Genomic DNA, 59,734 nt, shown 5'->3' with positions numbered 1-59,734 from the left:
CATTTCTGAGAAAATAGCTTTACATTTTTGTAATGCCATTTTATTTTGTATTGGTTTCCTTGCTCATTCATCTCTTGTTGTAAACAGTGACCTGAACTTAGATTTTTTTTTTTAAATTTTCTCAATCATTCTCCTTTCTCCCCACTTGACACTGTCTCTCAAAGGGAGAGTCCTTCCTTCATCAGGAAGTGCTGGCCTACACTTTGTAAAGGAACTGATAGTACTTTATATTCCCATGTATCTATTATCTATATATAAAATGTATATGCATTTTTTTAATAGATGTTGTTTTCTTTAACCAATACTTGTTGTAACATCAGTAGTTCCAGGCCTGCCCTTTCCTTCTCTTGCTCTCCTTCTCTTCCCCTTCTTTCATTTCTGTCTATGTTTACATTTATCCTGCTACATTCAGTTCTTTTTAAGCTTGTCTCAAATTGAGCTCTCACCAGATACAGGCTTTCTTAAGTCTTTAACCATACTCTTTATATCCTGATCCTGTGGATTCACACCCTGTTACCTGCCCCGGGTTGTTTCCAAATGTGGTTTGTGTTCTAATAGTACCAGAACTTTACTGAACCAGACCACATTGTAAACCCCATGCTATAAGGATGAGATATTTAATGGCTACAAGAGAGAACTGAACAGCTGGCAGAGGAAAGAAATGTAAATTCACCTGATTTTGCCTCTCCTGAGAGAAAATTAAGCAAAGGCCATCAAGCAATCAAATTACTGGGTAGAAAGAAGACGGATGCAATGCAGAAATTTAAGGTGATGATTTAAAGAAAGGAAAATTGAGGCTTTTAAAAAATAAGTTTGTATGCAAAAAGAGATAGGAATCAGGAAAAGAAAGCAAGAAATGGAATTTTACATCAGTCTTAGAAAATTTACAATCTTTTGCAGGCCTTTAGCTCCAGAGCGGAATCCTAGCACCCTACCAAAAAGCGCTACAAACACTGTTCCATGGAACCCCTCCTGCAGATGGCACCAGGTCACTTTTATACCATGGTCCTCTAATCTTTTCTTGTACAGCAGTCCATCATCTCTGAGCACATCAAATTCACAGGTCAAAATGAAAGTCTCAGGAAGCTGAGCAATCACACTGTCTTCAGCCAACAGTGGTGCAAAAACAGGGTCAAACAGGTACTCAGCCATTTCACAGAATTCTTTTGAGGGTAGACATGTTGGACTTGGTTTGTAACCTCTTGTTTTAAACTCATGAGGGATGTAGTCAGGACTCACCCACTTCTGATATTTCAGTCTCCTGTCTTCTGAAACATGGCAGCCTTTAAATATTTCTTCAGTGATGCCCAAGTCCATATTAATGTACTTCAAGCCAAGAACAAGGGTTCGTTCCTTTAGCAAAATGGGGACTCCCTTATTCTGCTGATAAGATGGCAAATTTAAGTCCACACACTGCAGAAAAGGATATATTAGGATTTGTGCTCTCAGCTTTGGGAGGTCTCTTCTGTTCACCAGTGCTTGGGCAACAGCAGCAGTGAGTGTCCCTCCACTGCTGTCTCCACAAATGACAATGCGGGAAGGGTCGACTCCATGGTCTTGTGCAGTCCTCAGAAAGTGGATGGTAGCAGTGAGACAGTCCTCAAACTGGGCTGGATATGGGTGCTCAGGAGCTAAACGATACCTAAATAAGAGTGAAAGTGTTTTAGCACAGCCATTTCTAGTGAATGGGCCCAATGGAATCTTGTCATTCATTTATTTCTCTCAAAAGACAGGAAAATACTCTGTGATTATAATTGCAGCAATAGAATTCCTCCAAATTAGTGCTTTTGATGTATTATGTGCTACTGTTCATGTTTGGGAGTCAGTACACTGTTCTATCTTTGCAAAATACTTCTTTACATATCTTTGGAGTGACTGAAGGCGCATGAGAGTTGTTCTTGAATTAGCTGGCAAGGCAGGTGTGTCAACCAGTTATCATTAATTCCAGTTAGAAAATGAGCATTTAGCAACAAATTGTTAGAGAATGTGAGCATAGAAAATATGAGCATAGAAAATTGATAATGAAAATCTGAAAGTTTTTTTCAGTGTTCTGGAAGCTGAATTCATTAAAACAGAATCAATGAGTTATTGGTTCTCCAAGTATTTTAGGATATAAACAGCAATTAGTGCAATTGTAATCAACTCTTTGCCTGAACTTTTAGACATTGTTTCTTTTAAAAAACTATTACAGCTCATCAGAGAAATATTTTTAAGGGTCATCTCAGGTTGACTACAAGTTAAATGTGGATTTCCTTGTTCCATTTCTTCATGCAAATGCATCATGCCTGCAAGTATAACTTACTGAAGAATTTACGACAATGGAGTCAAGTGTATAAATTCCTTTTGAGAGTGGATATGTCAAGCTTGGTTTGTAACCTCTTGTGTTAAACTCACGAGGTTCTTCTATTTTTCAGAACTTCTAAAATGAATTATTTGGTGTTCTGGGCAACTGCACTTTCAAGGGAAACAGCCTAAGGTGGTTTGAATATGGCTCTAGAAAACAAAAACATCCTCATGTCTTAGTGCTAGCTACAAATTATAAAATTACTGTAATAGATTTCATTTGGAAATAAACAGTTGAAGATTAGTTGACTAATTCTTCCTGAGAGGAATTAGTGCTGGTGAAAGGCATGGGATCATTAAGGATAGATACTGAATGTACTTCAGAAGGAGCTTGACTGCAGTAAAGGCTTGCAAACCTAGGGTCAGAGTCTGGGCTGGGTCCCCTTACCCAACAGACACCACCACGGAATTGGTCTTCCTGCAGAAATAGCGGCACTTTCTTTCGTAGGCCCCTGTAAAACAGAAAAGTTCACTGGAATTGTAACTTGCTTTAAAAATAAATGGAATGAAAATATTCTGAAATTCTTACCTCTCTTGCATGGCTGATGCTACACAGCATGTGTAGCATGTGGCATGGTCTGATCTGGGCATTGCTCACCCTCTCCTTACAGCTGTGAGAATCTTCTGGCCAGTAAGGAACCCAGAATTTAAACCAATGCTTTGTTTTGGTTCCCTCTTTGAAAAGTTGCAGACAGCACCACTGCTGCCACTTTTAAAGTGATTTTGAAGGGGAGAAATTGTTTTAAAAAAAGCAACAAAAAGTCTGCTAAATCCAGAGCAAGAATATTTATTGTGCATGAGGCACCATCTCATCTCTTTCCCATTCACATTCCAAAATGTGTTTTTTCCTTGTTTTAACACTATAAAGACACACAGCACAATACACATATACAAGTTTGCACACACTTGTGAACAAAAAATGGGTGCTTTAAGTAAGAAATAAAATTCTAAGGAGATTTTCAACTTTTCTCATAAGCATAAAGAGGAAGGAAGAAAATAGGTATTAAAAATGATCAGAGACTATTCTAGACATGCAATCTATATAAAGACAATTTAACATGATGCCTGTTGTATGTCAGTAAATTGATTCTGCTGTAATGGATTTTTTTTTTAATTTACAATGTTAAATTTCTAACTCTTGCAATTTAAGATATAGCAAACCAGATCAGGAACTCTGTGGTGTGTGGTTGTGGAGTGTCCCTCACTGGGGATATTCCAGAGCTGTCTGGACACAATCCTGTGCCCTGTGCTGTGGGATGGCCCTGCTGGAGGAGAGAGGTGGGACCAGATGATGCCTGTGGTGCCTTCCCTGACCCACTCTGGATGCTGCGTGCAGTTATAGCTCATATTATTTATGTTACTTACGGATACTTCCAAACCGGCCAACTCCTCCATGAAAATAAAGAATTCCCCTTCTTAGGTTTTTGTTTGATGTTTTTAGCTGGTAAATTCTCACTTTAACCCTCTCAAACCTTAAGTCCTTGATAAGAAGACGACTATCCTTTAATGGTGGTATTGTCTCCATCATAACCCTGAGGAGATGGACCTCTGAGATTACACCTACTTTGTCCAAAAATGTTGCCTGGTGATAAAAGAAACCACAAGGGACCAAATTAGTGTAAGTTTCTACCTAACCTGGAGATTGATAATGAAAATATTTAAACTCCGTGGTCAATTCAGTAGAAAAACAATCAAACTATTAATAGTAGATAAAAGGTGTCAAATACTTCACCTTGTCAGGTGTTTCAGTAACCATGTGCCTGAACAAAATACAGTAGTTACAGTATATTAAATTTTAGCTTTGGATGAAGAAACATAGCCAAGACTTTTGTTTCCCAAACTTGCAGGAAAAAAAAATCCATAGCATCTACCACATCTCTGTCCTTCTGACCAAGAACAGCTTTGAACCCAGGCTTGATCATCTCACAGCTCACTGATTCTTACTTAAACACTCAGGCTCAGGTTCTTATGTCACTGTGGGCTCATCTACTCCATTGCATCTGCATGGCTTTAAGCTGCTTCACTTGTAGCCTGCTTTAGTCTATTCCTGCTCCAAATGAAAAATATGAGGCAGTATCACTGTATTTCCACTATATTGGATTCAATTCTGCACTACTTCCACAGCAGACATCTCTAATGGGTAATTCAGTTTGTTGTGCTGCCATTATTCATGCATATGCATTTCAATGAGAATTATACATATAAAAATCTGCACTGTGTAGATCGTAAAAACCTGCCCTTGTGGCTTTCACCTCATATTTCACAGACCTCATGTGGTTCAGTAATGTGATCCTGTTAAATTTGGTGTAGGTATCCTACTTTAGGTCATCTGCAGAGCTGATCCCATACACAGGAAGGATTGTCTTGTGGCAAAGTTATAGTCTTATATAGATTCCTTCTGTAGAACTCCTGGTCCATATCCGTGGGAAAATAAATTTACTTATTTATTCGTCAATTTCCCTCTGGTACTTTCTTTCCTCACAGTAATAATTTTGTAACAGGTTACAGAACCTGTTTGTAAAGGTTAAACCTGCAATTAGCTATATCTGCATGGAATATAAAGAGATCATCTTTGTCTTGAAAATACTGAAAAAAGGAGTCCTGGGAGACCTTACCAACCACAGTTGTACAAGTTGATATACTTGTACACTTTAATTTTCCATGCAGTTTTGACTTCATGGCTTGTGAGCCCTTGAAAGAATTTGGCACAAGTAATTTGCCCAACAGCCATAGCAGGAGTTGCTACATGACTTGAACTCTACTTGCATTTAAACTTTGCTTTAACCCTCCAATAATGTCCTTATCTCTCTGCTCCTTTCAGGCAGTGTGTGACAGTGCTTGTGCTTGGCCTCTCACTGGCCAGCAGAAAAGATGCAAAATGCTAAGAAAGATCAGAAGTTAAAAATTACAGTTGAAAAGCAGTGTTGAGGCCTGGGTGTGGCACCAGAGACATGGTGAGTCACCTTCTTGGGAGCTCACTGACTTCAAACAAAACTTACTAAGCAATGGGGCAGGTAAAGAAAGGAAGAATTAACAACATTAGAACGTGGAATTGAAGTGAAATGTAATGCATGAGCCAAATAGACTGAACAAATTTTTTCACAATTTAAACAACTAAAAGAAGCTTAGTCTAGGTATCACAGAAGGGTTTTTTAAATGACTGGGGCAACAGTTAATTCAGGATTATTGATGAAGCAGAAAGACAAGTGAATGTCATGTTTTAGTTTTGAAAAGAAACAAGGATGAAAAGCGAGGAATGATCATAAGTGTGCCAAAAAAATGACACAGAAAGTCACTTTAGGTTTTATGTATACTGTCTCAAAGAAGAAAGTTGTTCAGGCATATTGAAAGGCAAATGATGATGAATGTGACAGCTCTCTTCAGATGCCTCAGGAGGAGAATGACAGGGTTGTAGGAGAGAGCTGAGATCACAGACATCATTTAGCTGCTCACTCTGTAAGCAAGCATGGTGTTATACAGAGCAGAAATTCCACATACACAGGGCAAGTTACCTTCTAAGCCTTCCAGCAGTGCCTTGAGGCAGCAGGCATGAAAAGCTAAAACACAGACCTTCAGAAAAATACTGGTAATTGCACAGTCTGCCCAATTTTATTTTTCACAAATACTGCCTTTGGTGGTGTATAGCAAAGAGGGGAGTCTGTTATGCCCAGCACAGCTGAAGGAATCTGCTTACATCACCTAATCAGTCCAATTGCATATTTGCAGCTTATTTGAACATTGATTTTAAAAAACATCACCAAACCATTATCCCTCTAACAGAAATAGAATTAAAAACTCAAGCTGTAATTAAGTTTTACTTACCAGACCAAACCCAAAGTTCATTATGTAATGAAAAATGTAAAGCTTTTGGCGCTCACTGATTCCATGAGGAATTTCTGCTTTGGGGTGTTCATAATAGAAAGCAATTGCCACAATACCAGTCAAAACAGCAAGAAAAATGGCCAGGAGAAGTTCCATCTTGCTGTGTTGGTAGGAGCCTGAGAAGGAACCAGCTGTGGCCTCCTCCCCTTTTTCAGACTTTAAGACTTCTGCAGGTAAAGGCACAGGATTAGTTGTTCTCGTCATGGTTTATAATCCAGTTTTAAAATGCCAATAGGAAGATAAAAACATGTGGCAACCAACCATACAATTAGACAGTAACAATTAGTTGTGGGAGAGGCTTGCACAAGGGTTTTCACATTTGCAGGAACAAATGTGAAACACGTCTTGCTGTGCCCATCACAGCAGAACGATGACTTGTGTAGTGGCAGTTTATGGGAAGACAAAAACTTGTTCTGTCTCTCTGGTTTTTGGTTACAGGCAAGTCTTTATTATTTGTGAGTTCCTGCACAGCATTTCTTGGTAATCATCTTCTGAGCTGCTCAGATTCTTGCTTTGTTGTGCCTCCATGTCTTACTTTATCAGACTTCTTTTGAAATTAAGACTCAGTATCACAAACATCTTTCATCACCTGTGATGGCAGATTTTGGATTCTGCTGACATTGCGTCTTTGAGTCCAGAGGCAGAGGCAGAGGCAGCCTGATCTGAGAGCTGTTCTTGCCTCATCCTCCTCAATGGCTCTTCTCCTGCAGCAGATTTTTGTTTGGGTTTTCTTCTGCCTCTCGGCAGTGCTGCAGTCTCTGTCTTACAGGAAGATACTATGTACAGATGTCATTCCAGGTAGAAATATGATTCCAACTGCTGAAAACAGCACTTGAACTTCATGGTGTCAGGGCTAGTAGCACTGACTAGACATCAGCAGCCCATTCTTTTCTGTGGTGAGCTCTAGGATCTTCCTCTGGAGCTAACATATTTTTCTATACACAAATAATTAGTGATAAGATTTAACCTGAAGCAAAAAATATCTGTAAAGCGCAGGTCATGTGATGTCACCTTTGGGGACAGTGTTTTTAGCAGTCTGCTTAGCCTGTGAAGGCAGCACATACTCATTCTGAAAAATCACAGTGTGGGTAAAATAAGTGTGTAAATTTTTTTCTTAAATACTAATAAAATAATATAAGGGATGAGCTGACCTTGAATTGTAGAATAAAATGAAGCTAAAGACAGAGAACCCCGGGGCTTTAGCATACATAGTCCATGACCTGCAAAAGAAATGGCTCAGACTTGATACCTGACTTCAGAAACTGTTTAGAATAAGCAGGCTGGAGTTCATTTTTGAGTCTGGTGTCACACTTTCTGAGAAGCAGCTGATTCCATGTTTTGCTCTCTCTTTCTTCCAAACTGTTTCTTCATTTTATCCAACAACTCTTTGTGGATTTTCATTTCCCAATGTCCCTGTGCCTCTCCCTCCCTTGCCAGAAGGTTATTCAATGCTAAGTGTAAAATCAGATCCCTTTTTGTTTATCCTTCTTGGATAATGGCATTTGATAAATCCCAATCTCGACAAGGGATTTAGATAAAAAGCATATTGCCTGGCAATTGGGAAACTCTTGGGAAATGGCAGTGCACAAAGGATTCAGCTTTCTTGCAACTCAGGCAAGAGCACTGGGAAATATTGTTGCACAAAACGCAACTGCAGTTCCCTTCTTCAGCGTTTGATAGTGCAAGTCATTAACTGGCCTATGCTAAACTCTGCTGTCCCAGTGGGTGAGGTGTGGTCTAAGTACACCTACCAGATTTGGCCCTTCTGAGGATCTGAAAATGCTCTTGACACCTGTGACAGATCCTTTGTACTGCAGTTCTTACCACCTATGTGATCTAAATCTTTTTGGTGCCAATTCACCCACAGCTGGTAGGTCTTGGACTCATTTGGGCACCTTGACAAGGTCTGGACTTCACAGCACCCCCAGGGGCTCCACACAAAGACTTGATGTGCTGGAAGCTGTCAAAGAAACAAACTAGCTGGTTTCTGAAATAATAATGTGCTTTTTCCCTTTGGGCATTTCTGGTACAGAGTAGTACTCAATGCTGTGTAAGCTTAGTCTCAGCAATTCACAAGCTTGAGGCCCAGGATGGAGAAAACCATTCCCTACATAATCTTTCAAATAAATGCTCTCTCTAGCTTCTGATAATTTTTTGACCTTGTCTCTTCTCCTGTGAGATAAAGCAGGGGATAGACCAGGCCAAGCCCTATTTTCTCCTACCAGGGACTTCCCTTCTTACTAATTTCCAGTGAAAAGCTTAATGTCCAGGCCTGAAATCTTGTCATTCCCTGTTCTTTTTCTGTGATATGGCTGCACATGCAAGGAGAAATACTGAACCAGGTACAGCAGATGTAAAATATTCCCTGCCTCTGGATCATGGTGCTTGATTAGCTGGCAACAGAACTCGCTGTAAATGGAAGCCTGTACTGGGATACTGGGAAACATTCCAGAGAAAGTGCAGTGTGACCCAAGAAACTTCTTTTGGGTTCTGCAGAGCATGAGAACCCTCTGGTGCTGGAAGCCTGAACAGGAGCTGGGCTTCCCAGTCCTCACTCTGGCTGCATAATTCCTTGAGGAATGACTTTGGTGTCCAAAATTCTGTAGGTGGAATTGTACTTGATTTTTTTTTTTAATCTGTACATGAAAATATCATGCTTTGGGGATGTCATGGATTGTCAAGCAAATTGTATTCTATTTGCCATCTGTATGGCAGTTGTCTTCTGTTCGTTGGGCAGTTTTCCTTATCTCTTGCACAATGGGGAGACACCTGCTGATAAGAGGCCATTGAATGTCACTGCATGGCTAAGAACTCCAGCATCCCATTGGGAGATGCTCCACCCAGAGGGAGGAGCCAAGCATTGCTACCTGGATATAATCTGGGGATTCTGGAACACCAGCACAGCTTCTCCACTGGATTCCCCAGAGGAACAGCAGCTGCCTCTTCCACTGGATCTTCAGAGGAAGACTGCACCTTTCTCCAGGATCCCTGCTCCAGCAGAACCACCCCTGACACTGCAGGAGGGCTGAGCCACAATTCCAATGGGACTGCTGCCAGCACCCCGACCCACAGGGTGTCAGGTTGGGTTCTGACTCTGTCAGTGTTGTTCTAGTGTACTGCATTGTTTATTTTATCCTTTTATTTTCTTCCCTATTAAGAACTGTTATTCCTGCTCCCATATCTTTGCCTGAGAGCCCCTTAATTTAAAATTTATAGCAATTCAGAGGGAGGGGGTTTACATTTTCCATTTCAGGGGAGGCTGCTGCCTTCCTTAGCACACACCTATCTTTCCAAACCAAGACAGGGGACTATGTCTTCAAACATTCTATCTTGGCAATGCACGACACATAGCTGATTTGTAATTAATTAAATTAATTAAAGTACAGGAAGTTCCATAGAGACAGTTAGATTATGTGATTTCTTAAGGTTTAGAAAATCTGGGAGTCATGATGAAACAAAGAATACATTATTTCAGCATTTGCTGTTCTCTGCTTACCCATCTGCACTCAATGGTTATAGCCCATAATTAAAAAGAATTGTGTGATCAAGAGAACTAATAATGCTGCTGACATATGATAAAGCTAAATTTGTTATTATTTGTAGTAAATTAAAGACCAGTGGATAAAGGACCATGGAAAAATCTCAGGAGTAGATCTGTGTCAAGTTTGGACATTGACCCAGAAATAAGGCATAATTCCAGAGACTGATAAAGGAGAGAAAAGTATTGCGTAGCTGAACTGGCAAGGAGTATAATGCTGCACTAAACTGTGTGTAAAATGGCATGAGATTGTCTGTGACCATCTCATAACTTACAAAATACAAGGTGGAACTGTACAGACCTCCTTAGGTCTGGCACTTGCCAACCTTCTCCAACTTCTCCAATATCATTAAACTTCTTGCAACACTCTTATAGCAGATACAGACTCTTGGCCCAGCTTCAGCTACTAATGTGTGAGCTGGTAACCCAACCTTTTTCTTCATAACCAAAGCAGATCCTGAAGTCCTCAAAGAGTGGAACATTTGGAACTATCACATTATTTACCCCTGGAAGCATTTCTTTGCTTGAAGAGCAAATTGCCTGGAACAGGAAAAACAAAAGAAATGAACTCTTTGTTGTGTCAACAGAGCATGAAGAAATATGCATTCATTTTGCTGAGAGGGGCTGGAGAATGAGAACCTTCGAGTAGTGACTTGTTGCTGCAGAGATGTGAACCAGCTCACCTGTCACCAGCATTCATTAACATGGTGACAACATGGAACATTAAGCCCACAGTCTTCTTCCTACTCACAGCTTGCCTGGCAGGGAGTAGACATGTATTAACCTCTTTCCACAGTCATGTGTGCATGGATTTTATAAAGGCAAGGTGGTTGCACAACATTTCAACATTTTACAATTCCTAGGCATTGTATGCCCAGCTATTTTGCTATGCATTGGCAATTATTTTTGGCATCTGTGTTTAGCAAGGGTGGATCTCTCCTAATAAGCAATATAACAATTACAGCAAGATAACAATTGACCTCAGGTTTTTCTTTGGCTTTGGATATCCACAGAAATTATTTGGCAGGTTCCATGCTATTTACATCCTTTTTCCCCAAAAGCCAGGTAAGCTGAATACAATCAAATGCTGCTCTGAAAGGAACTTTATAGGATATCATTTAGAGGATAGTCAGTTATTTTTGAGCAGTTCTCCCTCACTTCATCTCTGCTGCAGTCTCAGGTACCTCCTGGTATCCATCTCATGCACCATGTGGACTGTACCAACCTGCCTGTCCCCCATTTCCCTTTAAAATCAGGTTTGTAAGTACACCCAATTCCTTCCTTCAGATTTGAAACATAAATGCAAATCTATTGTTTATCTGTACAGATACTCTGATGGTGGTTACTACTCATCCCTGAAGTAGGGAAGGAATCTCCACTCTCCAGAGGTATTGCCACGCTGATTTTCGATGTGCATGCATGTGCACATACCTAATTACTCACACACTGCATGGGTTTTTAACTTACACATTTAGAATGGTTATTGTTATGATGAATTTTTATTCTTTGACATATGAAGAGAACAAAAATTCTTACAATGCAAGAAGAGAGCCTCAAAGCAAGCTTACAAAAAAAACTCTAAACATCACATTCCTAAGTAAGCAAGTAAAAATCAGAATTCAGCAGACTATGCTAATGTCATCAGTTCTTGCCTTGATTCTAATGGGCAAATAGCTAGTAAATACTTAATTGAATAATTTAATGGAATAATTTAATTGAATCACACTCTTTCTATGCAAGAAAATGATTTAATAACCTTTTATAAAGTTTACAGCATGGTTCATTATAGTACTTGATGACGGGAAAGAGAAAATACCATATCCAAAAAATCCCACTGCAGGATGAAAGCCTTTTTCCACGTGGTGCCAGGTCACATGTACATTGTTGTCCTCTAAGCGTTTCTTGTACAACAGCCCGTCATCCCTGAGCACATCATGCTCACAAGTGACAATACAGGTGTCAGGGAGACCACAAACAACAGCATCCTCTGCCAGCAGAGGGGACACCCGGGGTTCAAACAGCTCTTTCACTTCTTCATGGACTTGAGGTAAAAACAAAGTGGGGAGTGGTGGTTTATAGCCCAGTTTAAACTCGTCTGGAATAAGATCTGGATTTATCCATTTCCTATATTTCAAATTTATACTCTCAGGAACATGAGAACCGGCCAGAATTGGTTCTTTCAGAGAGCTATCCTTATTCAGGTATTTGAGAATAAAATGGACAGTGCGGTCCCGGGACAGGAAGGCAACGGCAGCATTTTTCTGGTGAGATGGCAGATTGAAGTTCAGTGCTTGGAGAAATGGGTAGATCAGTACCTGGGCACGAATCTTTGGGATATCTGTCCTGTGCCCAAGTTCTTGGCAAACACTGGTAGCAAATGTGCCCCCTACACTGTCCCCACAAACAATAATCCGAGCGGGGTCCACCCCGTAGGTGTCTGCAGTCTTCAGGAAGTGCACGGTGGCACTGAGACATTCCAGAGTCTGGGTTGGATACCTGTGCTCAGGTGCTAAATTATACCTGAGAGGTAGAAAAAGCAGCTGGTGTTACACATTCTGAGTGTCTCATCTGAAATACATCCCATGCAAAAACTCCCCCAAACCAATATTAATTGCAGCATTAATTACATCTAGTTTAAAGGTTTTTATATGTTGAAGCAAACTAGAACAACTTTTCCTCCCTTCTCAAAACCAATTCCTCCCAACTTAATAAAATCCCTTAATAGTAAAGTTTTCCATGAAAAAACTTGTTGGAAATTAACATTTCTTTAGGCCATCAGTTATTCTCCATAATCAACACATTTTTGATAGGAAACAGGGGTCCATGCTGGTTTTAAAAAATACTGAATTTTAAACTCATTATTTACTCTTTAAAATAATCCCAGATGATTTTAAATAAAAATATTAAATATTAAAATATGTATTATATTTCAATATATTAAATATACATTAAAATATTAAAATCTTATATTTGGCTCATAATTTCTTGTTATCAAACAAAGGCAATGATTTCTGTGGTGATGGTGATGTACAATGACCAAACCTGTAACTCTAACCCTGGCTCAGGTATTTCCACTGCCATTCCACAGCACGTGCTTGCTCCCACATAACAGCAGTGTGGGGAAGACAGCACTAGAGCTTTGTTTCTTATCTTATATTCAAAGAAATGTAAGTTCAGGGGTGTGTGGGAGGCAGAGGGAAAGCAGCAGAGTTCTCTAATTCTGGGATTAGCAATGGTTGAATTTCACTTACCCAATAGACAAAACCACTGAATCAGATTTTCTGGCTATGTACCGGCAAATTCTTTCATAACTTCCTGAAGCACAAATGTTGTTGAGGTAATTAACATCTTAGAAAACTTCAGTCAATATTGTCCCTTATATTTTTATGACATATTACCACAATATCTTGTCAGCCCCTTGCCTATTTAGTGAGTACCCAGATTTTCTCTAGAATAAAAATAATTTAGAGTTTTGGTCATCAGGACTTGTTGTAGAATTCATAAATTTAGACAGATCATTGATCTGTGTGGAAAATAAGGAATTATTATGATTTTTACTATTAGAAAATGGGCAGTGGTTTTAAACTGAGAGAAGATAGACTTGGTTTCCATGTTAGGAACACATTTTTATTATGAGGGTGTTGAGGTCCTGGCACAGGTTTCCTGGAGAAGCTGTGGCTGTCCCACCCCTGAAAGTGTCCAAGGCCAGGATTGATGGGGCTTGGAGCAACCTGGGATAGTGAAAGATGTCCCTGCCCATGGCAGGAGGTGGAAAAAGATTATAGTTAAGGTCACTTCCACCCAAGCCATTTTATGATCCCAATGGTTCTGTGATAAAGACTGCTATATCCCATAAAAAATAATTTAAATACTAAATAAGTGCAGATTAGAGAGTTTAAAAAATTAAAAATAAGCACTAAGTGTTTTCTATCTCCAGCCTCTCAAACGAAGCTTCAATCACTTCTCAGGGTCAGGAGTTTTTAAAAACAGGCAGTTAAAAAAGCTAAATAGTCACATTTCTCTTTCAGTTCCTTACTGATGCTTCCAAAAATGCCACATCCTCCATGGATGAAGACGACTCCTCTCCGTTTGCTGGCAGATGGTTCTCTTGGGAGGTAAATCCTCATGGGTACCCCATCAAAATGCAGATCTTTAATGAAGAGCTGGGAATCCTGCCATGCTGGGAGTCCCTCCGTGATCAGCCTGATAATTGTGTGCTCCTTGATGATACCCAAGTGGTTTAAATTCTTTGCCTAGATAGATAAAACAGGAAAATGAGACATTACTATAGGGAATACAAGTCTTCCCACTTTGTAAAGGCCACAAGCTACCTTTTCCTACACTGTCTTTAGCATAATTGGGTTGGTTATTTTCTAGTTTTTAAGATTCCCACAAATAACTGTCTTTGGGATTTTGGTTAAGAAGATGAAAATTTACATCTTTGTTATTGTGGGAAGAATGTTGTAATACTTGTTCCATTAAATGTATCATATAAATACCCTCTAGTTCCTGTGATCTGGATTTACCACAGGTAAGAACAGGCATTTGCTCAGATGTGGAAGCTGGGAGGCCTGAGGCTTCTTTCCTAATGAGTGAATAGAAGGAGGCATTTCTTGGGGATGGTTCCAATTCTGGGTGAGTTAAATCATCCTCTGGAGGTGTCTGTTCATCTCCATGATAAACTGTACTTCAGATGCCTCAGATGAAAATGTCCCTCATGACAGGATTATCATACTGGGGGAAAAACCACAGGCCAGTCTGTGGGCAAGGCTGGCTGATTTAACAGTGTTGGGTCATCTCCCTCCATGGGGTCAGAGAGAACAGAATTCCCTCCATGGGGTCAGTGAGAACAAGCTGTAAGAAAACCATTGTGTCTGGGATCATTACTGAGGGGCTGCTGGCCCAAGGGAGGAACTGATGAAAATGGTTCTGAACCTCATCTCCTCCTCCATTAGTGAAACCACTGCCTTTTTCAAGATCTCAGAGCTATTCATAAATGACCCTACAGTCAGTTTTTATATCTAATCAGCAAAAAAACAAATATTCTGAAGACAAGGAAGGTTTATTAAATGGCCTTATTCAAGGCCAGTCAACTGCTGATAATTAAGAAAGTCTAAAGATCACACTGAAATCCTCCTTTGAACACATATTGTAATGGATGTATTTCCTGCTAGAACAACATTTCCCTTCCTATTACCTAGTGACCTAAATGCCCTTCTGGACTACTGCAATTCATTCTTCTGTAATGATGATAGTCATCACAACCCATTTGCAAATTGTATTGTTGTTCTTTTCTAAGCCACAGAAGTCTCTGTATCAATTCCTTACAAACTGAAGACTAGCTCTGCTTGTGTAAATTGTATTTTTCAACCTGTGTATGACAGATGCTTTCGTCCTAATAATCTAAACCAGTCTGCAATAAACAAGTTGGGTGTGGAGTAATAAAAGAAATCACCATGAGGCATGAAAGAGGGAGAAAATCAGTTAGAAACAAAGATCCAGAGATTATCTGGAGTTTTTTCATAACACTCTACCAGCAATGCCAGGAGTGCTTAGGGTAGTTGAAGAGACAAATGGCTGGCCACAGTTCTTGCCTTGCATTTGAAAAAGCACATGCAATGGTGGCAGAAACCACAGGGTGAATCTAATCTCCAAACACTTAAAAGCTGTATAAATGGGTTAAAAGTATCAGCTGAAGAATCTTTTCACCCATCAATTAGAGAATTTAATAACATTGTCCTATTATAATATTACTGTCATATTATTATATTAAGTTTATATATAACATAACACAAAGAGCAGGATGAGATATGCAAGGACAGCATCCTCTTCTTTCATGGCAGACAAGGCAGAAAAGTACCACTGGAGAATCAGGGACAACCACTGGATTTGGTGAATGTTGCTGTGTAAGTTCAAGCAACCTACTTCAGTCTTTAATAGATTGTAATGGCCCAAATCACCTCTCGGGATGTGGGGCCAAGTTCCTGTGCTCTTTCTGTAAAACTGGGGATTAGGGAATTCAGGTAAGCTTCATACAAACATCAAAGAAACCACTCTGATTTTCCTGCAGGCTTTCATTTGACATATTACGTGCCAGACATGACAGGGCTTAGGCTGCTCCTACATACTGCTGTTGCCTACTTTGAAAGCTTTTTGGGTGAAAGCTGTTTCTTTCTGTGATGGCAAAGCCCACAGCACAGTGAGTCTGGCTTACAGGTGCTTAGATAATAGGTGATAACAGGCCTAAACCTGTTCAATTAGATGACTTCTGGAGGTGTCTTCCAACCTACCTGATTCTATGGTATTTAACTAGTATTCTGTAATTCAGTCACTGCAGAATAAGAACAGAAACAAGGGTAAGAAAATTACTGCAAATAGCTCAGAATGTAGGAAATTGCCTTACAGATATCAGAGTGCATTTAGACATAGCAATTTGGGTTATTATTATTCATGTAAATTATGAACAGCCCTCCTGTCATCCACAGGGCCAATCATTTCATTATGGAAATATACAATTGCAGCATAAGAATGGATATCTCAGTATTGAAAGAACTCACCTCATCCTGGCTGCTTTATATATGGTAACAAAAACCAAATCAACCTTTGGCCTTTAAATCTGTGTTACTGTGTGTTTCCCATGACGTGTAGTTGCACTATTTAGATTCATACTCAGGTGTTGCCTTTTCTGAAAATCCCAGTATCCCAGAGCATGATAAACTCACCAGAATTTCCACCAGAGTGTACAAACAGTGATAAAGACGGAGCTTTGCTGGCTGGTCAACAGCAGAAGGAATCTTCCCCTTGAAGAAATGATCAGTTGCAATTAAAACCAGCAGTACAAAAGCAACTAAAATTCCTGCTATTAAAACCAGAATATAACAGGATTCCATTGTTCTTTGGTGGGAATAATTAGACATTGGTTGATGTGATTCTGTCAGTATTTATATCCTCCAGACTGATTCCACAGAGCGGTCATTTGCATATAATTTGCATACCCTGAATTCCCCCTGCCCTTCTCCTTTAGGCAGGGCTGGCAGGTGCTGGAAGCCTGCAAACATCCGGCTGTGACAAGTGCACTTGCCATGATTCAAGCTCACACATAGCACAGTCACTTCCAGGAAACACCTTTCTTTTGTATAATGGGTTTATTTTTTCTCCGCTTCATGTGCCTGAAAAGCTCTCTGGGATGTTTTGCAAGTGTACCAGTGAGTGTCTCAGAGCCTATGGAAGAGTGGCTGTGCTGCAGTCTCCATGGTCAGGAATTGTAGAGGTTCTGCTCTTGGAATAGGTCTGAAGGATGATCCCAAGGCTTTTTGCTTAGTGCTGATCTTTTCCCCTGCTCACTTGCTGAGGCAGACAGCTGGCCAGAACAGTTAGAACAGGCATTCTGAACTCAGTCTCAAAGAATTTTGCTTTTGGAGATCCACATAGACCTCTCAGTTATTTACCAGCCTGAGTGTGCAGCAAGGGGCTCTGGGCTCACCAATGGTGCTGTGCTAGCACAGGGAAACTTCTCCTTGACTTGGAGAATTTTGGCCCTAACCCGCTGCGCTGATTCTTACTAAAGGAGAGGTTTTGATCTCTTTACAACTCCATATTTTGCTGTGTTTTCCAAGAGGACTCTGTGTTATCACTGGTTGTAATTCAGGTGTGATCAGAGCATATGGTATCCAAAACTTGCACCAAAGGAGGTGATGGCAGTGCAGGAATGAGTCACCAAGTGTAACTTTGTGTATTTCTGTCCACCATGTGTCTGGACAAAACTTGTTTGGGTAACATTAAAAAGCAAACAAGCATTAGCTCAGCTTGACATAAGCAGTACAACCTGTGCTTATTCTCTGAACACTGAAATATTTCTTTATCCCCACTAATCTCCCCAATATTTCATTAAAAAACCCTTATAAAAGCTTGTAATCATGGCCATAGAGAGAAATACTCCTTTTTATGAGCCACAGGATTCTGCATTTGGCTAACCAACCTGTAGTGTATTCCCTCAGAGACATATACACTGAAAAAGGTGAGTCCTTTCCATGTTTTCTTGCACACTTTAAAAAACCAGACAAAATATATCTGCTTAGAAAAATTCCATTTATATAAAATATGTGTTACAGCAAAGAGCAAGAAACTTCAATGTGAACTAGTCAGTGGGTTAAAAAAATATTTAGCTGTGTGGAATGAGTAAACAAGTGAGTCATAAGAGATAAAATACAGGATGATGAGTGACCAGACTGGATTCTTAAGGTAAAAGGTCTAATCCTTAACTTCAGTGGAGCCCAGCAGGTGCAGATGATTGAATTATGTGGTTTAAAATTAAGATAGATAGATAGATAGATAGATAGATAGATAGATAGATAGATAGATAGATAGATAGATAGATAGATAGATAGATGATAGATAGACAGATAAGGTGTTAAGGATAAGAAGATAATGAAATCCATTTAAGTAATCACATGGAATTCAGTTTAACTCGGCAGACCTGCACCTTGTCATCACAGTCACCTTTCCAATTCTGATGCAAACGAACTGACTGAGCTGGGGAATAAATTGCTGAGTCCCTCCCAACCCTACTCCATCCAGACCTGTGGGGGTACACTAACTTGAGTGATTTTTAAAAAACAAAACAAAATAAACAAAAGCAAAAATTAATGCTACTTTTATATTCTGTGAGGTAACATCTAGGTTGGGGTTTATTGATTTTAGTGTGATCTTATTTCCCCACATCAGTTCATACACCTGACCTAGCCTAGCCTCCCAGTCAAAATTGTTTGCCTTTGACACCACTATTCTCTTCCTAATATTCCTCTTCTATTTGATATCCTTTGTAAAACTGCCAAGTTTGAAGAAACTTTAGACAGTCAGAGGCCCTGAATTATTTCACCCCAGTATGTATTAGTGAACCTCTCCCTCTGAAAAGAAGTTACAGCTGCATGTAAGGAATTCTTTTAAAAAGACATTGTTAGAAGGAATTCAGGGAATATTTAATCCTGAGATTTCCTTTCTAAGCTAGTTCACAAGTTTCCAGTGCAAACTTGTTACAGGCATTAGCTTGCTGTTCAGTTTGTGTCAAAATTGATGTCACGTTGGTTTAGTAGGATTTCAGGACTTTTCTCTAATTTTAAGATCCTTAAAGACAAAATTCTTGTGTTTGCCCAGTTCTTTTTATGTCTTAGAAGTTTTATCAGGACTGAGGAGTTAGTCAGAAGGAATAGGTAAATATTCACTGGCCTAAAAGTCAGTAAAGGCACCAAAGAGAAGGTAAGATGAGTCAGGTTAACAAACATGATCTTTCCTTTCCAAACAAACTCCTTTCCTGTTTACATGGGGTATTTTTGCATTGTTCTCTCTTGAAGCAGCCTAAGATATTGAGAGATCTGGCTTCTAAACACAGATAGGTGAGGAAAACCAAGAAAAATTACAACAAATGACAAATTCTAACATGTATGAAAACAACTCAGCAGGTGGAACAAGCACCACATAGGTGAAACTGCATCCTTTGAATTCTAGAGAGCCCCTAGAGCACTCTTTAAAGTTCTGCTTATAAAAACAATTATTTTTACACTTGAATCTAGAAAGGGATGCTACCTAGAATTTAGAATTACTCAGTGAGACATTTTTATATCTTTACTCGTGACACTGTTGTAAGACCCTGGGAAAGCCCTAAGACATCAAAATGCAGCTTTTTGTAAAAGGCCTGATGCAGTCTTTGCTGTCAGGCTGGATGTTAACCAGAAACCCAATTCCTTTGAGCTTAGTCCATGGCAGAACTTAGAAGGCAACAGTATCAGACTCTTAATAGCATATAGAAGGACAGTGTGAAACCACAGAACCACTGGGACACGTTTCAAATGGAAAATGTGAACACGAGGGAAGAATGAAATCAAGAAGCACAAAAATTTAGCTCTTGATTTATCCAAATCTGACAGCAGTACTTCATCTAACAAAAACCAGATCAGCTTGGCAAAAGGTTTTCCTTTTTTAAAGGAGGTTTAAGATTTATTCTGTGATCATGATAGATTATCTATGATTAAAAACCCTGCACTGATGTAAAATAAATGGAATTACTTGACACCATAGACACACAGCCTTTTTATTGTGGAACTGCTGCTCTGTGCTCCCAGGTTTGTACTGTCTATATCTGAGTGGGGCTTTTTAAGTTGAAAATACAGAATTTTTACCCCAATTGGCTTTCAGACGTGTCTCAAGCATAGTTTTAATTTCCAGCTCATTTTCCTTTCCAAAGTCCTTGCCATTTAGCAACCTCATTTGTACAAACAGCCTTCCAAGGCTGCAAAGGCTCCATGAACACAGTTCTGCCCATAAATACAGGTGTAACATGAACTGTGACATTCAGACACTGCCTGAGCCTCTTCACAGATCCAGGTAACATCATCCTGCAAAAATGGAGCTTTGTCATGTAAGTGATGTGTATAGAGAGTGTACCAACTTGTTTTGGAGGTAAATGTGCTTTTCACTGCTGTTTTTTTCCTTCAAGCCACCACAAGTCAGAAAAAATCGGTTTCTGTGACTCTTATTAAGAATATGAGTAAATCTACACTAAGTACACTCCAAAAACTACACAAGTACAAACCCAGAAATCTAAACCAACAAATGGAAGCCAAAACTGGCTTGAGTTACCAATGAAATACATTACATAGAATCACAGAATATCCCAAGTTGGAACACATCCATAAGGATCATCAAAGTTCAACTCCTGGCCCTGCACAGGACCACCCAAAGAATCCCACTGTGAGCCTGACTACCTTCTTGCTCTTGTAAACTGGAATAAACATAGTTAAAAGTGCCATGAAAAGGGCTTTAAAAAGTTGTTGTGTTGGTTGTTCGTTCAGTTTATACTTTGTTGTGAGTGTCTGTGTAGGAAACAACTGCTGAAAATGCAAAATTAATTCTGAAGATGATGCAATTTCACAGACTGAACAGGCCTGCTTATGGAATGTTTCAGGGCACTGGTTTAGGACTTCTGAGTGGAAACATGGATGGGATTCACTTTGGGACAACTTGGGACTGATAATTAGAGAGAATGGCTGTGATGGGACAGATCACTGTTATCCTCACCAAGGTATGTGCTGAGTGTCTGTACCAACAGTATTGAAAACACCTTGGACAACCAGCCCTATATGAAAGTGTACTTTAGGGAGTCTCACTAACAGAGATGGACTTTGTGAATAAAAGTTCATGTTGGTTTTGTAAAGGTGACAATTTGGAAAAAGACCTCTCAGCAAGAAAGAGTGCAGTGGTTGCTGTACAAAAATCAGGTGAAATTCTGGAATATTCCTTTTTTTTTCCTTTTCAGAGTAGAACTGCAATTAAAAGGGACAATACCTCTAAAGTTCTAACGGTCTCACATAAAGTATGTGTAGCATTTAAAGCTATTTGACTTTTTGGTTGGATTACATGAATTTTAAAGTAACTTGCATATAGTTTTTATTTACTACATGCAAGATGCACTAACTTCAGTTTTACTACAAATCTGCTTTTGCTTCTTGTTTTTGTAGGTTTGTACAATGTAGCATCTACTAGTTTTCACTGCTTCAAGGTAAATCTAAAGTAGTAAAGAAGTAAAATAGTTCATACTTCAATGAAATTTGAAGCACAGGGCTTCTATATATCAAGAACCACGTTTTAACTCCCAATCCAAATTTGGTACCAACTTTGTACATAGGTCAAAATCATAATGAATAAAAAAATCTCTTCAAACATATTTAGATTATTATTCAAGCTGGAAATAGACATGAAATAGACATGAAATAAACGCTCACAAGATTATTCCATTCCCCCGGCTTCAAAGGGCCTGCAAATGTTTTACATTAATAATGAATTTCCTTTTAAATCTAAACAAGTTAACTCTGCAATCTTGATGAGTTTTCTATTTTAAATGCGTCTGTGGTGCTTTAAGCACTAAGAGACTGAACTCAGGAATCAAAAAAAAACCCAAATATACTTCGATGGAGTTCATATCCTTTCATTTTTAACACTGCTCCTTATTTCCGGAGCAGAAAGTTGTTATATTTGTTCCCAGTCCAGACACTGAGTCATTCCTGTCTCAGCCAGACACTGGCTTCTCTGGGTAATTTCTCTCTCCCTTCCAGAGCTGTTGGACTGAGAGGAAAATTGTAATGCCAGGTGCCTCCCCAAGCTGCATTTCTGGAGGTATTACTGTAAAAACACACCACGGTGCTAAATGCTGCCAACAGGCCATGGAAATTCTCTGCTTGGTTCAGATGCAGCTGAGTTAGGAACACTCACTGATTCTGACAGAATGTGCAGACAGTTTCCACTTGGGATGCTTCATCTTCTCCTCAAAACCCTCTCCTGACACTCTGATTATGCAGTGACAGTCATATGGCTTATTTCATATGAGGTAACCTGCCAGTTAAAGGTAAAAAATGTTTAAGTTTCTCTTCTCAATTTCTTCCTTCCAGGATTTTTTTTTTCCTTCCCTTAAAACTTTTGTGGAACTTTTAACAGAGCTGAAATTCAAGGATTTAGGTATTTTTAATAAAAAAAAATCTATGTGTGATAGAGCCGTTGAATGTGGGGGGCACCAGAAACTTGGCTGCCCTTCTTTTTGCCAACAAAAAACCCTGAACACTCTGTTCCCACATGGTCACTTTGAATGTCTGCTTTCAAAAATACCTGTTTGATTCCAAAGAAGAAAAGTGAGTTCATTTTTAAAGGGATTTGGCGTCCAAACTCACCTGTGTCTCTCACAGATGCTTAGATTCAAATGTCCATTGAGGTGGTGTTTTAGGAACCAGAGATGTGAAGAAGTCTGAGAACGTTTTTAAGTGCAGTTTTCCCTTAATTCCAGTGTTTGCCTCTAGATGGCTTCCCAGGATAGTTCATCTGGCTCCTGAGTGAACTTGTGCACTGCATTCATTTTGATGAATCCTAGTGATACCTGCAGATATAAACCCGAATTTCTTTCCAGCCCTGCTGTGAAGACAACACTGTGAGGTTTGATATCCTTGAGACCTTTTGATATCCTCAAAGCTTTGCATTTCAGGTTAATTCTGAAATGAATGTGCAGTTACAGCCTCCTCAGAAAAGCTTCATCTGTACAATCAAAATCATAATTTACCTGTCTAATGCTTGACAGTGCAAAGAGCCAGGGACCTGCTGTAATACACTCTGCCCTTCCCCTCTTACAAGCGTTTGAAGTGCTGTGGAGACCTTCTGGGTCTTGGAACAAACCACCCTTTTTTGAAGGGTGAGTCTCCCTCTGTCATTCAGAGCCTGCCTTTTTCACTGCTAAATCTCCAGTTTTCAGCAATGCAAGCATCTTCTAGCATGGAAAATCCACGAGGTATCATGTTATCCAGGAAAACACTGGTCAGTGCTACTAGATATTGGTGATTATCAGCCTAGGCTGGGTTCAGCTGGAAATCTAGGGCTGCAAGCAGCTTTGCCCTGCACACACCAGCTGATCTTGGGCAAGCAGCTCCCTGCCAGAGATGGTGGCTGCCTTGAACTCAGCCTTAGCCCTGGTTATTCCTGGACCTGCTTTTCCCTGGGCTCAGGTCAGACCAGGGCACCTTTGTGGTACATGCAGGTGAAGCAGGAGGCAGGGGCTGCATGACCTGGTGACAGAGCACTTGGGTTCCTGCACAGAGCCCATCATGGCATGAGCCCAGCCTGGCATGCATGAGAAGCCCAGGGCAACATGGAGCAAGCCCAGCATGGCATGCAACAAGTCCAGCATGGCATGAGCCCAGCACACCCACAGCAAGCCCAGTGTGCCCTCAGTTTGCCCCCCATGCCCACAGCTTGCCCAGGGTGTAGTATTTAAAGCTATTTGACTTTGGCACCTGCAGGATGCCCCATGTGCCTGCAGCAAAACCAGGGTGCTCACAGCATGCCCAGGGTGCCAGCAGGCAACCCAGGGTGCCCATAGCAAACCCAGGGTGCCAACAGCTGGCTCAGGGTTCGCCCAGGGTGCCAACAGCAAGGCCAGGACGGCTCCAGCTGGCCCAAGATCTCTGCAACTGCCCCAGGGTGCCTGCAGCAAGCCCAAGGTACCCACAGGTGGCCCTGCTGCCCACAGGTGGCCTGAGGTGCCCACAGAAAGCTCAGGGTGCCCACAGCTGGCCCGCTGGTGGCCCAGGGTGCCCGCAGGTGGCCCAGGGTGCCCGCAGCAAGCCCAGGGTGCCTACAGGTAGCCCAGAGTACCCACAGGTGGCCCAGGTGGCCCACAGCAATCCCAGGGTACCTGCAGGTGGCCCTGCTGGCCCACAGCAAGCCCAGGGTGCCTATAGCTGGCCCAGGGTGGCTGCAGGAAGCTCAGGGTGCCCACAGCTGACCCTGCTGATCCTCAACTGGCCCTGTTGCCCCGCAGTAAGCCCGGGGTGCCCGCAGCTGGCCCTGGTGGCCTGCAGGTGGCCCTGCTGGTCCAGGGTGCCCACAGCAATCCCATGGTGCCCACAGGTGGCCCTGCCGGCCTGCAGCAAGCCCAGGGTGCCCGCAGGTGGCCCTGCTGGCCCACAGAGAGCTCAGGGTGCCCTCAGAAAGCTCAGGGTGCCCGCAGGTGGCCCTGCCGGCCCACAGAGAGCCCATGGTGCCCGCAGGTAGCCCTGCTGGCCCGCAGATAGCCCGTAGTGCCCGCAGGTAGCCCTGCCAGCCTGCAGCAAGCCCATGGTGCCCGCAGGTGGCCCTGCCGGCCCGCAGATGGCCCGTAGCGCCCGCAGGTGGCCCCGGCGGCCGCGCTGGCAGCGCCGGCCCAGCCGCAGCGAGCCGGTGGCGCGGCGGCGGCCGGCGGGGGAGGGCAGAGCAGCAGCCACTCCCAGGAACAGTAGTGAAATCGGCCCGACACTTTAACTGTCAATCAGGATTAATGGGGTATAAAACCTCCCCAGCGCCGCGGCCCTGAGCGGCGGAGACGGCAATAGGCAGAAATGAGTAAGAGGCAGAGCTGAAGTAGTGCACGGCGTAATTCCTGCTCTGTGATCCACACTCCAAGTGAAAAAACCGGGAGAGGGGGCAGAGAGAGGCAGTGACCGGCTCAGCCTTTGCAACCGGCTCAGGACAGAACGTCTATAGATATTTATAGATACTAAAACAACAACCTCACCCTGAATAGAGGCTTTCTTAAAAAGAAGGTCCTGGCAATTCTGTCTTATTTAAGCAATTTCCTGAGTCTAAGAATAGAAATGAGCTGCCTGGAAGGCACTGCAGGCTGAAATTTGGAGACATAGGCTGCTTTATTTTATTTTTCTAAATATAAAAACCTTTCGTTTGGATACTGGAATTTTATGTGGGTTTTTGCAGCAGAGGGATGCATGGTTACTTTTAATTCTACTTTTTTTTTTCTCCCCTCTCTTTTAATTAAAACAAAAAAAGCTTTCCAGTTAAAAAGCAAGGAAGCTGTTTTACCTGCGTGTGACAATCCCAGAGGACACCGATCAAGAAACAGGGGAGTGACTTGGTCTTCTGCACTACTTTGCTCCTACCCCCACATTTTTTTTTAGGGGGAGGGAAGGATTTTTCCAATCCAAGAACCTCTTGCCCCCAAGTTTTGGAAGGGGGGCTGAAGAACTGTCACCCATCTGGGGGTGCATGAAGGCTGTCGCTTTTCTTTCTCTGTCACCTTGGTTCTGTGGAGGCTTGGAAGAGAACTTTGCCTGGCAGAAGAGGATGATGTGGAAGTGGCTGGGCGCCCTGCTGCTGTTCCCGATGCAGATGGTGTATCTGGTGGTGAAAGCCGCCGTGTGCCTGCTGCTGCCGCCCAAGCTGCGAGACCTGTCCCGGGAGAACGTGCTGGTGACCGGCGGGGGCCGCGGCATCGGCCGGCACCTGGCCCGGGAGTTCGCCAGGAGAGGAGCCAGGAAGGTGAGCGGGGAGGGGATGGGGAGGGCCCACCTGCTGCTCTGCCAGCGAGCCCTGCTGCCCCACCTCCGGGTGGGATCGCTGGGATCGCCCGGGAAAGGTGAGAGCAGCTCTCTGAGTTATTACATCCATTGCATTTCAGAAGTTGCCCACTCCTCCTTCACCGCGTCCTGCCCTTCCCCATCCCAGCCGTGAAAACGCGGTTGTGAGAAAATCCCCCTCGTGAATCCCCCTGTGCTGACAAAGGAGAGGGTTTTGCCTCAGCCCAGGTTTGCTGTGGCAGGGGAAGGAGACCTGAGCGATTCTATGCATGGAGCCAGGGCTCACTTCCATTGCTGCTTCCTGGCACTGCTGGGCATGGGGATCATGTACAGTGAGCCCTCCTCTATCAGGATATCACCCCAAAGGAGAGAGCATGGGGATCATGCACAGTGAGCCCTCCTCTATCAGGATCACATCACCCCACAGGAGAGGGGCATGGGGATCATGTACAGTGAGCCCTCCTCTATGGATATCACCCCAAAGGACAGTGCCCTCTATCTCATCACCCCACAGGAGAGCTGGGATCATGTACAGTGAGCCCTCCTCTATCATGTCATATGACCCCACAGGAGACGGGCAGGTGGCTCTGGGACAGTGGGTTCCCTTTCACTCTGCTGGGTTTCCATTTGTGAAATTAATTCCTTGTGCTTCCTGAAGTCCCTTGTGTTTCATTTTTAGACAGCCCAGAGCTGTTCAAGGGGAAAATGAATGAGAAGCCGGCAAGAAGAGCACAGCTTGAGTGGAAGCTGTGGGATTATTTGCACATTTCCTTTAGGAGAGAGGCTGAGAGTGGCTGGTCTGCACAGCAGCCCAGAAGTGCCAGTGTAGCTGGTGGGTCCATTCTCTTGCTGAGGAACTGGTGGTTTACCTTGAAATGTTGTGGTTTTGTAAATACAGGTATATTCCTGTGTGTGAATCAGTCAGGGATACAGAAACACACATCCCTGAAATGAGTGTCAGGATGGAAAGTTTCATCTCCCCTTTTACTGGTAATGAAGGGGAGGACTGGTGAAATTAGACAGCTGCATAAATACTTCTCTGTGTGAGAGGATGAATGAGCATAAATGGGGAAGAAAGAAGAGGAAAAATACAGAATGGGAGGCTATTTAAAGAAAAAAAAAATTGGATTTAGTTCAGGATAGGGTTTTATCACTTCCTTACACATGCATTACAGTTTTCTCTGTGTGGTACAGAGCTATTCTGGCATGTAACTCTGAGGTGTAAAATATGTCAGCATTGAACTTTGATGTTTGTCTGTGTTTGTGTTTAAACATCATGTTGAGATTTACACATTCTGGGAGTCAGAGCAAACAAGTTGATTGACCTTTGGACCCAAGAAATTTGCTGAAGGTGTATTTATATTATCTGTTGGAATACCAGGCTTCGTTATTTATTTATTTAGAGCGGCTGGTTGCTATGCTGAGCGCTGGCATTAAAGTGCTACCATTTCTACAGCACATTTAAGAGCTGTTTTGCTGCAGTTGAGCTGGGAGCTGAACAATGGCCCTGAGGAGCCAGGGGCCAAAAGGAGCCAGGACTGTTTGAGAGAGAGCTGAGGATGGAATTACTGTAAACAGACACAGACTGTATTCTAGCTGTATGTCCTATCTACAAAATCTCTACATATTGTACAAGGAAAGAATACAGAATATATGAGAATAATTATTGGGAACCTTTGTACTTTTCTCACATCATGTTCTGAAATGCTCTGTGTTGCTAGTTACTGGTTAGAACTTTGGGGTGTTTTGCCTTTTGGGATGTTTTCATGTACATCATCAAGGTGTTTAAGTCTTTGCATCGACTCAATTTGAATTAGATTTTCTTTTCAGTTATATCATGGTGTGCAGTCAGTCATATATGGCACTCAGCAAGTTCTGATCCCCTTGGTAGTGGCACTGCCTGCCAGCCTGTGGTGAGAACACCAAAGTTGGCTTCATCTCCTTAGTAGTTTTAATGCTAATTTTACCTACATGTGGTACTTTCCATTCCCTTTGCTATGAGATTTCATTTCTTTCCTTCCTTAGCTTCTGTGCTCAACCCTAAATTTGTGGATTTTGTGCAGTCACCATGAACCATGCACAACCTTCTGCTTGGCACTCCTCTTCAGTTTTACACTTTGCATTTGACAAAAAGAAATGAAAAAGCCTTGGAGTGTCTAGCAAGTCATGATAAGCCTTGTGAAAACTGACTGGTTTTCTCTTTTTACACTGTTAACTGGCTTACACTAATATGCAAAGCTTGAATTATTGATCATAATTACTAACTTAAAACAGATTCTGATTATCTGTGTAGTCACCATATCCCAAGTTCAGAAAAAGACTTCCAGCAAAGGCATGGAGTTCTAGGGCCAAGCCCAGCATGCCATGGAGGTGGTTGGCAGCAGTGCCAGGGCTCAGGTTCTGGGGGAGGGCGTGCAGTGTGTCCTGACCAAGTGCGCCCGGCGCCTGCGCACACAGACATAGTGGCGGGCTTTTGGAGGTAGGCGGCGATATATAACCATATTTTTGAGATTAGAATCTCCAGAAAGATAAGTTAGTTGGGACTGTGAGGCTATGAAACTTCTCTGGTAATTAGACTGGATGGGATTTCATCTTACACTGTTTCAGGGGCTGGTTTTGTTGATCACAAGTGAGATGTATCGGAGCCGTTTTCGAGCAAGGTGGCAAATGTTGTGTTTCACAAGATTATGAATTGTCACATCTGCAACTCCTCTACTGTAAAATTTGATCTTGCATTTAAAGCTGTGAAAGGACAAGAAATAAATCCCTGAAGGGTTTATGCAAATGGAAATACAATGTCTTGATTGATGAGCATGGAGACTACAATTCTCAATGGAATGGAAGTCTCTTGGGCATGATCTTGTAAATCCATCCTGATTCCCATTCTTTACCCCCATTGCTCTGCCATTGTGCCTCAAATGTGACTTAGATAAATGTCTAGGAGACATTTCCTTCTCAAGTGATGTTTCTTTCCTCAAAGTTGTTTGTTGGCCTCTCCAAAGAAATTGCCAATAAGGGCACAAAGCAGTGCCAGTTTTATTTGCAGTTTCAGAAGTGTATATTCTTTTTTTTTTTTTTAATTAAGACTGCCAGCAATTTTTAGGCAATGAGAGACTCTAATCATCAGATAATTCCTGTTCAAGTGTACCCTGAGAGGTCAAAGGATCCATACTCCGTTTGTAATTTCAAGTAGTTGTCAAGAACTACTTGGTCCTGGGAGGCACTGTGTATTGAAATGCTTCCTGGAGCGCTTCTGGAAAAAGCCAAGAGCATGTAAATGAGCTGTGTGCAGGGATGAAGTGCTTACAGATGATCCAGGACATGTTAGTGTTATGATGAGGGATGAACAGCACTGACTTTTCTCCGGAAATGTTCAAGTGTTGTAATCCAACTTCCCAGAGATGTGTCCAGATTCATAAGTGCTGCCTGAGAAGCTACTTTGCTGTGGCTGAATTGCTGGAGAAATGAACTTTCTGCTTTCAGTCCTTTCTTGCCTGCTTGCAAAAGTCAAAATCCTCACTATTGCTTGCTTTAATTCTTGAGAATTTAAGTGTTCCTTAAAAGTATTTGGTCAGTGAAGTATCACCTCTGCCTCAGTCTCACACACTGGTAGCTCTGTCAAGGCTCATAGCTGTTGATACTCTGGTGAGCCAAAATGGCAGAGAATGTCTGTGTTAATGAAATGGGAGAAGGAGAGACTTTTATGAGTTTATGATTTAATGCCTATGAAATAAAAATCCACTTCCAAAGCCTAATGGTGTTTTGCAAAGACTGTACTGTATAATCCAGTTAATATTGGAAAGACTGGCCCCTTTGAACAGTATTTCTTGTGTTGGAGAACAGCCCTCTGCAGATGTGAGCAGTCAGGGGGTGCAGGGGCTGAATGGGTTCATTCACTGCTCAGCAGAGTGGGAAACTGTGCCTAGTTTCCTCAAAGCCATTTGCTTTTTCTACAGAAGTTTCATTTATAGTGCCTGTGCCAGGAATTTGTCAGCCCTGATTTTGATAGTCTCTAGTGAAGAAGTTTTGATTCCTACATCTTTATCTTTGTTAGGTTTTCTTTTAGAAAACTTTGATCTCTAAAAATTTTCCTCATCATTTTAATTTACTTTGTTCACAGTTTATCTAATTTGAGGTGTGATTGAATGGGAAAGGGATACTTGGTTCTTAGGCATTCTGCATTGCTAAATGTCAACAAAACCTAATAAAAGTAACTGAGAGGGATTATAATAATAGGACTGAAACAGATTCCCCAGCTTTAGTATGTAATTTAGTATTCTTGTTTATCTGACAGTGACCTTGGAAGAGTTTCTTGGGCCTTTCCAAAAAAACCCAACGGCCCTGACATCTCAACTGTTCTCTCCATTGGTATTTCCACAGCATTTTTCAAAGTCAGACCTCAGTGTCTGCATTGTGGAAGATTTCTTGTTGTTTGGTTGTGCTGTCCTCTTTCAGTTCAGTGTCAGCTGGGATGGGAGGAGGTTGAGGGAGGAAGTAGCCCCAAGAAAGGGATGGATGGGAGCTGTGCAAGCCCACACTGCTGCTGGAACCTGGAGTTCCCCTCACTGTTTCACTTCCTCTAACAGAACTGAAAACCTCAGAAGAATTACAAGTGCTTGAAAGCCTTGTATAATTGGAGGGGTTTAGCTGAGTAAGATTTGAGGCTATTTTGTGTTTAGGCTGAGAGTATTGGCGAGAAGTTATGTAAAAAAAACGGTATGGGTGTTAGAATTTAGCCTTGTGTTCCCAGTAATGGAAAAATTGGCAAGTTTTGAGATGAGTTTATCAATGGCACACTCCTCCCACACAAATTGCATCTGTAGGTCTATGAATATTTCATTTTGGTCTTTGTGAATCACACTGATATATTAGTTCACAGATTTCACAGAATACTCTGAGTTGGAAGAGACCCCACAAGGATTATGGAGTCCAACTCTTAAGTGAATGGCCCATATATTATTGTCCTGATTTGTATGAATTAATATATATACACCTTCTGAAAGCTTCTTTATAACACATACCAATGCTGTATGATCAAGAATTAACTGCACTGTGACTAGAGCTGGATATTAAGTTAATACCAATCTCCTGATATGAGGGCAAAAGCCACTGCTCCTGTTTCAGAACTGTGACTTTTTTTGAGGCTCAGGACAAAAGCTATGTGTGTCTCCCATGGACTCAGTAAGAGTTCTTATTCCAAAATGTCTTAAAATATCTCTCACTCTCAAACATTCTCTGGTTGCACTTTCAGAGCCTGTAGAAGAGTCTTGCACTGGAGAGTATCTCTTGTCTGGCATCAAATTCCTGGTGCACTGGGATGGGAATGTGCCCCAGACTTCATCCAAATGTGCTGGATTGTTCCAAACCTGGAACCCTTCCTTTTAGTAATGTACAAAGATTTATAATTCCTGACTGTGTGCTGGGGAGTGGAGAAGGCGTGGGAAGGCATGAGATCCCTCCAGGAACCCTATTCCAAACCTGAAACCCTTTCTTTTGTCATGTACAAAGGTTTATAGTTCCTGACCATGTGCTGGGGAGTGGGGAAGGCATGAGATCTCTGCAGGAACCCTGTTCCAAGCCTGGAACCCTTTCTTGTACAAAGGTGTACAATTCCTGACTGTGCTGGGGAGTGGGGAAGGCATGAGATCTCTGTAGGAACCCTGTTCCAAGCCTGGAACCCTTTCTTTTGTCATGTACAAAGGTTTATAATTCCTGACTGTGCTGGGGGAGTGGCGAAGGGGTGGGAAGACATGAGATCCCTGCAGGAACCCTGTACATGACAAAAGAAAGGGTTCCAGGTTTGGAACAAAGGAGATCCCTGCAGGAACCCTAGGAAGCCCTTCTGCTTCTGTCAGCTTTAAAATCCCATGTGCTGGGCCAGTTGTCAAGGAGACACTTTTGTTCTGCAAGTAATAACTGATTTCTGACACATTCATTCCTTCTCAGCTCAGAACATGACTAGACCTGATCTGACCACCCCAGAGAATATTAGTCCTGATAGAAGAAAAGAGCTGGTTTAAAATGACACACTTTCAGAGCTGAGAGGACCTGATTTTCCTCAGAAACTGATTAATCACCATGTACTTGTTTCTAACAGGCATCATGACTTAACATAATGAAATTAGAAAGCCTTTAAAATTAGGTTTATAATAGAAATGGACACAGTTCTGATGTACATTACCGAGTGCAATAGGCCAGTGTGGTGCACTACATTTAAGGTGGCCTGGTTTTAAAAGACTCGGTGTAAAATTTATATATATATATTTAGATTTTAGTGCTAAGAAACTGTTGCCAGGTGAGCATCTGTCCCCATTCTGAATGCTTTTCCTGCCCTATGGTGGTACCACAATGACATACAGCCCATGTGCCTAATGGATTTCTGTGCAGTCGTTTCAAAAATGCAAAAAAGTGACCATTTGGAAAAGGCAATCTGACATTGTGTAAAAAGGATAATGTAATGTAAAAGGAAAACGCACTAATGGAATCTAAAAGGAAATATTCTACGCTGTAGATATTTTAGTGTAATGAGAATATTTACCTGCAGTGCAAATAGGAGGTTGTAAGTGATTAATCTCTCCTGTTGTGTGTGTGGTTGGAAAGAAACCACCATAGGAATGCAGCAGCTTCAGGGATGTGTTAAATGATGGTTACTTTAATCTTCCTTAAATTTAAGCACTTAATCTTACAGTGAACTAGGAGAGCATGTCACAACTTATCAGCAACCAGAAGTACATGAGAAGAGCTGGGGAGTGAATGTTTTTCCATGTCGTTTGAAATAATACATTAATTTGAAACTTTTGGTAAAGTATGACAGCATAGATCTGATTGGGTGGCTTTATGGTCTCCAGAAAAGCTTTATTTCTCCGAAGATTACATCCTGATGGCAGCTTTATTTAATGGCTTCCTGTTGGCAGCTCCCTACTTTGTTGATTGGATTTAAGGATGGGCAGAAGAGCCCTTGTTTGGAGTGCCAGGCTGCCGTGGCATGGAGCCTGTGCTGGGGGCTGCTGCCAAGGCCAGCGCTTGGAATAACATGCTGAATAAGTGTCTCTGCCTGGCAGGCACCACCAGAGATTTATCAGCTCTCAGATCTTTGGTGTCTGTGAAGCAGCTTGGGCTGGAGCTGTTTTAAGTTATAATTTGGAACATACCTGTATTTGTTGCTGGGTGTGTTGTAAGGAGAATAAATAATGTTAACAAGAAGTGGTGCTTGCAGAGTTGCAGTCTTGTCATCTCTCATCAAGACGCAGTGATGTAATGAGAAAATGCTGTCCCCATTGAGACCATGCTGAGTTGGCACACCAAGATCCAGCACTTTTTAACATGCTGAAGGTCTGGCACCAAGGCAGTTAAATGAGGCTTCCCACTAAATACAAGGGCTGTGCCAATGCTGTAAAAAATCTTAAAGTTTTAAAGATGAGGTTTTATATTAATGTCATTGCAATGCCTCAAAAACTGACTTCACACCAAAGACTGTTTAGCATAAAGATGCTAAATGTGCTCTGCAAGAACAACAGCAAAAGATGATGCTGACCTCAGGTTTGGCAGGGATAAAATAAATAAATGTGACAGTGGAGATAAAAACCAAAAGGTGACAATGAGCACCAACACAGAGCTCTCTGCTGATGAAAGCCAGAGACTGCAGCACCACTTGTTGAGCCAGTTTAAAGTTTTGGAAGAGACATCACAGCAATGGAAGTTTTAAGGTGGGGTTTGAAAAGTAGCAGTAAAGAATTTTGAAGAATGTTTAGAGAGGTGCAGGAAGTGTGGTAGAAAACAGATTGTTTTAAAAATTAATGCTGGGAGGTAAAGGCTGCAGTAGATCTAATGCTAAATAAAGGTGAAGGGAGTAAAGTGAAAGTGAATACCTTGAAAGTGAAAAGAGAGGCTCAGATCTGCCAAGCTGGAGGAGGAAGCAGTGAAATTCAAAATGAGCTGACCTGCTCAGAGCAGTAACTGAGGTTGATCTTGAGCAGGGGGTTGGACCAGAGGACATCCAGAGCCTCAGCCATAGTCTGATTCCATCATTCTCAGTCTCATTTGTACCACAGGAAGGAAAAAGGCAGATTTTCTGAACTTCAGGGCTGAAGGAAGGTTTTGGCCCATGATGTTTCAGGCCACTTACCTGAAGTGATTCATCCCTATTTTCTTTGTGTAGTCTCATCACCTACAGTGACTTGTAAAAGTCCTGCTGAGTATTTATGTTGCATTTATGTCATGGCTCTGGCACAGGCTAGAAAAAGTCTCAGACTTGTAGAACTATTTCCATCTGAAGCACTGTAGGTAGTTTTTACTGCATTATAAATGAATCAAACATGCTGTTGAGCTAATGTCTGATTTAATTAGCCAGGCACAGCAATTTGCTTTAAGAGTGACCATAATCCATGTATACAGTCCTAAGCATTTGACTAAAACCTTTTAAAGGAATCAAAGACTTTATTATTCTTAAGGCTGCTGTGGCAACCTGCTTTATTAGAGTGATACTATGCAGTGGATAGTAAAATTACAAAGGAGGAACTTAGAAAGCTCTAAATACACTCTGAATTCCATTTCTCAAAGAGATCAGCAACATTCAAAGGTGGCATATCAAGAACTCCCTGTTTTTACATCAGACTGCCAGAGCAAGGCAGGAACTTGGCCTGACAGTAACCTGAGAGGAATAAAAGTATAAAGGCAAGTAAAAAAAACAAAAAAAAAACCCTGAAGAATTAGGACAAATAAAAGAAAATTATGAAGTTCACAGAAGAAGCTGGTTAATTCAGTCTGCAACAGTGATGGGGAGAAGAAAAAAAGTAACAGTTCTCTTGATTGCCTGGCCATAAAATTGGACAAGGGTCTAGAAATTTGGTATCTTTCCCTCTGAGCAGTTTGAAAATGTCAGCTAATGATTATTGAGTATTTGAGTTTAAGTATTGAGTATAAGTTTGAGTATTTGTTTTAAAATCCAGTAACAAATGTTAGTTAGTGTTAAGTGTTCACTTTCAACTGGGACAGGAATCAAAGTGAAGACACAAATCTAACACAATTGCTGCTTCAAGCTTTTCTGCAGGAAAGGGAGACTGAAAAGAAAAACTCCCCAAGACAGAGAACAACAGCCTCAGAGCTGAGAATAAGCTCTGGCCTTTTAAAACCCATGCTTATCAGGAATATAAAGCAGAAATTATTAAAGATTCTTTTAGCTGGGCCCAGACTCTGTTCTTCAAAGCATCCTGTCAACATCCTGAAGAGCTGGACAAGTCAGACCCAGGCACTGCCAGATCCATTGGCTGATAACACTGACGCCAGGAGAAAAGGGTCAAATACATGTTGTTTGACCTTTATCCCAGTGGGGATTAAATTGATTCTAATTAATAGACTTGGGAATAGATGGCTACCTTGGCAGGGCTTGTAATTAATTTAAATTGTTCATCCCATTAGTTTAGCCATAAACTATGCATAATTACAATGGGATTTTGTGGACAGCTGCCCTTACGTTGCCACCTTCTTAATTACAATTTACTGACTGCAGCGCTGCAGAGCTTATTTGTTTTGGTTAACATAGGGATTTCTGTTATCTTACACTGCCTGAGCAAATGTGTCATTGCTCCATTTATGGCAATAAAATCATGTTTGAAAGCACAAATGCAGCTCTGCTGAATTAGTTGTGCTTTAGGTGTGTGCCTGTGAGGTAAACCTGGCTCTCAGTGTGTAACCAGTGACAGCTGTACCTCTGAGTGCACTTAACTAACATAAAATTATGCATATTTTGATGTTTTATATATATATATATATATATTTATATAAATGATGCCTGGAAAGACAATGTTTGTGATTATCCTGTTGTATGCCACAGTTTTAGCTACAGATTAAAAAGAGTCTGTATAAAGGTGGGGTAGCAGTTGGTGTGATTTGGCTAATAATATATTTCTTCCCTTATCTCAGTGAAAGAGCCATTTAAAATAGGTGCAAATGGAGTTTTCACTCACTCATCTTCCCATCTCTTGAGCAGCACAGGTGTATCCATGAGTACTCTTTGTCATTTTGGTAGATCCTGTTTCCCAGTAAGTCCTGGACTAGAATCCTGCTGTCTGAACTCCTGTGAGTAGCAGAAAGTCAAAGTTCAGGCACTGAAGATCTTACTTCAGTGTTTCTTAGAATCTTCACTAAGGAGCAAATGTCTCCTTTATGGCCAGGCCTACATTTAAAAGACAGAAGTCACCATTAAAAAACCATGATCTTTCATGTGCTTTAGTTGGGGTTTGTTTTATTTGCCCTTTGAATCACCAGGTACACCCAAGATTTTCTTTGTGCCTGAAGAGCTGACAAACTTGCACCATTTTACCTGAAAGCAGAACTTCTTAGGTAATCTTTTTCTGGACCTCAAGAAAAATCTCAAATATACCAAACCTAAATTGTGGGAAGACAAACACTGAGCAGTTTGTCTTTCCATGCTCTTCAACAGAATGGATCAGCAAGAACAGTGGGCAGTCAGATATTTTCTGCATGAACATTAAATTAGTGTTTGTCTTCAATCTGTCACTTCAGTCTCCTTGCTGGCAGTAAACACAGACAGCTTGTCTCTGATCAGCACTTCCCTGGGCAAAGCTTGCTGGAGAGGGAATGGAAAATCCTGACATCCCCTTTCAGCAGCTTGGTTTGATGTTGACTACAACCTCAAATTCCCTGTACCCAACTCTTAAAAAAACCTTCCCAGCAAGGACAAAGCCTTAAGGAGACGAGGTCATGCTCCAAGTGGGATATTAAAGGCACCCAGCCGGTACAATTGCTTCTTTCCCAAATGCTAACAGTTCAGGGCTGGCTCTGGCCACAGGGAGCTGTCAGGAATTATGTCAGAATATTTCCAAGGCCCCTGGGAAATGCAGGAGTCCAGCCTGGCTGAACTGAGCCATTTGATTTTTGGGTTTGGGATGTGCTGGTTGTGCAATGCTGTGGCTTTCTGCTGCTTGGATTGGAACCCAGGCCCCTCAGAGACCACTGTGTTTATATTTGATGTGCTTATGGAAGTAGGTTTGTCTTTTCAAAAGCAAAGTCTCAGCCATCAAAAGGGGTCCCAGGGTTTATTTCCATGGATGATGACGTGCAACTGTGGCAAATTGTTCTGTGACACCTTTTCTGATGAAAGGGGAGGGGAGTGTGTGTGCACACATGTGTGGGAAAGGGATCTGGCATTTTGTGTGTCCTTCGGAGCCAGAGTTCAGCACTGGGTCAGCCAGCTCCTCCTGACATCACTGCACTTGTTTACAGCTCTCACTGAGCTCTCCTGATGCCTTTGACCGCTGACCCTGCCCCATCTCAGTCCAGCATTTGTGCAAAACCAGACATTTACAAGAGCATCTTACATTTATAAAGGGATTTTAGTTTCTCTTCCTCACTGATTTGAAAGGGACACTAAGAAATAGAAAATTCTTAACCACTGAAAAGAAATTATGTTTGTAAAATAAATTATAAACTACACATTTTCAGGTTGTTGTTGAAATTATAAATGCACTAAATAATCAGAATGCTGGTCATAGACTGAAAAAAGATCTTGTTTACAGCTCTCCTGATGCCTTTGACTGCTGACACTGTCCCATCTCAGTCCAGCATTTGTGCAAAACCAGACATTTGCAAGAGCATCTTAGATTTATAAAGGGATTTTAGTTTCTCTTCCTCACTGACTTGAAAGGGACACTAAGAAATAGAAAATTCTTAACCACTGAAAGTAAATTATGTTTATAAAATAAATGATATAAAATTATAAGCTACACATTTTCAGGTTCTTGTTGAAATTGTAAATGCTCTAAATAATCAGAATGCTGGTTATAGACTGAAAAAAGATCCATCTCAGAGGGAGTTGATATGTTTGGGATGAAGTTAGAATGGTTTCTTTAGCCACTGGAACCAGTAAAAACAGTTAAAACACTTTTGATTTACATTTAAGTCCCAGATTTAGGCCAAGTAGTGTTATTTGTTTCAGAATCCAGGTTTCTAAGTGCAGTTCCAGCACTGACAATCCATCACTGCTGCACGTGGGGATTGCTGTCCTTCAGGCCATTACTTTGGTTGGGTTTGTCACTTATATTTCAGTGGAAGCAAAAAGTGAATGTGAGTCAACCAAAAATAGGCCTGTTAAATTTTTTTTAGGGCTCAATTTCACACACTTTCTTGGAGCAGTTTCCAGATCCCCAATGCTCTGAAGCTGCTGGCAGGGAAGGAACCCTTCAGGCAAAGAGCTGGGCTTGTGACTGCCTTTGAACACACTGAGAATTATTGTGCCTCAATATTCTATTTCTGACCCTCAGTTGCTGCCCAGATTACTTCATATAGTTTATTTTATTGCAAAGTCAGGTTTGTCTTGTTCTGTGATAACTTCGTTGATTTTATATTCGCATTGAAGTGAATTAACTTCATTTTGCATTGCAGTGGCCTGAGAAGCAGTCACATCCAAAAGATGGGAACTTCCAGGCAGCTGTAAGTTAGGAGTATGCTAAAGCTGGATTTGTGACTGCCTGACCAGCACCTCTTGTTTAAATAACATTTGGCAAATTGGTTATTTAAATAACCATTGTGGCAGAGTCTGAATTTGAATTGCTTTGATCATTTCTGGCTAAGAGTAATGAACATGTATTTAACTTTTGTTTTTACATTTAGATATAATTTTATTTAACAGAGCTGTGCTGTTTTTCACATTTTTTGAAAGCAAGGTAGCTGTTTTATCTTAACAGTGTATTGAAAAAATTTGTATAATCAGTGAAAGACCCTTTTTAAGCCATGCTGTACCCCTGGGTGGGGGTTGTGCTCTGGGAGCTTCCAGTCCTCTGATTCCCATCCTCCTTCTTTGACTTAATAGACTGAGAGAGTTAAATATGTCCTGAAAACTGCCATTTGTACAACTCATGAATAGATTTTAGAGATTCTGCTCTGTTGCATAGCAACAGCCACCATTAAAAAAATAACATTTTGAAAAGCACATGAAAAGATAGGCAACCAGTTAAGCATTTCAATATTGAAGCTTTCTTCTAAGCAGTGTCCTTTATTTCTTCAGCTAAAATTCTTATAAGAATGGCACCTTTTGACAGCTTTTATATGGTTTGAAAATGGTAGCAGTTCTCTTTTTCTAGAGGCAGAGAAAGGCTTGTAGGGGAGCTTGTCTGGAGCAGTTGCTGGTGTTTATACACAAATTTAAGGCAGGCTATTTTAACTCCAATAGTTCTCCAGTAACCTCACGGGAGAAGTTATTTTTTCAGTCAAGAGCTGCATCCTATTATGCACATGGATGATCTGGAGCATATTTTAGCCCTTTCTGGAGGGCAGTTTATAATGACAGCATTGGGAACATTATTCACCCTTAGGTTTCTATGGCTATTTTTGTTGCAAACCTTCTCCCAGCTTAACAAATTTAAACCCTTCCCTAGTTTTTCTTTTCAGTGATGTTTTGAGCATAGCATCACATTGATAAATCTATATTTTTTTTATTTTTATAGAGCTTGTAGAGAATTTTTTTATATATTCCCCAAAATAAGTGAAGTGCTGGTGAATTGCTCATCATGATTTAGCTTGGAGCAAAACTGAAGGTGTTCTGAATTAAAGCTGACAATAATTTAAACTGGCAATGCAGCATAACTAATGCATTTATAAGCCATGCCGGGTCTAGCCTAGGAGTCAGTGCTGTCCCTGGGGACTGGAAGTTAAAACCACCCAGCATTTCAAGGTTAGGCTGCTCTGCTCCAGAATTCATCTCAGAAATAGAAAGGCAAACTCTACAGAAGAATCCACTTTGACTGGCATCCAGTTTGCAGCTCTTTAATTCTTCTTTTACATACATTTATACTGTCAGGTTTTCCCATTTTGTTAGTTTAGAAGCAGCAGACTTTTCAGTTAATTGTTGGTTGAAGAGGCAATTTGTGGCCAGTTTTGCCCACTCAGGTGAAATAATACTGTATTAGAGCCCCTTTTTAACTCCACGTGTGCTTTTCTCCTAACATTACCTTGTAATCTAACTTTTGGATTTTTTTAGCTTTCCAAGAACAGTTACTGGTCAGTGTAGACATAGCTTTGCATTGTAGTAAATGTCTAACTCTCTAACATGAACATTTAACCTGCCACAGGTTCTTTACAGAGATCGTTATATGCAGGAAGTAAAAATAATAATGCAGCATTTTGGAAGAAAAATGTGCACACAGCTAAACTTCAGTGATGCTGAAATATCCTGTCAGACCATCACAGTAATTTCGTTTTCCCCTTTGAAATGTTATTTACTGACTTTCCATCCCTTCATCTTGTCTGCTGCGCTTGCAGGACAAAAGGCCTTTCTGCACCTGCATATTTCCCCTCCCCACAATTTCCTGACATTTTTATAGGAATCTGGATTACAGGGATGCCATGCCAAGCAGACGGAGGCGGCAGCAGCACACTGGTTATTTTTGCAGGGTGGAGCATTATATTTCTATTGGTGGGTGTCTCCAGAGCCTTACCTCAAACACAGAACTTTCCTAACCCCTCTCCCCACCCCCAGATTCTCCACTTCTTCCTGCTCTGCAGCCAGAGAATCTTTCTGCAGGATATTTCTTTGTGATAGAAACAGGAGCAGGCTCCCAGTACTGAAGTGATTTCAGCATTTGTTATGATAAAAGAAAGGCCTAAAGCAAGGGGTACTGAAGTGATTTCAGCATTTATTATGATAAAAGAAAGGCCTAAAGCAAGGGGTACTAAAGTGATTTCAGTATTTATTCTAATAAAAGAAAGGCCTAAAGCAAGGGGGCCGGGCAGGGCAGGAGCGTTCCCGGGTCAGATGCCCCTTTTTATCCTGTTTTTTGTCCCTTTGGATTGGTTTTGTTTGGATCTTTCATTTGCATGAAGGTTTTAGGCCTTGATTGGCCATTGCAGTTCTGTCCAGGCTGGCTCGTGGTGCACCTTACTGAGGGGTGTTATCACAGAATCACAGAGTAATGAGGTTGGAAGAGACCTCCAAGATCATCGAGTCCAACCTGTGCCCTAACACCTCAACTATAGCACCAGGTGCCATGTCCAGTGTTTTTTTAAACACACCCAGAGATGGTGATTCTGCCACCTCTCTGGGAAGGGCATTCCAGTACTTTATTATTCTTTCGGTGAAAAATTTCCTCCTAATATCCAACCTATACCTTCCCCGATGTAGCTTGAGACTGTGTCCTCTATGGTACATTGGCTACCCTATTTCTTACAACTACCCTTTTAACCCCTTTTTACAATATAACAAACAAACTAACAGTACATGCTTAACGATCTATCAACTATTTTACAAGGGTTTCTAACCTATTTTTAACATTTGTGTGCTTTGGATGCCTGCAGCAGCAGCCTGCTCTCACACATGGGGTGGCAAACCATTCCCCATTACAAGTCTGTCCTTTCTTTACGCCACAGATGCTTGCAGGGACCTTCCAGGGTGACAGCTTGTGGCCACTTGGTGCATTTTGTTGGAGCGTTGCACTCGGTTTGACCCTGTCCCAGCGTTAATGGAATTGTAAAGGCTGACTCCTGCCTGACCTCTCCTTGCAAACAACCCTCACCCTTGCCCTTCCTCCTCTGCTCCGAGCAGAGCTGCGAAGAGCTGCTCCCAAGGCAGTCTGGAGTGCTGCAGACTAAGCAATTGGGGAAAAAAAAAAAAAAAGTCAGCATGGGGCCACCTGTCCTTACATAGTCCTGGCTGTGAGAACAGTGGGCATTTGTTCCCTTCTTCACAGGGAGCTGCTCTTAAATGCCTGTGTGCACACAGAAAATCACACATTTTCTTTCCAAGGAAGGCCCCTGTTGAACAGCAGGCAGGTGTTGACATACTCCTCTGTGATTTTTTTTAGGTGCTGTTTGGTTTCTTTAAGAGGGAAAACGGGGTACATCTGGAATTGACTGTTGTTTAGGTGAATAATGTTAATCCCATTGAGTGCTAAGTCAACATATAAACTAATAAAAGTTCTGACTCCAGACTAAAATGATTGGAATTCTCTCCTTTAGTCACCTTCTGAAGTCTCTTTAGCCCTAACTGTTAATCTCATTACTATATGTTACTCCTGGACTTAAACCAGTTTATTATAAAGTCTGTGGTTTATGTTTACCAGGGTGGCAGGATTAAATTTAAATTCAATTCTTACAGGCTTTACAACTGCTAAATAGTAATCTTGAAAAGCTTGCATGTAAAATAGATACAGAAGCTTACTCTCTCGATTCTCCACGTTAACATGCAACTTTTCTCATACCTGTCCTTTGCAGCTTTGATATTCACTGGGGGAACCTAGAGAAATTCTCCACTGGCCTGTTTTGTTTGCTTACCTTTACAGAAGTGTCACTAAGGGGCTGGGTTAAGTATTTTGACCTACTTCAGGCATCACAAGGTTCTTTTTTTTTTTTTTTCCTTTCTAAAGCAAAGATTGGCTTTTCACACTGCAGGGCCACACCTTTCCCTCTTCCAGTAATCAGCCTTTAGCTGCCTCTCCCATGGAGAGCTCCTGAAAGAACTTGTCTGCCTTTGCCTGGGGCCAGGAGAGGGGAAGGGGTGGAGGAGAAAACCCTTCTGCCATTGACAGGCAAAGGACCTGGAGCTTTTGAGGCTGTGGGATTTAGCTTCCCTTTCTCACGATATGCAAAACTCTGCCCAGGATTATGGGACACACTGGAATGCATTTTTTTTTCCGAGGACAGGCTGTGAGTTAGTAGTACCAGGCAGTTGTGAATATAGGGGGATAAGGCTGGCATACTTCAGTGGATTATCTACACTTTGTACTTCCTAAAAGTATGCAGGAACTCTTGAGTGTTGGGCTCAGAAAGGCTTTCTGTGTTTGAACAAAGGTCTGTGCAATTACAGATACCAGCTCACACAGAGCAACTTTTGTTCCCCTGGACTGGGAAGGAGGTTGAAAGGGGGAATGAAATGTGTTGACCTACCAACTACTTCCTATCTCTGCTGATCTGGGGCTGGGAGTTGTGCTTGATTTGTGGAGGCAGCAATAATGAGATCAGGCGGGAAGGGCATTTGTGTGTCTCTGCAACGCTTTAATCTTTCAGTGTCTTCTGATTGTATCAGGGAATTGCTTCATGAATCGTAAAATGGAGAAACTTTCAGAATGGAAGTTATGTCTGCTAATCACAGCCCACCTTGTGGTGTAATAGACCAAGAGTGAAGAGTTCTTTACTCAAATACAACCCAATAGTGGTAATTGTGGTAGGACACCTTTCCAGTACTGCTCCAGCTCACTGGAGGCAGAAATTCTAGCACAGCGGGTTTGCTGAAGATCCAGTGCCAAAATAATTGATGATGTAAAAGGGCAGCATTCCTTTGCTGCCGTTCTTGAATTGTGCTAGCAGTGAAATCAGGCTGAACAAGTTAACTAGCCTTGTAAATGATGTAAAGTTAGCTCTAACCTTGTGTCCTGCACTAGTAAAATCCTTCAGTCTCTGGAGGCATTGATCACATTGTTTATGTTGTGGTTGATAGCAGCTTCAGTCTAGACCAGTTTATATAAATTAGTGGCTTTATCTGATTTTGTGGTGGTCAGAAGCATAACTCTTCCTGTGCTATGGTGAAAGTCAGGCTTTGGTCCTGCAGTCAGGACTGGGGCTTTTGGCACTAAGCCAGTGCAGGTCTCTGTTAGACAGCCTTGCTTAGTCCAAGAGGAGCAAAACTCTTCCCTCTGACTCCCCTCTGACCTCAGGACAGGCCTCATTAGCAGATTAAATCCAGAGTTAAAGGATCCAGAGTTAATCCTCTGGGAGCAGAGGATGCAGTGCCTGCCCCTCCAGCTGAAAGGATTTTCCTAAGGTCAGATAAGGAGTTCTGTGACTCCAGATCAACAGATAATGTTTGTTTTGCAAAAACCCATTAATAAGTCCTGGGAAAGTCTGTCCCAAGTGTGATGTCACAGCCCTTGCCCACTTTATGATGATGGAGGAGGGCACGTGGAGTTCCTCCATCATCATAAATCTCTTCTTCCCTGTGTCCAGTGGTGGGATCCTGCCCTGCAGTGTCAGGGATGGCTTCCCCATCCCACCTGCCGTGTCAGGGATGGCTTCTCCATCCCACCTGGATGTCAGGGATGGCTTCTCCATCCCACCTGCAGTGTCAGGGATGGCTTCTCCATCCCACCTGGATGTCAGGGATGGCTTCCCCATCCCACCTGCAGTGTCAGGGATGGCTTCTCCATCCCACCTGGATGTCAGGGATGGCTTCTCCATCCCACCTGCAGTGTCAGGGGTGGCTTCTCCATCCCACCTGCCATGTCAGGGGTGGCTTTCCCATCCCACCTGCCTCCCTGGCTGCTGCCAGCCCTGGGTCACACCGAGGTAAGCACAGGCAGGAAGCCTTGGAGCAGGATTATCCACCTCCCTGGGCACCTGCCCTTGCCAATTTTCTGGTCAGTAACTCTGTCAGAGGAGGGGGTGTCTGGTGCAGCAGGAACAGGCAGGCAGGGGAAGATGGCAAGAGATGGAGAGGGGGAAGAAATAAGGGCTGGATTCTTTCCAGGATGGAAAATTGTCTGTCCAGGAATTTATCCAAAATGCAAATTAAATATTCTTCTGTCCACCACTAAGTTCTGGTGAATGGTGGCGGTGCAGCATCCTGACAGGCTGGGAAATGATGAACACAGTGCCTCTCCTTATTCCTTCTCGTTTTCCTCTGTCCAGACAGGAACTTCTGTGTCTGTTGGAGTCATTCTCAGCTTCCATTTGGGACACACTTATTGCCAATTTAGACTTGCAGTTAGAAAGGAAAGAGGAGGCAGACCAGACTCTGAGCCCCATGTCTACATTTGAAAAACTGTGCTTCCTAATAAAATGGACCATTTCTGAAAGCACAGCTCTGGGCTCCTCATGAGTGCAGGGTCCTGGAATCCCAGCTGGGGCAGGGTGAAGTGAAGTGGTGCCTTTCTTGATGTTTACTGAATAATATTCCTTTATCCCAAGGGTTGCATCCCAAGGGAAGTGAAGAGCCAATGTTTGGGTAACTGGCGCTCACGGGGCAGCAGCAAACAGCCCCAGGCCCACAGAGGCTCATCAGGTCAGCAGGGAGCAGAAGGGTTTGTTCAGGAGTACTGGATGATCACCACTAATGGCACATTTTGCAGAAGTAGGTGAATGCAGGAGGGCAGAGAACTGAGGAGTTTGTAGCAAACCTCAGGAGGCAGTAGGAGAGTAAGGACCCAGAAAACATCAGAAACACCAGAAAACTGCTGTATTGCCTATACAGAAAGACTATAAACCAAGCCGTTCCTAAAGATGTTCAGCAGCAACAGAAGCCTCAACTGTGAGACAAATGCAGCAACTCCAGACTTGTCTGTAAGATCTGATGTCCTGGGAGGCTGGGGGGAGGCCTGTGCCAATTCAGTCTGGCCAGATGTAAGAGAGAAATTTAAAGTCTCATATGATCTCATAGGAGCAGTCAAGCTTGAATTTGGACCAAAAGCACATTGTATTGAGTTCTGAGTTTTATCCATCTGTAAAAAGTAGCAGAAATGATGGCAGGAGCCCTCACTTCCCACTGGGTCATCAGGGACCTCTCACAAAAGAATGGTCTTTTATTTACTGCCTTTCTCTTACACAGGCTGAAGCCTTTACCTGAGTGTGGACAGTATCAAAGACACGAAAACTTCTCATGGAAAGAAGTCAGTGTTGAAATTAATGTTGTCAGCAGGATAAGCAGCAAATTCTGTCGTCCCCAGATGGCCCAGATTTTAAGGGGGTCACCTTGCAAGACTTGCCTATAGGATATTAAAGGTCTCAATGAAACTGTTGGGGCATAAAAAAATAGTATATCCAAGAGCTGCATCACAGACAGATGTTCCTTTGACAGGCCATCCTTTGCTTAACTATTCTTCCATGTATATTTCCTGACATTCAATGCACCAGTGGTAGCTCCTGGGAATAGGAGGCTCTGTGGATGTTTGAGACAGATTGAAGTGAAGAGTGAAGGATCTACTTTTTATTTAGCAACAGCAGAAGCACTGGAGTATTAGATATGTGAGCACAGTTTCCTGCCTTATACTCTCCTTGTCTGACACCTTATTTCTGTTTCTCTCCTCTTCCTGTTCTACCTTCCATCACTCTTCAGCAAATCACTTCATTTTTTAGTGTGTACATTGACTAATCCAACCCTGCAAAGAGGGTGAAGTTCAGCCGGATGCAAAACTCTGTGGGCATCAGACTCCACATTTGCAGTTGACATTTTGTGGTTTTTTTCTCCCCTTTCCACAGAGGTTTTCCCTCCCCCTTTTCCATGTGGGTTGTGGAAGGGAGAGCAAGTGTGCATGTGCTCGCAGCTGAGCAGTATTTTGTAAATACTTCCTGAGAGCTTGTGAAATTTCTCACATGTTCTTGATTTCCCTTCAAGTCTGCAGTGTACACATGAAAAATATTCCTTGGTCTAGCCCTGGGATCAGAAGTGAGTAAATAGCCATCAATTTTACAAGCTTTGAGGAGATGCCAAGCCCTGATGGCCAAGGGTGATACGCTGAGACTTTAGAAGCCAGGCCAGTGCACAAGCTGCAATTTCAGCCATATGCTTTCTTATAGTTTTTAAGTGTGATCATAGCTTTTTCCTTGAAAATTACTTCCCCTGAGATAAGATTTCCCATGAAATAGCTCTGGCATATTTATACACACTCTGAAGTTTCTGGTTAACCAGATTTGTCAGTGCTCTGGAGAATTTGAGGATATAAATCTTATCAGTCTGGGTGTGTTTGTGTTCACAGATGTGCCAATGACATGGAAATGGGATTAATTGTAAATGTAACTTGTTTAGGAAGTGGTTGAGGATTTGGGTAGTTCTGCATTTTAGCCTTGCTGGGGTACACTAAAGAGCTCTTTGACCCTGCCAGAGATTAGTTTTAGTACCAGTTATGAGATAAGCTTAGCTAGTCCTTAAAAAATAAGCATGTTAAAGCTCCCTGCCAGAGATTTGTTGTGGGGTAAGAATACTGCACACATTTTTTTATGTTTATCTTGCTGTTATTAAGTTAATTGCGGGGATTGAGCTATAGGCAGTGATGCAATTCAGACTTTTCCATTTCTGTTCTTTCAACTTTGGGAAAACTCAAAGACTCTTTAATCTTTGAAGTTTAAGTGTGCTTATTTTTAACCATTAAAAAAATCAATATACTGGTCAGATTCATACAGCCTCACTACACAGTAGTGTGAGAAGGAACTGTAATTCTGGATAACACGTGCTTGGAAATAGCACCATAATTTTGCATTTTCAGTGTAGCAACCATTCCTTCTCTCTCCTTTGGATCTTGCTCTTAGAGTCACAGAGCAGTCAGCTGATTGCAGTAACATGCTCCATTCATTAATTTATTTTTTGCAGAACAGTGACTCACCATTTATAACATGATAAGTACTAAGAAGACTTCGTTGAAGAGCAAAAACCAGAGATCAATTCATTCATAGATGACACAATGCAGAAAAACTTCCAAATGTTCCATATACCAGTCACATTAGGCTTCAGATCTGAGTTTTTGTTTCAGCTTGTGTTGCTTGTAAAGAATCTGTAAACAGAGGATCAGCAGTGGAACACAGGTCCCACTTGATACTCCCCATGTAACAGAAAGTCATTGCTTTTCTTAAATGAAGCAAAACAACAGCCCTGGCAGTGAAAACACATCAAAGATTTCCATCAAACCGTTGGAGTCAGAAGCATGTTTTAATTATTTTAGATATGAAACAGAAGCAGTTGGACTCTAACAAAAATTTCTTGCTACAGATCATCCTGTGGGGTCGGACTGAGAAGTGCCTGAAGGAGACCATGGAGGAGATCAGGATGATGGGGACAGAGTGCCACTACTTCATCTGTGATGTGGGGAACCGTGAGGAGGTCTATCAGCAAGCCAAGGCCGTCAGGGAAAAGGTCTGGGAGAAATCTCCTTGGGAGGGTGTCACCTTGATTTTTTAAGATTTTCTAAGTTTTCTGATGTTTACATTCTTATAACAAACTTTCTTACACACTTTATGTAAATAACTTATTGTTCTGCATTCTTTTATAGAGGAGGAGAAATTTGATAGACTTTTGGTTTGTCCAGTGTCATTGGAGAGGTGGCACTGTCACCCTCCAATCCACTGTCACTTCTAGAAATCTATAAATGTTGGAGTCAGAAATTAAAAGCTCTCTTTTTACCTTAAAAGAGCAGCATGTAATAATAAAATAACACAATAACATTGTGTCATTTCATGTGCTATAGTGACAGGAGGGGGCTGAAGGAGCTGGGGGCCTCACTCTGAAGCGAAAGAAGACTCAGGATGAGGATATTATATATTATATATTAGTTATTAGTTATTAGTTATATGTTATATGTTATATGTTATATATGTATTGTAGAGTATAATCCACAGATTATAAGTCTGCCCCTTAGCGTAGTTCACCCTGGAGGTTTCACGGATCATTTCACACATTTCAGTGTTAAATAATTAAATAACAGCCCCTCTGTATCCATAGCGATGTAAATGGATCAAACTCAGCTACCCCAGTTGCTCTCAGCAGCACTTTGCCCACAGGGGGAAAAACAACAGAGCATTAAAAGAGGAGAGAGCGCCAGGAGAGTAAATGAAGGGCAGCATGAAAGACACAGAGTGCTAACATGTCAGCTGCATTTATAAACTTTTGTAATTAGCCTTCACCTTCATCCTTGCCTCTTCCAAATCAAAGTACTTTCACTTTAAATAGTGCCATGCACTTCTGACTCTGCACAGCTCCCTGACAGGAGGGTGCAGCCAGGGGGGTCCAGCTCTGCTCCCCGGGAACAAAGGACAGGATGAGAGGAAATGGCCTCAAGTTGCGCCTAGGGAGGTTTTAGATTGGATATTAGTGAAAACATTTTCATGGAAAAGGTTGTAAAGCATCAGAACAGGCTGCCCAGGGCAGTAGTGGAGGCACCATCCCTGGAAGTGCTCAAAAACCATGTGGATATGGCACCTGGGGACATGAGTTAGTGCTGAATGTAGTGGTGGAGTTGGATTAATGTTTGGACTTGGTGATCTCAAAGGTCTTTTCCAACTTTAACAATTCTGTGATTCAGTATTTGATGAGAAAATATATTAGGAAAAAAAGAAGGGTGATGCAGATAAGATTGTACGAAGTCCATCTGCCTATAATGAGGTGATACAAAGGATTATAAGGCCCATAGGCAATAATGTCATAAACTGTGAAAATAACCATGTATTTGGGCAATAATGGCTGTTCAGCTCTCTGATTTGTGGTGAGAGGTACCATTTGTCACCAGCTTTTCTTTGCAGGTGGGTGACATCACCATCCTGGTGAACAATGCTGCTGTGGTTCATGGGAAGAGCCTGATGGACAGCGACGACGATGCACTGCTGAAATCCCAGCACATAAACACCCTGGGACAGTTCTGGGTGAGAGAAGCTCTTGTGTCTCATGTAGCCAGAGTTGGTGTCTCAGTTTGGAAAAACAGGTGTCTGCTAAGGAAGGCAGCAGCCTCCCCCAAAATGGAAAATGTAAACCCTCCCCACGCCTCTGAATTGCTATAAATTTTAAATTAAGGGGCTCTCAGGCAAAAAATATGGGAGCAGGAAATAACAGTTCTTTACAAGGGAAGAAAATAAAAAGATAAAATAAACAATGCAGTAAACTAAACCAACACTGACAGAGTCAGAACCCAGCCTGACACCCTCTGGGTCAGGGTGCTGGCAGCAGTCCCATTGGAATTGTGGCTCAGCCCTCCTGCAGTGTCAGGGGTGGTTCTGCTGGAGCAGGGATCCTGGAGAAAGGTGCAGTCTTCCTCTGAAGATCCAGGGGAAGAGGCAGCTGCTGTTCCTCTGGGAAATCCAGTGCAGAAGCTGTGCTGGTGTTCCAGAATCCCCAGATTATATCCAGGTAGCAATGCTTGGCTCCTCCCTCTGGGCTCACATCTCCCCATGGGATGCTGGAGTTCTTATCAGCCATGCAGTGACATTCAATGGCCTCTTATCAGCAGATGTCTCCCCGGAGGGAGAAGTGATTGTGGAAGAGATAAGGCAAACTGCCCACTTGACAAAAGACCACTGCCATACAGATGGCAATAGAATGCATTTTGCCTTGCAATCTGGGACAGTTGGGGAGGAGAGTGACAGATTACAGCCTGTAGGTCTTTCTAAGGGATGCTTGGTAAAACCAGTCTGTGTTGAAAACAAGAGAGAAAAAAACAATGTGAGGGGGAAAGGCTGGAGGAAAGAAGTCAAAAATAAACATAATTTTTTCAGTAGTACTCAGTATTTGATGCTCTTTATTCCCATTCTGTGATTTCCAGTAAAACATTTGATGTCTTTGTCAAAGCCTGAGCTCACAGAGGAGTTTCCTGTGTGGTGATGAGAAGGGAACATCAGAGGAGTGTGGGACTACAGGGAAGAGAACTGTGAAATTCAGTCCATTTGGAATCAGACAATAGAAATGAAAAAGAACTTCTTGTGATTTCATCACTTAGTTGAAGACTTTATCCTGTAAAAGTTCTTAAGCATAGAAGGCACTCTGATCATGGCCTTTATCTGGGGGTACTGCTTATGTATGTGCCAGGAAAGACTTTTGTTGTATTTCTACACAAACTTTGCCCACTTAGAACCTCAGAAAATGACAAAACAACAAGGTCCTCTGCCACTCCTTTCCTTTCATAATGAACAGGAACACTTGGGCTTGTTGTGTCTGTGTCACCTTATTTTTTTCAGTCAGTGCTGGTTTTGTTGTATCACTGCTAAGCAAATTTTCTTTTTCTTTTCTTTTCTTCTTTTAACTCTCTTATTCTTCAGACCACCAAAGCATTCCTGCCAAGGATGCTGGAGCTCCAGAATGGGCACATTGTTTGCCTGAACTCTGTCCTGGCCTTGTCAGCCATCCCTGGTGCCATTGACTATTGCACCTCCAAAGCCTCATCCTTTGCTTTCATGGAGAGCCTGACCCTGGGGCTGCTGGACTGTCCTGGAGTGAATGCCACCACAGTCCTGCCCTTCCACACCAGCACAGAGATGTTCCAGGGCATGAGAATCAGGTCAGTCCAGGGGAACTAGAAGAAAGCATCTCATTTTAAATGAATCATCAGAATACACTCCTAATTAATGCTCCATTTAGTTAAGAGAATTTGATGTCTCATTTGGCTGCCTGGGAACAGAGGGTCACTTTAGGCCACCTGGGAGCCATCAGACTGGTTCCCTCGGTGTGCTGGGATATTCCTGCACCACCCTGGCTGCTGCTGAGAGAACTGGAAGCTGCTTTTCCCTGCATTTTCAAGCCATACCAGAGAGGGAGGGGAAGCCATCTGCAATGGTCATGCAAAAGGACCAGTCTACAAATTACTTTAGAATTAACGGTACAAGTTCCTTCTTTATTCACTGGAATACTTAATCCTTTCCCACTGAGGGGAATGACAGCCACTTACTGAAGTGAGACTATCAGTACCTCCTTTTTACCCCTGTGCAAGAGAACAAGTAGTGGCTGTCCAAATGAATCTTTTACAATGGGTAAAATAACTTTTAATACAGGTTGTGCTCTCTTAGTCAAGAAAACCTGCAGTGTCAAGCTATTGCAGGAGCTGGGAAAAGCCTCATGTTTGGTGTTAAAAGCAATGGAGGAAAATATTTGTCTTTCACCTGTCAAGGATTTGAATCAAGCAGAGAGGAACAGAGAGTAAAAGGAAAAACACCACCACTGAAAAGGCAGCATTTGGTGTTGGTTTGCATTCAAATTAAGAAAAACCCTGAATCAGGGCTCTGATTACTCTCTGCCACTTCTCCCTGAGGGCAGCAGCATGTACATTCTTAACTGTTTAGCTAACCCAGTAGTACTAGTTGGAACTGGGCTTTCTGCTTTTGGGCTTTTTGGGCTGGAACTGGAATTTTCTGCCTCTTAGAGACATAGCCTGGCATCATCCTGGGCATGTTTGAAGGCCAGTTACCATCAATAACTTAGAGTAACAGGACTTGGACAGTGACACCTTAAAGAAAGAGCTTGGTTCACCTGTAATTATTTTATTTTCTCTGTTCAGGTTCCCTAGTCTCTTTCCTCCTCTCAAGCCAGAGACAGTGGCCAGGAGGACAGTAGAAGCTGTTCAGATGAACCAAGCCTTCCTGCTCCTCCCATGGACAATGCATGTCCTTGTTATCCTAAAAAGGTGAGTATTTCCTTTGCCCAGCAATAGCCTGGCCAGGGAAGGTTGGCTCTTTGTCTGTTCCCTGAGCTGGCTGGAGCTGCTGCTCTCTCATCTCAGTCATGGAAGCAAAAGGGAGACACTTTGCAATTCCCTTTGGAGTTGTTTTCTCTTTGTATAACCCCTTAGGAAACCAGTTTTGTTCCCAAAATTTGGATTCCTGAGGGGTAAACTGGATTTTTGTCCAGGGAATTTCATAATAATTAACTTGCACAGGTAGTTGATTGGGATTTATTAAGTCACTTGTTGGACTCCAGGCTTTTTATTATGCAGGATTTCTGAACCATAAGGCCTGGACATCTCACCTGCATTTAGAGAGCATTGCCTGTGTTACATCAGTGAAACTGTTAAATCAATGTTTTTGTGTATGGTCAGGACTGAAATTTTAAGAACCCTAAGGAAAAAAATCATAACCTCATATCCTGGAACAACCACAGAGAAAGAACATTCACCTTGTGTTTCCATGACAGTTTGCACTAAAACCTTTGGAAAAGCTGCTGCAGTCAGGAACTGAAACAAGGCAATAAGAGTTCTGTGGAAAATAATTTCAGTATTGCATTTCAAGCAAGAAAAAAATAATTCACAGCAAATGCTTTGCTCTGAATGTAAAATTTGGAGTAAAAGTTACCAAAAATTCTGTCAACAAGAAAAAGGGGCTGTTCCATTTTATTGTAAGAATTAATAGGTTATTTTCATTACAGTAGCTGTCAGGAAATTGGGTCTCTATCCATACCTTAGGATAAGGAGGCCACATGCCTTGCACAACCAGATGGCAGGTTAACCAGAGAATTCAGGTTAAATCTGTATATATCAGAGTATATTATATGTTATATATTGTATATTATATATTGTATATTATAATATATATATTATATTTAGATATATTTAGATATATAGTATATCTAGTATATGCTATATATATTTAGATAATATAGTATGTATGTTATATTTAGAAGGAATAAAACATAATGGTATCTTCCAAGTTACAGCTTTTACAGACTTTTTTGCTTCACTATTTCTGTAGAGAAAGTGACTGGATGGAACTTTCTCCCTGTAAGCCTCCTCACAGCAGGAAACTGATGCCAGTTTTGTCTGTGTCTCTCACTAGCTGGTTTTTGAAATTTGTGTATTTATGTCCATAAATCCATATTTACACATCTCTCATTAGAACAGATCGAGGGATTTGTCTCATCTTTTTCTTTCTGCTTCCACACCAGCATTCTCCCCCAGGCAGCACTTGAAGAAATCCACAAGTTTTCTGGGAGCTACACCTGCATGAACACTTTTAAAGGACGAACATAGGCTGGCACCAGGACTGCTCTGCAGTGAACCCAGCACAAGCATGAAAATCCTCCAGGACTGGGAATCAGCAGCTCTTGGCTTTCAGCCTGTTCATGTGACTTGTGCTGCTCTGAGGCAACACATTTCTTGCAGGTCATATCCATAGTAACATGACCTTTGCACAGGATTGAGTGAGAGGACTATGGACCCTTGGAAAGAAAAAACAGAAAGTGTGAAATGTTTCTATGATGTTTAATTCTTTAGAGTTCAATTGTTAAATCTACTCATAGTTTTAAGATGTGATTTTTGTTTCTTAAGTGTCTGTGGGCTGTCTCAGTGGAGAGGCAGCACATCCCATCCCAAACACACTCTGTGCCCTCTCTCCAGAGGAGTTGCCACTGGTTTCATTTCAGCTTTTTGAATGGGGAACTTCAGAATTACTTGGAAGAACTAAAAGATATGGACATTTCATGGACGCTTCCTTCTCTTTCTTCACTTCCCATGCCATGATGAAGCTGTTCCCAGCACACACTGGGGAAGGAGCAAACCATGAGGCAATGTTTTCTTTGCTAAAGGCCACCCAGGACTTCTCTTTCTGGGCCCAAAAAAGCTGTTGTACTTCCCCTGTGGAGGCTGGACAGGAAGGCTCAGAGCTCAGGCAGCACAGCTGAGAGTTTAAATAGTGGAAGATTCTTTCTGTCACTGAATTCGTATGTGAAATTGTTGTTCTGATTTTTTTTTTTGTTCATTTCTGATAAAATATAAATATATTTTTAGTGTTAATCCCAGATTGCCACACATGTAGGCAGCACACCTTGGGGATGAACTAAATCTAGAAACTAAAACTAGAGCCTGCTTGTACAAACATACATTCACTGACATAATCCATGCAGAGCAAAATCCATTGTATCAGCCTGCACAGTGAAGTGGAATAATGCTCTAAGAGACAGTGGTGTTGTGCTCATGAGATGTGAAATTTGGGAGCACATTTAGCAAAGACCTGATTAAATGCATTTTGAATTCAGCTGGGAATAAACCCATTGTGCTTTAGGGACATTGAGTCAGGCACTGATCAGCCAAAAGTGATAAATATGCTTGGACTGAGGTGCCAGAAGCAGCTAGACATTATTTATTTTTGTAGTGAAATATTCTCTTTGACAGCCTAGGAAGGGCAACACTGCATTCCTGTGCAAAATGCAGTGAGCAGCACATTGGAGCACTGCTAACAGAGAAATTAATATAATTGCAATACAGGAAGTAGCAAGTCCAACTGGAGACACCTGAATGAAGTGCCTCAAGGATGCATGTGTGATTAAAGGAGTGAATTTAGGGCTCCTGACTCGAATTTCAAGCTCTTCTGTAGATGTCCTGGATGGCTTGGGGCAAAATGCATCATCTGAAGGAGCACCCTGACCTGCAAAGCAGATATTTCTGGTGTTTCCCTACCTCAAAATTGCAAGTCTGACTACCTAAATGTCTGTCAAAAGCTCAGCAAATTCAAATGCAGCATGTTATAGAAAGGAAAAGCAGTATTTGTTCATAGACCAGGAGGTTCTATACAAAAATTTAGATGATGAAAAAACCCATATTCCACAATACATCATCTAAAAGACTTCTGAGGTACAGCAGAAAAGCTGTGAGCTGTGTTTGAAACACTGCTCTGGTTCTGCCATGTAGAATGGAGACCTGCAACTGAGGTGCAAAGGTGTGGGTGTTAAAATCAGGTCTGACCTTGTTGCAGACCATTGGATTTCTCCTTTCTGGAGCTCTCCAAGAGGAAGGTGCTGCCAGAAGTGTTGAGGCCCCTCTGCCTGGGTGAGTATCTGGAGGGGCTCTCCTGCCTGAGTCAGTGCAGAGCTGTGACCTGGAGCACTGTGACACCTCTGGGTATCTGATATTCCTGGGTGTCTGAGGCTCTCTGGAGGGGATGAAAAGAAACTTCAGTCTCTGGGATTTTGAGACCCACCCTAATAGATGCTTCCAGCTTTATTTTTTTGTCAATTTTTTTGAGAAGCCCATCTCACTGAAAAGTCAAGTGCCATAAGAGGAGAACCCTTCAGGGTTCCTTCCAGATCCTTCCAGGATCTGCCTGGAATACTGAAGGCACCAGATTTATCAGGAGAGGTTTGGGAGAGGAAGATGGGGTGATACCAACTTCCCCTTGTGCTCTCTGATCCTTTCCAGTTTCTCATTAATCCCAGCTGGGTGTGCCAGGCTTGTTGCTGCAAGTGCAGTCAACTGTGCTGAAAGAGCAGTGTCCCCTTGAAGTTAGACCTTTGTGCTGAGAATTCTGTTTATTGATAACTTCTGATACAAAAACGAGGTAAAAACACACTGGAATCCACATCCATCCCCAAATCCTGTCCCTTCAATAGATCTGCTCTTTCCCTGCAGCACACAAAAGATGTTGCCTATCTCCAGGGTTGCCTTACACACACAGTTGATTTCTTTCTGATGTTTGCTGTTGATTTCTTTCTTTCTGATGAATATAAACAAGTCAGGAGGAGCTGAGGCTCATCCTCTCTGCTCTCTCTCACACACAGAGCTCCCTCTGCCTTCCCTCGGGGTCCCAGAGCAGGCAGCAGGTCAAATAGCAGTCACAGTGGGGGAGAGGCTTGCAGCAAACAGAAAATAATGAGGAAAACATTAACTTTGCTTTTCAGATAGCAGGGAGGAGTTGGGTAAGAGAGATCCTTCCCTGGTGAATGTTGCAGGCAGGACGGGCTCCATCGAGCTGCAAACGTCGATGGAGACTTTGAAGAGTTTTTTTTTAATAGAAAGGCTCCTTTGGAATGCCTGCTGGGGTCTGCTGGGACCTTCCCACATAAGGGTAGGGTTGGGTAATCTCGAAGTGCTGCAAATGTGGACAAGCTTGTTGAAGCCTAAGGCCTTCTCCAAGGAATTTCCGCCCTTTGATTTACTTTAATTTTGATTTTCCCCGCTCTCTCTGCTGCCTCCTGCTCTCCACTGCACAATTATTTTTTGCCTTCTGTTTTCCTGTGTCATCACTGCACTTTTCTGTGCCACCATCTTGAAGCCAGATGTCATCCTAGAGTCTGGAGTAAATGGAGATTGGGGCATTCATTTATTATCCTGCTGGAGGAATCCAGGTGAAGCTGCCGGAGCAGGTCACAGGAGTTTGATAGGAAATTAGTTTTACTTGCTGCAAACTCTGAAAAAGTAAAAGAGTCCTCACTGTGGATCTTATACAGGAGATTGCTGCTGGTTTAAAATTTGAATGATAGAGAAACATGAGCTGGTTTGGGACATGTTCCTGTCACCAAAAAAAAAAAAAAGCCAAATTTAAATGGGAGGATTTTTCAGTTCAAAGTGGTTTCAAGGGCTGCTGTTTATATGATGTGATTTTCAGAAATAGCAAGGCAGGGCAGGGACAGGAGGAGTCCTTTGTATAGGAATCTGATCCCTCATGTTGAATATTTCTTTTTGTGGTTTTTGATGAGAAAAAAGTGCACCCTCATGCACCCTTGGTGAACTTTAAAAAGGCTGTTCCAGCCATGTCCCTGCCCATGGCATGTTTTTAGCAGCATGACAAAAAGGAGTGGGCCCTGAAAGTGGGAGCTGAACCCTCCCCACTCACCCATTGTTCCATTGAGGTTAAAAAGCAATAGAGTCTGTCCCTCAAGTTCTTCTAGAACTGCACAGAAAGTGCCTGGGCAAGTGATTCTGATGTTTGCAAAGAGAAACTTGTTGTACTTTTATGTAATGTGTTAATTAGTGTGGGTGGGTATGATCAGATCTAGTCTTGCAAGCCTTTCCGACAACTCCCTGAACACTCCCACCTTCAGATATTAACAGATAGCACTTGCCAAAGCTCCTAAAAACCCAGTAACAGACTCCATGCAGGCAGAGCAGAAGTGGGTGCATGTATTTCCAAGAGAACACATCTGCTTGTAGCAGACATTAATGGGGCCCAGTGCCCTCCTCGAGCTGAACTGCAACTGTTGGGAAAAGAACACAAGGTGATCCTTGGATCATCTCTTTTGTTTTTATTTCTTCACTTGGATTTAATCCATTTAATCTAGGTGACAGCCACTTTTTTGACAGCACTGGTTCCTAAGTTTGGGGTAGAGCAGGATTATGTCAAATGCAGTATTTTGCATTTTTACCAACCACGAGCCCTGAGAATGAGAATATTCTGCACTGTTTGCAGCTCTCACCTCCCCAGCACTCAGATCCTGGTATGTTTGGAGTCTGAGCAAACCTGTCAGTCACCAGCAGCAGTTTCATTCTCCAGGGAGCTGAATCCTCTTTGACCTCATGCTTTTCTGAAGGAGATGCTGAGCTGTGAGTAGTGGCAGCCACAGATTCAGGGACTTGGAGAAAGACAGGAGGAAAAACAGAACTTCACCTGCTCCCTGCAGCTCATTCTCTTCTATCCTGTGTTTCCTGGGGGAAGATGGCAATACAGATACTTCTGCCCCCTTTACCACCTCTGTTCTCCTGAGGTCACCTCAGCACCTGATTGTCCCCTGGACCTTCCAAGGCATTGAGTCCCTCTGCTCCATTTCTGTCATTTTTCTTTCCACATCACCCCCTCTTTTGTTCCTGTGAGCAGAAACACACACTGACCCAGCCTGCCTGTGCTGGACTAAAGGCACAAACCTCTGAGACAATTTATATCTTCACACCTTCCCAAAGAGTCCAAACTTAGTGGTTCCCTATGCTCACCTTTGCTATGGGCATTGTGACATATTAGCACAGAAAAAAAATTAAGTGTAATGATTTTGTATGCATCATATAATGATTTTTTCCTGCATAACCTCCTTAAATGAGGGAAGAAAGCACTGTAATTGGAGTTGGAGAGTGACTGCAAAGTGTATGAGAATACAAAAGAGAAGATTTTGTATTCACAGTCCCAGGGGGATTGTGATGGCCCTAAACAGACAGAGGCAAGATGCCACCTTACATCCCTGAAGTTATATAATAACAGAGGCACAGAAAAAAAATAAGGCAGATGTGTGATGATTTTTTTAATGCATCATATAATGATTTTTTCTGCATAAAACCAGAATAATTCCTCCTTAAATGAGGGAAGAAAGCAGTGTAATTGGAGTTGGAGAGTGACTGAAAAGTGTATGAGAATACAAAATAGAAGATGCATTTTTAGGGGGAGTGTGATGGCCCTAAACAGACAGAGGCAAGATGCCACCTTACATCCCTGGAGTTATATAATAACAGGGGCGTGTGATTTCCAGCCAAATGCAAAGTCTATAAAAGTTGTCACTCCTGCTTATTCCAGTGGGTCACCATGCCCTAAAAAGCAGTCAATTGATTTTGTAGCTTGCTGGCTTGGAAACTCCAATATGCTGGTGATAGCTGACTCTTGTGTTTTTGAGGGAGGGAAAGCAGCCCAAACATGCAAAAACAAGGGTCAGTTTGACTCCCTGCTCACTTTCTCCAGCTGCAAGGGCCATCCATCATGTGTAGGTATTACAAGGACATGGTTGTGTCACTAATCATGACCTGACCTGGTGCTACTATGTAGATATGGTTCCATTTCCCAGTTTTTTCTTAAGCAAAAGCATTTTTTAAATAGGATTTTTCTTTATCTGAGTTGGTTGCCTCTGTATTGTACAGGCTTTTCACAGACAGGCATCCTAGATATGAAGTTTCCCTGTCTGTGTTAATCAAATGAAAATGAAAATACAGAAGTCAGGAGTTCCCATTGGATGTCTTCCCTCCCCATGGAAGCCATGGGGAACTAAGGAGAGGAACCCTGTTGGAAGATCAATGCCTTAAATCAATCCATCTCAGAAGCCTGCTGGTTTCTGTCTGAAAATGATCCTGCCTTCCAGAATTGTCTTCCTGCAGCTCCCTGGGGCATCTGGCACTGAATTTGGTTTCCTGAGCAGGTCACTATCACAGTGCACTCATAAAGACTGCACATGCAAGCTCTGAATAGATGGATTTAAACTTCTGGTCCCACGGGTCACTCTTGAAAAATCCAGGTTAAAGAAGGAGGTGAGGTCAGGTCACCAGTACAAACCTGAGCTCTGGGGGAAGGCTCTGCTTGTCCAAAGAGAGCTCAGGGCACAGCTCCCACCTCCTGCCTCAGATCTGACCCTGGCTGGACCATCTGCAAACCCTGGGCATCAGGAGTACATTGATTGACATCTTCCTTGATTTTTTATCATCAGACACTTTGTGGTGTGGCCCCAGCTGCCCTTGGGCATCACTGTTGCAGTTACAGCTTCCTTGTGAGGGGAAGAGCAGGGGCAGACCCTGATCTCTCTGGTGACCAGGGACAGAACCCAAGGGAATGGCCTGAATTGTGTCAGGAGAGGTTTAAGTTGGATTTTAGAAGAAGGTTCTTCACCCAGAGGGTGGTTGGGCACTGGAAGAGGTTCCCCAGGGATGTGGTCAGCCCCAAGCCTGACAGAGTTCAGGAAGCATCTGGACAATACTCTTGGGCTCATGGTGTGACTCTTGGGGTGTCCTGTGCAGGGCCAGGAGTTGGACTCAGTGATCTTCGTGGGTCCCTTCCAACTCAGCAGATTCTGTGTTCCTGTGATTCTGTGATCCTGTGATCCTGTGTTCCTGTGATTCTGTGTTCCTGTGATCCTGGGATCCTGGGATTCTGTGATTCTGGGATCAGTGTTCCCAGACACTGGGCTGGCACATGGCAGCATTAACTTCAGCTCTAAGATAAGGATTCCTTG

At 42.2% G+C, this 59,734-nt stretch overlaps 3 protein-coding genes across 3 annotated transcripts; 1 reads left to right on the top strand and 2 right to left on the bottom strand.

The window, feature by feature from the left end:
- Positions 1–864: 864 nt before the first annotated feature.
- Positions 865–6,321, bottom strand: LOC115912404 (arylacetamide deacetylase-like 4). Its single transcript, XM_030963943.1, has 4 exons — positions 6,166–6,321; positions 3,709–3,925; positions 2,732–2,795; positions 865–1,642 (listed from the first exon to the last, which is right to left on the bottom strand). Exons 1-4 carry the CDS (start codon positions 6,319–6,321, stop codon positions 865–867), a joined length of 1,215 nt encoding a protein of 404 aa, XP_030819803.1.
- A 5,190-nt stretch (positions 6,322–11,511) lies between these two features.
- On the bottom strand, positions 11,512–16,653 carry LOC115912398 (arylacetamide deacetylase-like 4). Its single transcript, XM_030963934.1, has 4 exons — positions 16,486–16,653; positions 13,800–14,016; positions 13,015–13,078; positions 11,512–12,283 (listed from the first exon to the last, which is right to left on the bottom strand). The coding sequence occupies exons 1-4, from the start codon at positions 16,651–16,653 to the stop codon at positions 11,512–11,514; spliced, it is 1,221 nt and encodes a 406-aa protein (XP_030819794.1).
- Positions 16,654–24,660: 8,007 nt separating this feature from the next.
- Positions 24,661–56,348, top strand: DHRS3 (dehydrogenase/reductase 3). Its single transcript, XM_030963909.1, has 6 exons — positions 24,661–25,606; positions 47,348–47,491; positions 48,874–48,993; positions 50,380–50,618; positions 51,612–51,737; positions 52,991–56,348. The coding sequence occupies exons 1-6, from the start codon at positions 25,334–25,336 to the stop codon at positions 53,073–53,075; spliced, it is 987 nt and encodes a 328-aa protein (XP_030819769.1). The 5' UTR covers positions 24,661–25,333; the 3' UTR covers positions 53,076–56,348.
- The last annotated feature ends 3,386 nt before the right edge of the window (positions 56,349–59,734 follow it).

The sequence above is a fragment of the Camarhynchus parvulus genome, chromosome 21 (genome assembly GCF_901933205.1).
Source record: "Camarhynchus parvulus chromosome 21, STF_HiC, whole genome shotgun sequence".
NCBI lineage: Eukaryota > Metazoa > Chordata > Aves > Passeriformes > Thraupidae > Camarhynchus > Camarhynchus parvulus.
Note: the sequence above shows the minus strand (reverse complement) of the source record. Positions and strands in the feature narration are given on the sequence as shown.

What these genes read in the sequence shown, in the direction of transcription:
- LOC115912398 (XM_030963934.1), bottom strand. Translation starts at nt 16,653, where the DNA reads ATGGAATCCTGTTATATTCTGGTTTTAATAGCAGGAATTTTAGTTGCT. An exon ending in ACACTCTGGTGGAAATTCTG is followed by an intron (nt 14,017 to 16,485) that starts GTGAGTTTATCA and finishes TTATCTATCTAG; the next exon opens with GCAAAGAATTTAAACCACTT. An exon ending in TGGCATTTTTGGAAGCATCA is followed by an intron (nt 13,079 to 13,799) that starts GTAAGGAACTGA and finishes TTTGTGCTTCAG; the next exon opens with GAAGTTATGAAAGAATTTGC.
- DHRS3 (XM_030963909.1), top strand. Translation starts at nt 25,334, where the DNA reads ATGAAGGCTGTCGCTTTTCTTTCTCTGTCACCTTGGTTCTGTGGAGGC. An exon ending in CCAGGAGAGGAGCCAGGAAG is followed by an intron (nt 25,607 to 47,347) that starts GTGAGCGGGGAG and finishes TTCTTGCTACAG; the next exon opens with ATCATCCTGTGGGGTCGGAC. An exon ending in GTCCTTGTTATCCTAAAAAG is followed by an intron (nt 51,738 to 52,990) that starts GTGAGTATTTCC and finishes CTTCCACACCAG; the next exon opens with CATTCTCCCCCAGGCAGCAC.
- LOC115912404 (XM_030963943.1), bottom strand. Translation starts at nt 6,321, where the DNA reads ATGGAACTTCTCCTGGCCATTTTTCTTGCTGTTTTGACTGGTATTGTG. An exon ending in TGAACTTTGGGTTTGGTCTG is followed by an intron (nt 3,926 to 6,165) that starts GTAAGTAAAACT and finishes TTTTATCACCAG; the next exon opens with GCAACATTTTTGGACAAAGT. An exon ending in TGGCCGGTTTGGAAGTATCC is followed by an intron (nt 2,796 to 3,708) that starts GTAAGTAACATA and finishes TCTGTTTTACAG; the next exon opens with GGGCCTACGAAAGAAAGTGC.